The sequence below is a fragment of the Agelaius phoeniceus genome, chromosome Z (assembly GCF_051311805.1).
Source record: "Agelaius phoeniceus isolate bAgePho1 chromosome Z, bAgePho1.hap1, whole genome shotgun sequence".
Classification (NCBI taxonomy): domain Eukaryota; kingdom Metazoa; phylum Chordata; class Aves; order Passeriformes; family Icteridae; genus Agelaius; species Agelaius phoeniceus.
In genome coordinates, this window is record NC_135303.1 from 54,444,017 (window position 1) to 54,516,105 (window position 72,089).

The window sequence follows — 72,089 nt, forward strand, 5'->3', positions numbered from 1 at the left end:
ATAGGAAGTAAGGTTGACTGATGCTTGAGGCATTTCAGTAATCTCAGTTAAACAAAAAAGCCTAAACAATCCTTATTGTTATTCAGCATGTACAGATAAAGAATAAGCAATAATATGTCAGATTTATGCCTATGTGAAGCATACCTCAATGTATTTACTTCAACCTAAACTGTCAAGCAGTTTTTGTGGTTAATTTATCTGTAGCCCTGTGGTGGGCTGCTCTTGGCTGGACACCAGGTGTTCACCAAGTCTCTCTATCACTGCTCTTTATCAGCTGGATGGAGGGGAGAAAAATGTAACAAACTAAAGACTCGTGGTAAAAGATACCAACAGATCATGAGATTCACTCATCAATTAATGTCACAGGCGAAACACTCAACTTGAGTAAATTAGTTTATTTGTTTACAAATCAAATCAGATAAGACTAATAAGAAATACACCTTCCCTCCAACCCTCTCTTCCTCCTGGGATCATCTTCACTCCCAATCTCTACTTTCTCCTCCTGAGTAATGCAGGAGGGCACAGGATGGGGGAGTTCACAACTCTTTGTCTTTGACACTCTTCCCCATCTCCCTCCTACAATCAGTGAACTGAAATATGGGTCTTTCCCGAAGAAGTTCCAATTCTTCTCAAACAGCTCAGCACAGATTCCTTCCATGGAATGCAGTCCTTCAGGAGGAGAGGTTCTCCCACAGAGTGGTTTCTGTCAAGAAAATATGAAGTGTGAGCTTCTCCCTTCATGGTTGCACAGGTCCTGACAGGAGCCTCTTTCAGGACTGGCTCTCCACAGAGTCACAGCCTCCTTTGGGTGTATCCATGGGCTTACATGGAGGGACAGTTGCCTCACCATGGCTTTCATCATGGTCTGCAGGGGAATCTCTGCTCTGGCTTCTGGAGCAACTCTACCCCCTTCTTCTTCACTGACCTTGGTTCTATAGGGCTATTTCTCTCACAAGTTCTCATTCCTCTTTGCCATCTCCTTTTGGGCAGCAGTTTCTCTCCATCCTAAACACTTTATCCCAGACGTGCTGCCACCATTTTCGATGTCTTGGTCTTGGCCAGTGCTAGGTCAGTGTTGGCACTGGCTGGCATTGGCTCTGTCACACAAGGGGGGGCCCTTCTTACAGATTACACCCTTGTAGCCCCCTCACTACCAGAAGCTTGCTGGGCAATCCCAATACATGCATGCGTCCTTTGTTTTCTATTCTTTGACCTGCAGTTTTGAACACTGATACACAGAGTCCCTTGCAACAAAATTCACTACTATTTTGTATAATTCCTTCTCTACTGACTTATTTCAGGTATATATTTAAATGTTTTCAAAAGGATCAGCTCATATTTACAGTCCTTATTACTTTTGTCACTGCATACAGAAATATGGTAATTTTCACTTTTTAGATTTTTTTCTGCCAGAACACACAAAGTCTTCCTGCCGCTTGGTATTGTTCTATGGAGGAGGGATTCACACTTTGAGTATTTTAAATTCTTGTTGTGTTAAAATGCTGAATATATGATCATCAGGGAGTTTGGAATGCACATTGTTGTGCTCAATTTACCAAAAATGCAATTGATTGCTTTAGCACAGATGAGTGGCTTGAACATGAGGTAATCACACATTTACTAAAAAGTTCAGTAACAGATTATTATATTTTGGGATAAATGGTCCCTTTTTATTTTTATTACTGTAATTGTAAATATTACATTCTATTATTGTCTAGTTAAGAACTCTAGTTAAGAACTAGTTTTTACAAAAATAAATTTCTCTTATAAAAATATAAAGAAAACAAAAAATAAGATAAATCAGTATAGTTGCACAGTGTCTCACCTTGAACACCAATACAGTTAATCCAAGTATATCCATAAGATCTTTATAGATCTTTATGCCCTAAACTAGGACATAGATGCTTTTCAGAATGCCTCTATCCCAATTCAACTCAAATCATTATTAAAATTCATTTTCCATAAAAGAATAAACTGAAAAAGTATTTGAAACCCCATCAATGGTTTTGTTGCAATCTTGTATTATCGGGAGTGGAGAGCAGCTTGGAAGAGAGATGCCGGGAGATATATGTGATGTTAACATTCCCATTTTAAACTTTTGCAACTCATACATAACAGCTACTGTTACTCAGATATGGTTAGAGCCTATCACTAAAAGCTCACTATGCTCTTTCAGCTATAAATTTAAGGTAAAAACTATTAGAAAGGTTATCTTTATAAAATTTGAAATTGCATTATGTAATCAAATTGACTAATTTGCCTAAAGGTTATAAATTGTGGAGCAGAAGATATTTACATAGTCTAGAGTAAAATAATGTAATTTTTAATAGAAAGAAAAATACTTTCTTCAATAATGTGAACCTCAGGTAGTTTCAGCTACCTCTCCTGACATGTTCAGATATATAAGTAAACTGCATTTTAGTGAAATAGTTCATAAGAAATATGGTGATGTTTAGTAGTTCAAACAAAAAGCCATAACATTTCTAAAATAGCATACTAATTTTCTTAAATAGCTTCCCTGAGGTTCCACATTTTTTAATGTGTGCAGAAACTTATGAGGTACATTCTTGGAAAAATTAATACTGCATTACAGCTTTAATGCAAATTTTTAATAACTCCTTAATAAGGTCTATTAATCATAGTCTTAGTATAGTCAATTTTGTGTAAAGAAGATTTCAAGTAATTCTATACTTTTTAATTTTGGAGCTTCACTATACATATTTGGTATTATGTGACCGGAAAAGTTTTGTTTGTTTTTCCCTTTGTTTGCTTTTCTCTTTGCTAACCTCCCTTCATTTTCCCTATAAATTACAGTGAATAAACCTTCATTTACTACTGCTTTAATTCTTTGTTGGTTTTGAGGCAATTGATTGCCTTATCAAAAAGAACTGCATTTTTTTAATGGCTGTGACTGTAATAATTTGTAGTTGTAACAAAGCTGTGGTATTATTTAATTAGCAAGTTGTTAAAAATTATGAATCTTTTTGAGTGACAACTTAGTTGTTTAGGCTCCACAGACAGAAGAAACTGATATTTCTACAAGATCTTGACCTAAAATAGTACCTGAAAATGAGATCTTTCTTATCCCTAAAGTGCCATTTCTTTCTGCAGACTGTAAAGTTAGGATGGCATAGGAATTGCTATCTGCACAGTAAGCATCTATAAATTTATCTGTAAAGTATACACCAAATATAACTAATTCTGGCCAGGACTACCATTAAAATCTTTCTGCATGTCCATTTTTGAAAAATGCTCACTTGTAGATGAACTTTCTATGTCTGTTCATAATGAAAAATTAATCTTTTTAAAGAAAAAAAACCAAAAAAATGTTCTTTACTTTTCCTTTCTGCAGCCTATTCTTTAAGGGTACAATTCTAGAATAACAGAAACTGTGAGCATTTGTATAATGAAATCATGATATAAGTTATATAATCCATTTCAATTTTGATTTAAATATAGAAAAATAAAAGTACTGCTTCTTATGAACATTTTCTCTGTATTTAACATGCCACTTCACACCCTCTTCACAACATATATAAATAATATTTTCTTTCTGGTAGCAGAAACAAAATAATTAAAGAATCTGATTCTTTTTATAAGTTATTTGTGACAGTTCACTTGAGTTCCTAGTATGCTGATGAGATTAATGTCCTGAAACACATCAATCAAGACAAATCTCCTGATAATCCTAAAGTTTAGTTGCATTATAAGTAATTTTTTTAATGTTTCTGTAGGGATAAGCATTTTACTGATGCTACATCTTACACAATGAATCATTATTTTATTTTGAGACAAGGTATTTTTCCAGCTGTTGATATTTGGCACTTTTTAAAGGATCTAGATTCTCATCCAGTTTTCAGAAGGTTATTCTCAGCAGGATTAATGAGCAAGTAATTCCATGAAAACTGACATTATTTTACACCTCTAATAGAGAGTATTTTTGAAGGACATGAGTTAAGAGTTAAGTCTGTGACATATAAGAAAAATGATACCCATATTAGATAGGCATCCAGATTATAATGGTCCATTTCTAGTCTTAAATTCAGATTTTACATATTCCTTACATATTCTCCCCATGAAATCAAAGGCAAACTGTTCTTTCAACCCTTAAAAACCAAAACCAACCACCAAACAATAAAGGATCTGACTTCCATACGACATTCCTAAATTATAAGCAATGGTTACTTTAATTCTTGTACACTGCAAATATCTGTAAGCAAATACTATAAGCATACAGCCAAAATTACTAACAAAAGAATTAAATTGCATGCTAAATAAAGTAAATGAAAGTGATATCAATAATTTCTGTGTAAGAGAAATTCATCTGTACCTTTCCTTACCATAAATTCTTAAAAATATTTTTTGGCTCAGATTTTTGTTCTGTTTTGTGTTTATTTATATACACACAATGATTTACATGCACACATTAAATTGGTAAATATTCTAAAATTCTACTATTAAAAGATTTTGTTTTTGTTAACAGTGGTAAGTAAAAACAGTCTATTTAGAAAAACAATATTCTAAATTACTCCAGAAGGTATTATTAGTCATCCTTTTCTTTTATATTTATGTTCCAATAGATATAAGTTTTCCTTTCCTTTCAGGTATCTTTTACCTGTAAATTTTTTTAAAACAGTTACATTGCTCCTCATTCTAGTTGGTAAGCCAAACAGAACAGACTGGCCTTTGGCCAAATGCATGCCTTTAATTCTAAATAGAAAAACACCCCACGTCATCTAGGCTGCTGTAGATATATTTTTGATTTCCAGTCCCTTAAGTTTACCCATGCTAAATGTTTTTCAGAAGAATTAATTTTGTCTCTTTATTCTTTTCTTGCCTGCTGATTTACTAGTCTGGTGAGTACTCTACAGAGAGTTAGTGCTTAGAAAAAAATCTATGAACTGGAACTGCATTCAATTTAAACGGTGAGAAGCTACAGCTGTGCTATGAAAGTAATAGTCAGAGGTAAATTAGAGCTAGTTTACTATGAACTTTTCTTTCCCTTACAGGATCACTACATAGGGCCTTTGGACTTAGAAAACAGTCCTCCCTCAGGCTGTCTTGCCTTTTAATCTTCTAAATAACTTCTAATCTTCAGCACTGCAGTAAAAGAACGTCTGAATTAATGGGTAGGCACCAAGATAACTATTCATGTTGGTCAGAACGAGATTATATTGAGATTTTGCTGACAAAGTAATTCTAATGCTTCACACAATGTGCAAATAGTAAATGCTCGCATAGCGCTGGTGGATTTCTAAGCAACTGTGGAAAAGGTAGACATGAAACTACCTTCTAGCAATTCCAAATGTGAACATTTTGTTGGAAGGCAAAAGGTTATATAGAATAATCTATTTACAAAATCCTGAAAGCAACATTTAATCCAGTGGAAATATCTAGAATGAAAAAATAGGCAGGTAGGAGTTTCTTTGTCCAGCATGAACTCAGTTGATGACCATTAAAATAAAATGTGAAGACTAGTCTTATTTTGGAGATGTTATTATTTTTTGTCATGTGAGCAGAAATCTGAAAACATGAAAAAATTTTAAAAGTTTTCTAAATTTCTGTCTAATAAATAACACAGGAAAGCCTCAAATATGAATGTAAAGATGTTTATAATAGCTGCCAATAATAACAATAATAATCAGTAATTTCCTACATACAATGTTATTCTGAAGGAAATTTCTCAATTTGTTTTGAAAGTGAATGCAGAGCACCTGTTTTGACAGATGTGTTATAGGGCAGCAGCTGCAAGGACATGAGAAAGGACAAAAAAAATGTAATTAGGAGGTATTAAGGAAAAAATAACTTGCAATTAGTAGACCACTGAAAAATTAGGTGGAAGGGAGGCAGATCCATAACCTGGAGATCACTAGTTTCTATGATGAACATTTATATTCAAAAGACTAAGTCAACTACATTAATTCACGTTAATAAGACTTATGAACAAGGCAACTGAAATCTAGACCACTGCTAGACTTTCAAGATTATTCAGCACCTTCCAGGTATCATTGAGCAAGAGCTATTCAGTTCTTCCAAAATCAGTGCATTTGAGTAATTTAGGCTGCTTTTAACTATTTGCGGGGGGGAAGGGGGGGAAGAAAAAAAACTCCATTTCATTTTCTAAGTAAGATAGGATTTTTGTTTCTGGTTGAGAGGTTGGAGTCTTGTCTCTTTACTTTTTTGGTTGTTCTCCAGTTAATAGATTTTCCTTTATAAGGGAAGAATGATTGACTATTACATTCTGAATGTGTCACAAATGTTCTTTAATGGCATGTCTTCCCTGAAATAGAAAATTTACATTACATGTTAATCCATATCAGATTGTTCATACAAAAGAATAAGTTTAAAAGAATAAGTTTGTTTTAAGGCAGAAGTGTTCACATAGTTCAAAGGTAATCAAAAATACAAGAATCATAGAATCATAGAATCATAGAATAAGCTTCCACTTATTCTGAATATGTCATTGTAAAATTCATAGATAAGTTATTGAAACTTCCATTTGCTTAGGTACTTGATAAATTAGACTTTCTTATGAGGAAACATATTGAAAATCCAAGAAATGCAGGTACATGTCTTGTCTCCAATTTGTTCTATTGAGATTTAACAAAAAGCTCTGGGAAAAATAAATAGCCATGTGTTCCTATGAGTTACTAATACTCAGTTACAACATGACTCTTACTTTATATATTTTTAAATTATATAAAAACAATGAAAATTAATAAATTACAATTCAGTTCATTTAATAAGTTAAGATTATTTCTTATGACATTATACACATACTTAAATTACAGCTTGCATATGCGGGAAATTGCAGAATTGAAAAAAAAATTAGCAGTAAATATCTTTTTCTAAAAATTGTATATTGTTGTATTATATGCACCTATTACACTTCAACTGTACAAGAAAATACCATAAATCATTCATTACTGTTCTTCTTCAAGGCCACTTAATAACTTTTATTCTACATTTTCAGTTGTAACCCTCTTATTTTGTTTTTTAAACAGATTTCATCATCCAATGATCTGGTGCAATGTGTGAGGAATTCAATGACATTACATTATCCTCTTGCAACTAATTTAAGACTTTATCTTTCAGTTCTTCAGAATGTATTGTTTTGGCAGCCTGAAATAGTAGAACTTTATTTGTGTGTCTATGAACTAATGCTGATTGAGCCACCTAAATCCTTCTAAACACTTGTGATGATTTCATGTGATCTTGGGTGCTCTCTTCCCCTTCATCCTGGATGCAAGAAAAAATCCAGTCTTCCCACATTATGAAATGTGAACAGTGTATTATGGACCAAGACAGGTCAGTTCAGAAGATGTCCAACCAGAGGAAACTAATGGAGCAGGGGATGGTGGCAAAGATAAATAAAATAAATAAGATAGTTTTCTTTCCCTCCAGGTTTGAATGGGAGTGTAGGTTAGATATAAATTTTTCTATTAAAGATTTAAGTGTTATTTTGAATGAATATTTAAAGTCGAAAGACAGATGAGTTTTAACTGGAAAGAAAAAAAATCTTCTGTTTCTTACTTAGGACGCTAATATAAAGAAATTTATTTGTAATTTTCAGACTCATAAAGCCAGTAATCTAGTTGTTACATCATTCTCTGCATCCTCCTCCATCCCCTTCTGGTATCATTTTTTTCCCAGGTTTTTCACCACAAGCCCTTGTATATCCTTGGTGTTTTGTTGTTCTGCTGTTTTATAGTTTCTAGGCTGTATCTTCCTATCTTGTCAGCCCATAATTTTACTACCCTCCTGAAATTTATTCTTGTCCCTGGTGCTTTCACCATATTTAGTACCATTCACAAACTGAATAGCCGTGGTCTCTCCTCCCTCCTCCAGGCCATTAGCAGAGCTGTTGAACTCCTCTCCCTCATCCTGGCACACGCTATTTCACAGAGCTCTGTTTGTGGCCGCGTTTTGGGCCCACCTTCACACCTCGCACGTGCAGGTGGTTTGGTGTGGTCCGTGGGATCCTGGATCTCAGGTCCCTGCAACGCCTGTTTGCCTGCACAAGCCACCCCGTGCTTACCTGCCCATGCTGCATAGTGCTGCCAGGGGAGAGGGCCAGCAGGGCACCAGGGCAACAGGCAGCTCGTCTGAGGTTGCCCAGAGCACAGCTGGCTGCCTCTGCACCACCTGGGTGAGTGGGCAATCACCACTACTGACAGGGCCACCCCAAAGCTCCTTGTACTCCAGCAGGCTGATTCTAACCAGGGCTTTATGCCAAGAGGGGAGACATTTTGTTTTCAGTGTGATACCTCTGATACAACAGTTTTACAGCTTATATACAGCCCACAGAGCATTTCCTAGACTATGCACAAGACAGAAATGTTACTGAAAAAAAACCCAAACCAAAAACCCCAAATATCTAGGTTTTCTTACAGTAGGCATCATTGCATCAGCTAGAACGGAACTGAACCAACTTCTACCAGCTGAGGCCATTCTAGCCTCATTTATCTTTAAAGCTCTAAAAGTAAAAATGAGGGACAAAACTATGCCAAAATGTCATCATATTTCTCCAGTGTAATTATGAAACTAAGAAACAGTCATTATAAGCTAAAATTTAAGGAGCTTTAAATGGCTTTCACAAGCGTTTCCTTAAGCCTTTTTTTCTTTTTGCTAATAAGTGATACACTAACTTGTCTCTGTCTTTCACTCATATCTTTTTTTTTCTTTCTTTTTTTAACACAAGCACATGCTGAAGACATTTAATGAAATTCCATAAAGGTTTGTAACTGAGTAAAACTGAAATTATACTTGCTGTGGGGAGTTAGGAAATATGGTTGTTTTCATATCCTCATGTAATTCTATTGTTAGTCATGAGGTGAGGAAAAGATCAGTTTCAATGTTTAAAATGTTTTTTAAATTATGATAAAATGTTTTAAAATCTTTCCAGGAAGACCTAAATAATGCACATATTTCCTAATGTAGCACAAAGTTTTTAATTTTGAAGAATATATAGTTTACTGACTGGATAACATTCTAAATTAGAATTTTGAGATTCAATGCTTCTTTTCAAATCCACTGAATTTAATATCTTATAGTGGGTGAAAATATACTTTTTTTCCTTTAAATCTTATTCATGATGGTTCTAATTAGGTATACAATAGATGAGAGACTTGAGGCATTTTGAATCATTTTCTCCTACCTATGCATCTGTGTGATGTGGAGCCATACTACAGATAAATTGTAAAAATATTTATTAAATATTATCATATTTAATCATCATTAATAGTCCTGAAATATTTTTATATTTTTTTTAACCATTAATAGTCCTTAAAGCACCACTTCAGTAAATTTTCTTTCATGGCCATCAGAAAGGAAATCTTCCTCCTTCTAACAGTTAGTTTCCATACTGAAGTGGTAAATAACTAATAAGTAACAGTATGTGATGAAATTGTTTCAATAAAACTAGTACAAGAGAATGAATAAATAAAACTTCAATTAAACTTTCATACAAGAGAACTGAAACAGCCCTCTTCTATATGAAAAGGGCAGAGGTGAATTCCGAGATGGAAATGTACTGCTTCATTGACACTAAGTACTTCATTTCCTTAGGGAGGAACAGGGTAGTAGTAGTAGTAGTAGTAGTAGTAGTAAGAAAATTAAGTAATATTCTGAGATAAATTAAGTAATATTCTGAGATATTTTTTTAATTTTTTCTATTAAGGACACAGTTCAAAAAATTAGTTAAAAAATCTAATACTGAAAATGTTGTAAAATATAGTTCTTGTTAATATATTCAGCTCATGCCTAAGGTTTTAGCTTTTATATTTTTCAGATTCTTTACTGCTTTAGTGTATAATTCTGAGCTTCATATTAAGGGGTAATAGGCTCTCTTCACAGAGTAAGTGGACAAAACAGTTCCTTCTCTAGCTGGAGACCAAGGACAAATGAGCCAAAGCTCAGGCCCAAGAGCATAAACAACAGCAGAATGAAGAGAGAAAAACAAGACAGATGTAACTTCATAATCCAAAGCTATAATTGGACAATTAACTCCAATATGGTAATGGACCAAAACTTACAAAAGTGAGAGACCCCATGACTGGTTGTCCATTTTGTGACCATTTTGGGTTCATCTTGGGTGCAGCCCTGGCTGGGCTCTTGTACTGCCCAAGGTGTATCCACTGGAGCCTTCTAATAAATGCCTGCTTTATTCTTTAACTCCATCCAGCCTCTATTCTAGGTCAGCCTTCACAAGGCATCACAGCAGACCTTTTTAACAAAAGAGGTTTAGGTAGGACCAGACATGCTCTATGCAGGATGGATTAAAGTTCTTAACATAACCTTTAATCATCCAACCAAATTTTACAACTGAATAAAATCATAGCTTTCACTGTCTAACATTTACATCTACCTTTTGTACTCAGTTTCCTATTACTGTTTTTCTTCTATTTTGCATATTGTAATCCTCTTTCTCTTCCACTTTTGACACTTGCCATTTTTCTTGATTACTTTATCTGGCATCTAAAATCCAGTACTTAATTTTATTGATATTTCAACAGCTTTAATATTCTTTAAAAGAGATTGTGAACCCATAGTCACTATATGGGTGAAATAATAACCCAGCTAATCACAAGTAATAATGTTTGTAAAATACCTTTACACATAGTCAGTAAGTCTGTGTTGTTTTTATAATGAAGTTTAATACATTTAGAAAATCAGAGAATAATTTGGGCTGGAAATTTTTCCAACTCCATTTTTATTGCATACTTTGACTAAGAAAGCCTGGATGCAGGTAGACATCAAACATCTGAAAATTCAAATAATTCTATGCACCAAATTTTTAGAATAGTATGTAGAAGCCGAAAAAGAGACTTAGGACTCACAAAATACTAAGTGAAAGACATTCTTGATCTTAGTATTACAGAAGTTCTACAATGCTGGTATTCTTTGAAAATATGTTTGATCTGCCAAAATTCTCTTGCATGCTTAGAGAGGTATTTTTTCTTCTTTTTATAAAGCATTGTTCAGTTTGACTTCAAGATTGAAATAAGTGGCTTAAAATATCTGGTATGATTTTGCAGACTTTGAAATAAGATGTGTATTTTAGAACTAACATTTCTATGCCCCTTTGACCCTCCCACAGCTGGAACATCTGTCACAATTGCAGCAGCAAAATGTAATACTGAACAGAGGGTCAACACATGCCACAGAGGTTACTACATGCAGCAGAAGATAGCGAAACAATTAAAGAGTAGTTGGTCTGCCCTGAATTCTGGAACAATGCTGCAAGACTGCTATTATCCTGAGTCAGCTGTCTTTGTCGCTCTGTGGCACTCTACCCAGGCGTGGGTGGTGTGGCTAGCTTAGACTCAAGTTCCAAAGCTTGCCACTGTGTGGATTTGTATGAATAAGACACCTACATGCTCTTACCTTCCTGTTGTGAGCGTGGTAGGCAGCAATTTAACCCCTATATTGGCCTTTGAAATCTTTACTGTGATCTTTATGTGCTTATCATTTTAGATGCTGAAACCCAAAACCAGGAAGTGGCCTCAGTTTGCTTGCAATGGTATAATTTTTTTAAACTTATGTCTTCTTATTTTCTTCCAAAGACTTCCTCCAGTTTGATCACTTCTCTTCAGTCTTCTTGTGCAGACAAACACACTCCTCTGTTACCTAATTTCAGTATTGGATTAAGTAGTATCAAGTTCCTTTCCAATTATTTCAGATAATATGAATTTTCAGGTAAGTAACATTTAGATAATTGAAACTATGCTCTAATTATATGTCAGTGGTTTAGAATATTTGCCTTATTCTCCTTTTATCATGTGAACATTATTTTTGGATCACAGTTAGACTAGACACGTGTTTTCTTAATATAGATATGCTTCCTGCATCATTTATTTTTTACTCTAAACTCTACTAGAGTTTCGAGAATTACTTTTACCACACTAAATAAGACAGTAGATATAAACTTAGCATTTTGAACTCAAAAATTACTCAGCTAGTGGAATATTAATTTAGAAAGAATCATTGGAATAAAGGTTTGAAAATTGCACTTTTAAAGATAATAGAAACTGCACATTGAAAACACAGTAAAAACAATCATAATTTGTAAAAGGCATGTGTAGTGAGGAACCATGGTGTTAAGTGAGCAGATGCTTAGAAAAACTTCATACAACTGTGATTCAATTATCTTAGTACTAACTGTAAGAAAGAGCAAGAGTGTGGTCCTTAGATGAACGACACCTACAAACATTTTGTCCCTTTTAAATCCTTCTATGTGGATGGCATGTCCACATCTACAGACATTTACCAAATGAAACATAAAAACTAGGCTGTTATGCAAATGGTGACCCACCTATGGAATGTTTTCTAGTGTAAGAGCTATTCTAAGATTAAATCTAGATTCCCTCCCCAGGTTTAATTTTAATTTTAGCCATGTGGCAGAAAATGGACAAAGCATGAAGTCACTGCAGCATTACAAGTCACATTTTAGGCAAATTTCTTACACCAAGAGCTCCCATTTCTCAGAAGTTTCGTCATTCTTTGATTACTCTAGTTACTTGAAAATCCTAAAAATGCATGTGGAAACTTCCCCATAGCAAAATAATACCAACATTACTTTCTTGCAGTCGTTGGATAAAGCTCTTTTCAACCTTTCTTTTGTTGCAAGAGAAAATATGAAATTCCTGATTGAGGCATGATAGCAATATATGATGCTGTCAATGTACGATGTGAAAGTTCAACATTAAGAAGATGAGGTCAACTTATCATGGAGTTATTGTGAATTCTGACTAAAAGTCAAGTATTTCTTGAATACTCTTACAGATATTGTACATTCAAGTATCTGTTCTCAGACCTGTATGGAGAATGTCAGTCACAACTTAGAATGATGAAAATGTGATGACAAAAATTATTTTCCATGGGTTGTGTTTATTCCCATTCCTAAAGTTTTAGCCCTGATGCAACTTCTGAAACAAACAAATTGGAACAGATATTTTGTCATGGTTGTAAGAAAATGCTTTTCAACTATTTTTACATATGACAAGACACTTTTTCACAAAGAAGTATATTGTAAATCACCTAAAAATCTGTAGTCCTGACCAATGGTTTGCCAAAATCAGCAGACACTAAATTACAGCACTTAGTATAATTAGTTATGATTTCTCCTCTAACTTATTCTGTTCCAAAATTTCATAGAATATTAGAATCTAAGGCCATTGAGAAGAACCTTAAAGATCTCTTAGTTCCAACACCTCTGCCATGGTCAGGTATGCCACACACTAGATCAAGTTTCTCAGGGCCCCACCCAGCCTGACCTTGATCACTTCCAGGGGTAAGAATTGAGCATCCACGACTTCTCCAGACAAAAATTTCAGAGTCTCATCATCCTCACAGCAAAGAATTTCTTTTTAATATTGAAATGAAACCTATTGTCATTCATTTTAAAGCCACTACCTCTTATCCTATCACTCCATTCCCAGCTGTAAAGTCCACCTCCAACGTTCTTCTGTGCTTCCTTAGGTATTGGGAGGATGATCTATGATCTCTTTGGAGTCTTCTCAATGTGGATCAAGCTCATCAGTGCTCTCAGCCTGTGATCAAAGAAGAGGTGTTCCAGACTTCTGGTCATCTTCATGGTCTTACTCTGGATTCACTCCAGCAACTTCACATCCTTCTTATCTTGGGTGTCTAGGAGCAGGATGCAGTACTCCAGATGAAGTCTTAGCAGAGCAGAGCAGAGCAGAGCAGAGCGGAGCAGAGGGGGAAAATCAACTTACTGGTCATACTTTCTTTGATGCAGCCCAGGATGTGGTTTCTGGGCTGCAAGTGCACAGATGAACATCTTGATCTTTCTCTGAGAGGCTGCTCTCAATCTGTTCTCTGCCCAGCATGTGTTTGTGCACAAGAATGCCTTGTCCTAGGTGCAGAATCTACAGCTGGCCTTGTTCTTCAAGGGTTTTGTACATGCATACCCTTTCAAAGCCTTTCAAGGTCCCTTTTGGATGGCATTCCTTCCTTCCAGTGTGTTGAGTGCACCACATAATTTGGTGTCAATGGTGAACTTGCTAATGGTGCCCTCAATCCCGTGTTGCTGACAAATGCTGAGCAGCACCTGTCCCAGTACTGACCTCTGAGGGACACCACTCATTCTTTGGACATTTTCTCTCTGCTTGGCCCTTGCATGGTTGACTGCAAGTGTTTGAGTGCAGCTATCCAGTCAATTCCTTATCCATCCAGTGATCCATTGTCAAAACCATTCCTTTCCAGTCTAAAAACCAGGATGTCACGGGACAGTGTCAAACGTTTTGCACAAGTCCATGCAGATGATTTTGGTTGCTCTTAGCTCATCAACTAGTGCAGTAATTCAGGGTGAAAAGGTTATATTTGCAATAAAGTCTAGTGACCATTATTTGGGTTGGAATGTCAATTAATTAAAATTGATGCACTAGATGCTTGAAAAAATTATGAAATTAGCTAGGCTGACTACCATCTGTCAGTGGGTTATTTGATTTGACATTATTAATAGAAAGAAAATTACATAAAATTTACCATTCTTTTATACAGAGCACCTCTAGATCCATTAGGTCTTAATTTCAGAGTTTAAGTATTTGGTTCAAACTTAACCTTGAAAACATAAAATCAGAGGCAAGTTCTCTACTTCTTTTCCTTTCTCTCTTTCTTTTTTTTTTTTGGTTATTTTTTCTCTTTTCTTGTAAAAGAGAACTGTGATAAAATTATGAGTAACTTTTTATAATTCTGTAGTGAGTCTTTGTGTCCCACATAAGCAGAATACAAAGATCAGATAATTGTTTGCCAATGATCAAGAACCATAATCTTAGATACTGAAGTAAAAATGTTTGTATGAATATAACAAAGGAATTTATTTCGCTCTCTGCATTGCAAAGTCAAATGTATGAAACTATAAATATATTTGCTGTGCATTTACTTAGGATCATTGACAACACTAACAATTACATGTTCATCCTGCTTTTTTTTTAACAGATATGTTTTATTGCATGTTACCTATATGCTATCCAGTTGAATACAGAAAAATATACAGAAAAAAGAATAAATAAGACACTCATTTTTAATCTTTGGCTAGCTGGATTATTCTGATAATATTATGGATTTCTACTGTCATGCAAGAGATTCTCTGAGAAGCTGCTTCTTTTTAAATTAAAATGAAAAAGGAAAAATTTGCAAAGTTAATTATATAAAGGCCAATAAGAAGTTAAAAAAATTGTAAAGGTTTTCCAAGCAATGAAGTTCAGATTAAGGAAGAATTTAATGTAAACATTGTATAAGTGTAAAAAGATTAAATTTATATTAGCAGACATCTGAATGGCAGGAATCCATTTCACCACTTTGATGCTTAGTAATGTTTCAAGTGTTCTGTTTAAAATACTTTATAAACTACTTTGATGTGATCTTCAGAGATTTATAGGTTAAAAGAAAAAAAATCTACAGCCTACAGCTAGAGACACTACAAGGCTAGTTGTATTCTCTTGCTTTATGTAATGGGCCTTGAAATTAAAACACACATGAATTTTATAGCATAATAGACAACCCCATTTCCAGACATTAAAACACAGATTTCACAACTTTTCATGAAGAAAACAAAACTTGAAAAATGCTCCCTCTATTTGAAGTCTCATTCAGATATTGAATATATATTAAATATAGTAAGCCCATTAAATTTTTTGGGTAATGCTTTAATGGACACCAATTACAGATTTTAAGTAATGCCTATGTGTTTTGTATTATAGGTACATGTGTACTATAATATCTATGCACAACTACACATTTGGCAGCAGCTGAAGTCACAGTGATGTTCAAACCGACCTCTAGAGCTTTTTAACATTTCTCCTGGCAATTTTCTCTTGCAGTCTTACTCAGTCTGAAGTGCTATGCCTACAGAGGTGGAGCATATAGCCATAAGTGTTCAAAGTCCTGGCTATTGTGTAACATAAGAGACTTAGATGCCAGCTATAAGTAGATGAGTTACAGAATAAATTATATAAATTATCCCCATTACAATCTTTAAAATAGAGATGGGCATTTGAGGGGGAAGCAGGGGATTGGTTTTTTTTCTTTTTTTTGTTTGCTTTGCTTGTGATTTGGTTTGTTTTGTTCACATGGAATGTTTGAGGCTGTCAGACAACCATGTAAAATAACACCAAATACAGATTGTATCTGGTCCATAAAAGGCATTTATTTCATATCAGACGTGAATAGAATAGTGCCTCTTGTAAAGGTCTCCTAGACATGAAAGTAGTACTTGTTCTCAAATCTGTGTGATGATTAGTTCTGCTGAAAAATTATCAGTCTAGCCAGAATCTGCAGGGGATGAAAATGTATCATCTGTTGACATAAAGTAATCTTTCTGTTGCTGGGAACAATGATTTCTTATAATAAATTTATTTTCTTTTGAATCTCCCAGAACAGGAATTTGAACTAGATAATAAACATATTTGGTTAATGTTTACTTAAGGAAAACAATTAGAAAGAACACTATTTACAATGCCCTGGTAATATTGGTGGAAAGAACCCTTCAATTCCTGGTTTTTTTCCTCCTGATACATTTTTTAATCACTTGGTCATTTATCCTACAGTTTGTACTGGTGTCTGAGCCTGGCTTTTAGTATACAGAGAGTTTTGACTCCTGTGCATGGTCCTGGTCTTGGGTAAACCTGACAACATCAATACCAAGAAGATGGTCCTAAAGCAGTTGGAAGTAACTCTGCCAATATTTGATAAGAAATTGGAATCACAGTGTACTTCAGGTGCAATGCCTCATACCTCAGTACAGTATCTGTCCACTCTTTCCGTGGTTCTTCACTGTTTTGCCCAGACTCATATTTCTGCCACCATCCCAGCTGTGGCCTTGCCTCAAATATTTCTCATTCTCATTCTGTGGTTCCTGTGGTTTGATAGGAGGCTCATCACATATTCATAACTTTCAAAGTGTTTGTACCACCAGAAACCATGGCTTTATCCTTAGCTCACACGAAATATAAGCTCCATAATCCATGAACATGGACCTAGCTGTGGGCTAAATGTACCATGGCTATCAAAATTTGTAGACTACTTTGTGTAGACGTGTAGTCTTTCTTTTCCTGAACACAGATGCAAAAATACATTTGCATTTTCTCAGGGTTAGTATTCAATTGCGAGATCTTGAAAATACCCAAATTTTCAATGGATCTATTCTTTTAAACATTTCCTACTTTGCACCCTAGGAGATGTGAATCATATTCTAAAGTACACCTCTCTCCCCATGCTCCACATGGCTTACCTAAGCATTTTCTCAGGGTACTCTGATCATCAACTTAAAGTAGAAATAGTAAAAGTTTCTTCCTAAGTGTATCTGCTGAGTATTAAAATCAAGCGCTATTTCCCATTTTTTTCTGAGGGAAATCAAATGCTTTTAAAAGTTTAGTCTGTGTGCTATTTTTCATATTTTTGATACTTTCTTGGCTGCTTAGGTTATGGTCAGTCTGTCAGAGTGGCAAAAGAAAAGAAATCTTAAAAAAAAGAGAAAAGTATATTACTCTTCTGTGGCCTTACTAATGTCAAGCCTAAAAATGGACATATAACATATAATTTCTTTTCCTACACTGCATGTTATCACTCAAAAATGAAAATAAACAATTAATCTGCTCTATTCAGTTGGTATGATTGATATTTTTTCTTCTAAAAATACATTTTACTTTTGTCTGTATATGACAATTGATATACAGTACTGTAAAGCATTCAGTACAGAGGTTTTTCCAGATGATTAATTGCACCCCTTTCTACTGTGTCTCTGAGTGCTTCCTGCTGTCTGTGGCATCCCAGATCCCTCATTCAGTCCAAAACACAGACCACTGTTTCTTCCCAGGTGAATTATGATATGTGTGCCTCTGACAAGAATCCTCTGAGATTAGATATTCTCCAGGGATTTTTTTCCTGCAGAGTACTTGCAGCAAATAATATGAATCTGCTCTAAAAAGTTATTTGGAATTAATTAAAAAATATTGATATAGAATTTAATTTCGAAAAATATTTAGCTTGAAACAGTAAAGCTCAGGCAGTATAACCTCTGAGGATCAAAAGTCTACCCAAACCTTAGCAAAATTAGGAGACTAACAGATGCAAAACTGTCATTTGCAGCCATCAGACACAAGGGGTTATCATCATGGCATCTTGCTGACTTTTTCTTCCTATGATGAGCAGTAATTACCTATTTTTAGCCATGACAGCTACGTGCAGCTCCCAGTGCTAGCTTGAAACACAGTCCAGCCTCGATTAATATCTGCTTAATACCACATCCTCACAGAAAAGTAGTTGCTATTTAATTCTAAAGATGACATCAAGAAATTTTAGTGTTATGATATGTTATTCAAGATCTAGAAGGGGTTTCTTTCAGCACAGGAATATGCGTAGAAAAAAAAGCAAACATCAACTATGTATTGCCATGTCTTAAGAGTTCAGATGGTTTTTGTTGTTTTTTTTTTTTTTACCAAGTGTGTTTACCATTGAATAAACAATGTGCTAAAGTCTCATTTTTTTATCTGCAATGTGTTCTAATTAGAGCAACCAAGGTATATCAACTTTATGCAGCCCAGTTGCTTCTGAATTTACCCCAAAAAAGGAACTTAGGTCATAATAATGAGGATCAAATTATACAACTGAAAAGAAATGTTAGAGTTGTCTTCATAGATTTCCTTGCTTAAGCAAGAACAATATTACCTGTCCAAAAATATGCCTGAAAAATGCCCATACTCTTAAAGAGATTCATTAATGTGGAAAAAGTCCACAAGGAAAGTAAATAATGACAACATCAGACACTTTACAACAACATTGTGATTCAGCACAATGCAGTACAACCTTCTAAAACATTCTGACATATATTAAAATGAAGAATATTCCAGAGAAGTTTGCAAAAAAAAAGTCATAGCAAAGCATAAAGAAGCATCAAGAATAAACATAGAATTGTCTTGTTATTTCAAATATATTTTTGATCTTAGAGAGCAGGGGAAATATAAATTAATTTCAGTGTTTTCTACTGTTAGATATAGCCAACATGATTTCAGCCATGCTCTGGCATTGTGGTGAAAATAAAACTTCCATCTACAAACTTCTATCTCTGCCTATAGCAGGGATTTGGATCTCAATGATTTTAAAGGTCCCTTCCAGCCCAAACAATTGAAACCATTGTGTAATTCAATGCCCTTTTTTTTTTTTTAATTTTACTTTTAGTTCATATCATATAGAATTGAAGTGTTTTAATTTCCTGGCTTACTTTTCCTCATGTTCTGTTTTAGCATTTTATGGTATGGATTGACCTTTCTAAAATTCATTCTGAGTACCAGACCACTCAGCCCTTTGTACCACTCACTCTCTTTGTCACAAAGTGAAAAGCAGGACAGGCATTTCACTCTTCTGCTGTTAAGTATCTCCACAAAAACTGCTTTCCCCAGGTTATCCCTGCTACCACAAGTACAGACAACTTTCATTCTCTTATGAAGAAAGCTAGATTAGTAAATAAAACTGTATTTAAAGCACTGGGTTTAAATTGTGACACAAGGAAACCCAGGTAAAATCTTGTTTGCTGAGAAAATCAATACCAAAATACACTTTAAAGGGAACACTTTGAAGGATGTGGTCTCATTGATACTGAATTCCTTTGGTAAAGATGCTGCATCTGAAGTAAATTTTAGTACAAGTTTTATTTGTTAATGTATATTGAAGGTTAGAGAAGAAATATCTACATGAATCCTGAAACAGCAATGATTTCATGTGTATAAAAGCTTTGCCAAGTGTATTTTTAAGGTACCAATTTCTGATTTAGCACCCTAAATAGACTTATAATAAAATAAATAAGGTTACCTTTCAAATTTTTCTTCTTTTAGATAAAAAGAAGCAATATTTTTAGAGTTTTCTTTTACTCTATATCTTCAAAAATATATTATAGGCAGAAATCATAAGCTTCTTAACACTTGTATGATAAGTAAAGTCATATGATTTTAATTTTAATTTTAATTTTAATTTTAATTTTAATTTCATGTTTTGTCTGATCTATGAAGGAAGTGAAGAGCAAAGGCTGGTCAAAGGAAACTAAATATATTCTCTCATGTAGTCCAGTAGCAGCTAACAGCAGAAGTGCTCAATTTATTTTAAGTGCCAATTAAGTGAAAAGCAAGAGAACACACTGGGAAACATACATAAGCTGAAGTTAATTAGAAATGTAATCTTGAAAATATGCATATATCTACCTAAAGACACAAAGAAGAGCTAACAGTAAGCCCTGTATTTAGACCAGTAGCAGCTGTTACAAATGATAATGATAAAGCTAGTCTTTCACATAGAAACTAGTCTTGTAATTATCTTCTTTGGGAGAATATTAAGTTTTTTTTACCTGATCTTTGATCTGTACATTTGGAAAACATTTCCAGGCCAACCCACAGTGTTTTCAGCAGTGTCGAAGGAAAATAAGTTTGCCAGATCACTGAAATGGCTTACATTCACTGTGTTAAAATCAAAGATCTCTCTCCTTTGCTGCACTGCAGTACCTGGCAATTATTGCATTGGGAATGTCAGGAATCTATCACAGAAGTGTGGCCAGTGGCCACAGCCAATTACCAAAGTGATATTACTAGTGGGAGACAAAACTTAAAAATTTAATAGAGGTCATGTTTTAAGCCTGCAGCTATATTTGGAGTTGTGATAGGGAGGGGATATAGACCCTGGACCTTATGATCAGGTTGCATACAGCCTAATGACAAGTGTTAGAGTATAAGAATTAGAGGAAAAAACAAGGCCTGAAAGCTCTTGTCTTTCCGAAAATATGAAGTGAATCAAATTGAACACCATGCTATGTGGCATACCTGAGTTTTACCAAACCTGCCATTGCTTACTGTCTCTTCAAGGATGATGTCTCTTGACCTTTGTGGAATTTATGAATCAGTTGAGTGCATTTACAGTGCTGGTAACCCATATAAAAGAAATTTCTAGTGTAATGAAACTGACACTAATTGCATACTTGTGATGCCTCAGCAAAAGGACCAATGACTGATTGTACAGGAGGAATTAATTCATCATACAATAACAAAAAGCTTCTCAAATTTTTCTTTTTGTTAAATATGGTAACAATAAATTACTTTGGTGAGAGTAATTCTGTTGTCTCTGCATGTTTTTCCCTATAGGGTATAAACGCAGATGAAATTCATCTCCATGAAGGTCAAAGAGGCCAGCACATTTCACTAGTTCTTTAAAGACTGGTTCTGAAATGGTGAAATATGTTTTAGTGCCCTAATTTGCATCTTACATAAAAGAAGAAGATGAACTGTTATCAGGCTTTGCCTCAGTTATATACCCAACAAGTAATCAATTAGTAAGATAATAAGAAGGCAATGGAGTGGAATAAGGTGATGAGAGATATGCATCTATTAAATTTTTTTAAGAGATCCTATAGAAATTAAAATGTGTAAATGGGCAATGAAGCAGAAAAAGGGACATGTAAATTCTACTGGCTCAAAGTCAAATATCAAGAAAACCAGCTATTTTCACACCAAGACCACATATGAGTTGCCTTTCAGACCTTCTAAGAATGTTTGAATTAACTAAACTTATCAGTGTCCCACAAATTCAGAATGCAGAAAATGTAATGGAAATTACCAAAACTTTATCACTATGATTACCCACAATTCTTTAATTCAATTTATTACCTACATTTTTTCTATTCTGGATCATACAAACTGTGCAAAACTTTATGTTTCAGGAAATTGCAAGCACACCTCATAAAAAGGGTTGTATTAGTAAAGAAATGGGCAAAAAGTCCCTGTCAATGACATAGCAGCACATACCACTCAAAATAGCATATTCAAAATAAAATGCCATAACTACATATAATTTTCATTTGTTCACAATACAGTAGCTGTATGTGAAAAGAAAGAAAATCATTTAATGATATAACTTGCATGAGTGTGATTTCCTTGTATTTTTTCATGTGTCATATAGTCCATTTATTTCATGTGTTAGCAGCTTTTTATTATTATTTTTAAGTTAAATTACTCAAACACTTTTGAAATAATTGCATAACTAAGCATAAAATATCTAGGTAATAACATAAGAAATGGTTCATTTTTATTGTTATTAAATTATTTTTCTTTCATCTCTAACTGTTTCAGGACTTTACCACTCCCATGAATGTTTTATGTTAGGTAATCCACTCTAAATGAACCATTTCTGTGGAAAAAAATTATCAACTATTTAAAAAGCTTGAATGAGATGAGTGTAATAAGAGATGTGAAAAAATTCTAACCAGCCAATTAAAACCAAACACCAAAACCTCCTTCAGTTCATTCTTTGAAGACTACTAGTGTTTTCATGCTTTGAAACAGATGCTCTCTTTGAGTAGGTGCAATGATAGGAGTAAGTATTGGCAGAATTACCTCCAACTAGAAAATATTCATTATGTCTTTAGAAAGGTTGAATAAAATGCAGTGTTTTCATTTTAATTATTAAAAAGGGTTTTACTTCAATATTTTGTCAGGGGGAAAAAGGTTAAAACTCTCAGAAACTTCCATTCTTATAGGTTAATGTATTTTAAAAAATACTCACTTTAAAATATGATAAATGTCCTGATAAGCATGTTCCAACCTCACAGGCTTTATTTTGCATATGCTCTGTGTCCTGGCACAGCTCTCCATCAGATTCAGATAATGCTGCTCTGCAGAGTTTTGGGCCTTAGGAAAGTGAATATCATCAGTTCTCTTTGACATGCTGAAGGCTGCATTAGACTGTGCTGGATTCCCAGTTTCAAAACTGAAAAGCTTTGAATTCATAGCCTGTATTTATGAGCAAGCTCTCATAAGAGTGGAGACAGTGTTTGTTGATAAAACATGCAATGGGAATGCTGAAAAGGTCACTGCTGGCACATCTGAGAAGACAAACAAACATGTCTGCATAATTGTAATCTTAACTACCTGCCCTTTCAGATAAATTTGTTCTAGCTAGGTGTTTTGTCATCTTTCTGAAACTAGGCTTTACTGGAAGAAAAACAGTAATTACCTAAATATTAGTGTATTTTACTGAGACATATATATATAGTAGAGTGTTTGTCTCTGTTTAATAATTTTGTAACTTTTGCTAAGACATCACTAAATGGGTATAATAGGAAAGTAAACAAACACAGCAAAGGTCAAGAGTCTGTGTATAGGAAAGAATCAAAATGATAAAAAGAATCAGAATGAATGGAATCTAGAAGAAAAAACCAGAATTTCCCTGTATGTAAAAAAACTCATCTATTTTTCTCTGAACACATTTGAAACATGGAGTGTACAACTCAATTGTTTATCATTGTTTTATAATATATCTTTTATAATATATCTTTATAATATATCTTTATAATATATCTTTTGTTATTATTTCATTGCCTAAGTACTTTATTGAAAATGTTCTCTGGCATTATTTGAATGCATTGGGAACCCAGAAATATTTGACATCAAGATAGCTGTATTTTCAATCAAAACTCTTAAAGAATGTTAAAATGTAATGACTATTTTGACATGTCTCTAGACTCGGGTGAAAGTAGCATAAATGAAACACATCTCAAGTAGAAATTTAAACACACTGCACTGTATGGATGGGACAGAGTTAATTTTCTTTATATTAGCCCATGCAGTGTTGTGTGACCATTTGTGACTAAACCAATATTGATAACAGATCAATATTTCAGCTATTGCTGAACAGTGTTTGCACAGTATTAAGTTCTTCTCCATTTCTCACACTGCCCTCTCATGAGAAAACATGGGGTGGCGAAAAGGTTGTGAAAGACTGAGCTGAGCCAGTCAAACCAAAGTGGTATTCCATGCCATAATGCTACACTCAGCAATTTCAGCTGAAGGCAAGATTTTCCAAAGTAGCTTTTGTGTGTAGACTGGATGGGCATCAATCTGCTGGTACAGTGTAGTAAGTGATTGCTTCAACCGTTTGTCTGGGGGCTATTTACCCCTTGTTTCTGCACTTATTAAACTGTCTTCATCATAAAACTGTGAGTTTTTTCCCATATTTGTCTGTTCAGATGTCTCCCCAACCCTGACAGGAAAACAGGGGAACATTTGGACTGGTGCTTATCTGCAGGTCTGAGTCCTACCACAATCAAAATTATTGTAACTCATAAATAGTCAAGAACTAGACTGCTGTGGTGGCAATAACTTATGTTCATCACATTTTTGTGTAATATCATAAGCCTATAAATATAAAAGAAGGTCTCACCACCACTTGAAATATTGATGAAGATCAATATTACACCATTTTCCTCATATGCTTCAAACAGGCCCATTACTACTTCCTTTGTTGCTCAATTGCTGCTAACAGTTCAATACTACTTCTTTGAACTTAGCAAAGAGTAGCTGAGAACTGTTCCATCTGTGTGTGCAGACTGCAGCTGTTGGACCTGCATCAGCAGACAATCATTGCACTGGCTCTCCACTCTCAATGTGCAGAAAGTCATCATCTTACCATGCCTATCTCACCTGAAGGAGAGAAAAAAAAATTCTTTGAGTGGAGTTTTCTTCTGTACTGCATCCTGTTCCAGTTCTCAAATTATAGCACAGTAAGACAAGAGGTTAACATGGCTTTTATTTAGTGTAGAGATGGATTACATCATACCTGATTAACTCCTTCCACAAACCCTAATTACTTTTGGATACTAGATACAAGAGTAAGTCATATAAGAAGTGGCTGAGGGAGCTGGATTTCTTAAGCCTGGAGGAGGTTCAGAGGACACTCTACCACTCCCTATGGCTGCCTGAAATGAGGGTGTCCCCAGGTGGAGATCAGCCTCTTTTTCCAGGCAACCCATGTCAGGACAAGAGGACACAGTCTCCAGCTGTGCCAGGAGAAGTTCTGTTTGGACAACAGGAAGAATTTCTTCACTGAAAAGATATTCAGGCACTGGAATGTGCTGGCCAGGGAGTCACCATCCTGGTGTTCTAGAAATAACTGGATGTCATATTTTTTGCTGTAGTTCAGTTGATGTTGTCATGTTTGGTCAAGGGTTGAACTCAATGATCTTGGAATTCTTTTCCAATCCTAATTATTTTAAAAAAATCTAAAAAGACTGAAAAAACTGCCTCTCTAAAAATATACTCACAACCATTAAAAGTATCTGAGGAAACTCATCAGTAATCTAAAGTTTCACTTTAAGTAATATACAAATATATATATGTATATACATACACACGCATAATGGAGAACATATGCAATTAGAAAGGTTCCTATGTGATATTATTTTTTCTGAAATTATTCTTTAAAGCAATACTCATTAAAAAACCTGAAAATAAATGTGTCACCAGTTAATGATTTTATTTGGATGAAATCAGGGTGCACAGGAAATTCTGAAAAATCTGTTCAAGAATTTCTGAAAGTGAATGCAGGTTGTAAAAGTTAAAAGCATTGAGAATGTTTGAGTATGAATTATCATGACCATTTTAAGATCATAAATTGCTCTAGCTAAATTTGTTGAATAAAACTGTTCAAGGTGCACATGTCAATGACACATTCCTTTTTACTCTATCATTTGTTATGTTAATACAGTGCTGACTTCGTGTATATATGACACCTCATCTGAAATGAAAATTATTGCCTGTAGCAAGACACAGTACAAACCATAACACTGCTGAAATCAAGCAATTTTAAAAGTGCTGGGTAAATTGCATGTAAAAATAAATAATGATTAGTCCATTTCCTTTCGTACACCTTGAGTGTTTATTTCCTGTACTAAGCCATAAACTACCTGAGCACTAAGCCACCAGTATTGAACCATTATGTACATTGTATTATATACATGTTTATACATGTATTATATATTAATACATAATTTACTTCTGTTCTGGAAGGAAAAGTGGAATGGATTTGATGACTGGTCATCATTAGGAAAAAAAAGAAGATTGAAAATGTGTATATTGGAAGATGGTGTGACTCAAGACAGACCTTGTCTCATGTTTTCCAGAATTTAGACAATAGAGATGAGAGGAATACTAGGTACATGAAAGATCAAATATAATTTTTGCAATGGAAAGTAAGTCTTTAGTTCCTCTATGGGGCACATACTCTGGCTGATATGTTCTGCTGAAAGCCTTTACAGACTAACTTAACAGTAAGGGGTTCAAGAACCAGAGAGAAATTGGAATAAAAGGGCCGCGCAATTTCAGTTGCTAAGCGAAAATAAAGTTTATAGGCTTTTGTTCCACATGCCCTTATGAAGTAACCCTACATGATCGGTTTCTGTAATTTTTCATCCTGAAGAATCACGAGAGAAAGGAAGATGAAGGACATGCCTTAAGTGACACCCTAGTAGGATGGCAAAAAAATAGATAAATATGTTAACAACAAGATGAAAATTATACCTGTAGAGGTGGCTGAAACTGAGAATGAATTTTTAGATATGAATTTATAAGACTTTTAGTCACAGAAGGATACAAGATTTAAAAAATCAAATTAATTTGATCTAGGGGTTTGTCTTGCACTGGGAGGAGATGGTTCATTATGGTCCCAGCAAGACAGGCACTTAGACTTGCAAGTTATCATTTAAAATGCTTTTCATTACTGATAAAACTACAAAAGAATAGCACAGGTGATATTAATACCTTTAGATGCTAGGAGCCCTGAGCAGTGTAAAATTAAAGAGACTCTGACCCATGTTCAGTGTGCCATGCAGACCCTATCCATAACAGTTTTTTCCCTTTTTGGTCAGCTGAGCTATTATAAGATTTTCTTTACAAAGGACAAACTCTATTAATCATTTCTACAGTTAAAGAGAAATATGTTACAATAAATTCTTGCTGAGATTTTTGATAAAGGCAAGGCCACACCAGTGGCATGATCCCTGGAGATGTGGAGCGAGAGCTTCCTGTTGCAGTAAGGGGGCTGAGGTTGTCCTGGGACCCGTCTGGCACAGCACAGCCTGAGGGCCTCACTGGATCCATAGCCCCATGCAGCACAGCCCTGGCCTGGGAATGTCTGGGTTAAGTGTATTGGGTATCCCTCAGTTCTCCACGTACAATTGCCTTCTGCTCATGATCACCACAAAAAACATTTTTGCCTCTAAGTGATATGAGTAATTGTATTAAGTAGTTGAAAAGTTTGGGAAAACAATACCTTTAACAGTGGAATTACCTACTTAATAGGTAAGGAAATCCATTTTTTTAAAATTCCTTTCAGACTGAAAGTATTTTCCTTTAAAAATAAATTTAGTTATTCAAATTAATTGTCTTTTATGTTTTCAATATTTTATGGGATTTTTTTTTCTTTTTTTTTCTTCTTTAATTCTGACTTTCAATTTCATTGGCATGTACTTTTTTCAAAACTAAGTTTTGTCATGAGCAATGAAGGTTTGGTATACCTTCAGCTGCCCTAAAATGTGATTTAAAACAACACTATATCATAGCTAGTTTAGGAAAATGGCATTTTCTCTTCATATTAGTCCTTGAGAATAAAATACTGAGACTGACAACGCTAGAGCTGGATGTTTTGTATCCACTGTATTGGTACAGCACAACCAGTGGCTACGCAAGCATCCTAGGATTCCTGTATCCAATACTGCTTCTGAGAAATCAATGTTTTTAGAGACAAGAAAGAATTTGTGTTTTGGTTTTAGCTTCTCTGTGCTGAGAATGCAAGCTTTTCATTGTGTCATTTCCTGTTACATAATTAGTTATGTGTGGAACAAGAACATTGGTTCAATTTTTGCATTGAAAGTATCAATTTTAATGTCTACAAGTAATTTGGATCTGAAGATCTATTGTAGCTATTTCATATATCATGTTGTTGGACTGTAACCTAACTCTATGTACAAGTGAAGTGTTTAACAGCTAAGAAGTTTCTTATTATAAGCTATATTAGTGAAACACCTTGGAAATTGTATTTTCATTTGAATATTCATTATGTTTAATTTAATATTTGTGTCTCAATTTTAGTTTTAGAACTATCAGTTCTAATTGCATTTATAAAACATTATGACACCTATGAAGATGATCATCTAAAAATTCTGTTCTGCTTTAGCCTATGGACCTGTAATTTTCCTAGGAATTCACAATGCAAAAATTATTAAGGTACGGGACAGCTATAATTCAAAATCCATGAGCAATATCTTCAGGAGTAACAAAACCCTTTCTTTAGATCTCAGATTTGTTACTATGTAACAAACTACATACCATGTATGTCTTTATTTTAACGTTACAGTTAAACTAATTAAGAAAATGCAGTAATGAATCATAGCATAAAAAGGCAAATATTGCTGTGTCAAATATTTTATGAGAGAGACCATTCAAGTATTAAAGCCCTTAGAGAGTTAATTAAATGCTTAAAGGCCAGTGAATCATACAATCATACAAAACACCCCTGGACTAAAAGGATTTCAGTAAGTCATATTATAAATAATTTGCAAACTTTATAGTAGTTTCAGAATTTTGTGTATTTTGTTTTGTTTATTTTGTGTTGGATTTTTATGGTAATGTGTATTTAAAATAAAAGTTTGAATGCATAAACCTGGGGCAAACAGTACAGCTTTTCCAAGCTGGCCACAAAGATATATTTTTGATGGAGTCTCTACCAGGAAAAGTGTGTTTCTAAATTCAAAAGGGGATATTGTCCCATGAAATTTATTAACCTTAAAAAAGGCAATGACCACTCCCTACAAAATGAAGCACCTGTTCATTTCAGCTGTTCCACACACATCTATGTTTTGTCCATCAGAGACAGTCCTCAGCAGCCTTACTTTGCCTTGTTTCTCTGTATTGAGTTCCTGTGGCCAAGTGAGGGCACCACAGGGTGGGTTCTGTGAGAAGCTGCCAAAGGCTGCTGCCATGTCTGGCACAGTGAGTTTCAGCAGACTGAAATACAGATTTGGTTCCAGGCCCCAGAGCTGAAATTCCCCAGCAGGAGTTGGTAAAGACCATGGTGAGGCTGACTGTACCCCTGCAGTCCATGGAGGTCCACAGTGGACCCATGTTGAAGCAGTCTGCTCCTGACGGACTGTGTCACATGGAAGAAACCCACATTGGAGAAGCTCATGAAGAAGTCCAGCCTGTGAGAAGGAATGACATTGGAGAAGTTTGTGAAGAATTGTCTTCTGAATGGTCTCCCTGGTGGAACCCCATGCCAGAACAGAGGAAGAGCATGAGGAGGAAGGAGTGGCAGAGACAAAATCTTATGAACAGGCATCCTCATTTCCTATCCCCCTGTGCTGATCAAGGGGAGAAAGAAAAATCAGACTCAAGCTGAACCTGAGAAGACAGAAGGGTGGGAACAAGTTTTTAGATTTGTCCTTATTCTCATTATTCTACTCTCTTAAGAATTTCTGAATTGAATCTGTTTTGTCCATGTTAGTAATGAGTGAGGAATTGCTCCCTGTCTCTATCTCAGGCCAAGAGCCTTTCATGACATTTTGTTTCCCTGCTCTTGTTGATAAGGAGGAGCAATAGAGAAGTTTGGTGGGCACCTGGCATCCTGCCCAGGTCAGCCCACCACAGTCTCCTAATCTCTGCTCTTCTGTCCTACGGCTGTTTGCTGCCATATTTATGGTACTGTAATGGTGACCATCTTCTGACTATTTAACATCCTGAGATATTAATTTCTCTGTTACAAAAGGAAGCAGAGCACAAATAGAAGATAAAGTTTTGTAGGATGAGAGACTTTCATCTTCACCCCAAAGCTGACTTTCAATAGATAAATTTTGCCCGTCATATATTAGCAGAGCGCTGTTTCTTCTCACGTCTTGTTTTCTCCTGTACTTCTAACTGCATGGAAATGGGCAGAGGTTCAGAGGTTAATTTTAGCAAAGTTAACTGCTACATCTTCAAAGGAACTGTAGCAAATGCAAGAAAAAAAAGTAATGCATTGAGCATAGGACATGAAAGGACAAGACATGTTTTGTAACAGTACCATGATGTGGAGTTTAAACTGTAGGCCTTAAGAAAGACCAACACCTCAAAATATTACAATAGCTAATTAAGAGAATTATTCCTTTCATGAGCCATGGTAGCTCTTGCTAGTCTTAAGAAAATTTAACAACAGAAAGCACAGGCAAATTTCACATGGAGAAGCTAAAAGAAGAGTAACATTAAAGATTTGTTCAATATTAACATTTGTAGGTCTTAATTTAATGTAGGTCTTAATGTCTCCTAATTTAATATTTAGTAGACATTTTAGTTACTATGAATTAAAATATTTTTCTGCAGATAGGAGATGCTAAAACTTTATTAAAATCTACCTGTTTAAATTGTTTCTTTGAATGAATCCTGACCTGTAATTTCAAATGGATGGTTTCAAAGCACAAGAATATGAAATACTATATTTATAATAAATATATTTATTTAAAATATATATATAAAAAAAAATATATATATAATAAAACAAGACTGATTCATCCAGATAAAAGGATAAAAGTCCATTAAAAACAACTGAAAAAATAGGCAGTAAATAGAGATGAGGATGAAGATTATAAAAGATAGTTTAAGAAATACAGCCTAGATACAATGTATGTGTTTGGAAATGCTGACCTAAATACTGTAGCATTTCTCAGTCTTCTGAATTCTTCAAAAGCATTACGTCTCATGTTATTTTCAAAGTGCACCAGTACCTTTCAGAAGCTTACGTTTCATTTTCACTCCTTTTAACAAATGTTAGAGACGTAACAAAAGGCAGAAATTATGATGTTAAGAAATAAAGGGAATGATTCAGAGAAAAAATTTCTTGTCTCAATGGTAACATTGATTTCATGACTGTGTATGTATCTTTGCATTTCATGTTCAATTTTACAGAAAATAAAAAAGGAAAATTGGAAAGAATAACAAACGTCCCCTAAAAATATATATAATTCAGTAATAATAATTCAATTACTGAAAACCACCTTGTTGCCTATACCTAAAAAATCGTTATTTCAATGAGCTTGATCATGAAATTTCTTCATACCATTTTTTTGGTCATACCATTGAAGAAAAGCTATACTGTACATTGAAGAAATAAAACATGAGCAACAGGAATATGATGCAGCAACTCTTTTTCATTATTTTCTAGTAGGAAAGAGATACACTGTTTTACAAAATAAATAATGCTTCATCAATTCAAGGATAGAACCCACTTCATATTATATTTTAATGCTTTCAAAAGATTACAAGTAAGCAAGAGATATATTTTATCAAATAATTTTTACTCTAAGTTTTTCCTCTCTGACAGAGTTTGCCATGTACTAAAAAATGACATATGATTATAAACTTGGCAATTGTGGAGCTACTTAGCTCATCTTCACAATCAATTTAGTACTTAAAAAAAGCATTTTCAAGTCCCAAAGTCTTATGTGCATAAATATTTTTCCACTTTCCCAAAAGAAAATGAAAAGAACACTAATAGCTTATAAAAGTCCCCCTGAGGCATTTCCAAAGCAAATACTAGATAAGGTTTCTTTTGGTTTAACTTGATATGAAAATGCTAATTTGATTCCAGAAAGGCAACAAAAAAGGAGCCACTACTTGAAATTTCTGAAGGGTTGATTTTTCCATGTGAAAAAATATAAAATGAAGTAAATTTCTGTATCTGTGTAAAAATGACTGAGACAAGTTTAAAAGTTCTGACTGCAGCACAAACATCCTTTTGTAAAAATAAATTGATCCTAGTTTGAGACTGCGCAATGACCTCATGCACACAGAGAGCCCAGAATGAGGGAGTTATGATATTCACTTGAACACCAGCAATTGTGTGAAAAGCCACAAACCCCATTATTTCCAGTAGATTCAGGGAGATTCAGACCTCCCTAATATCTACAGGATAAACTAATCTCATGCATAAGTTAACAACACTGAAACTGTTTTATCACAAGAATTTGTTGCATGAGTGGAAAAGTAGTAGCTCCACAAAGACTACCTAATTACAGACCACATGGGAGGCACCTTTGTGCTCAACCCTATTTTTTTCTATTTAAAGATAAACAGCCACCGAAAAGAGCTGAAAGCTGTGGCAGATCTGACCTACCCTTCATCCATGCATTTCTTCCCCTTGCCCAGGGATGCCTGGCGTATTAACAGTGTGAAGAGACCATTAATATATCATAGAATATTCTGAAGTGTTACTTTATGCAGTGAAAAATTGCCCTTACACAGCATTATTTAAATTTTATTTAGGAAGAACATATTCTGCACTGTTCTTGGGTCTTGTAAAAGAATAGAAGCATTCAAAATGAGCTACAGGACATAATATTCTTAATCCTCTTGAAATGAGTGGAAATGTGTTACCCAATATGTCTATCCCAAACCAAATGTAACAAAGAGGAACTTTCAAAAGTAAGGTGTATCAAAACTTAGAAACCTAATACATAAATGCAGAACATATAAAAAATAGTAAGTATCAGTACCAAGGTGCACAAGTTTAATTATATTGCAAATACTGTAAATGAAAAATGAAACATAGATACAAGGATGTATTTTTAATTTGGAGACACTGAGTACATCTCAGCATACAGGCTATAAATTTAATGATTACCTACTATTTTTTAGTCACTCTGATTCATTGGCATTTGGGTTAATATGTACTCACTTGAGCACACATTAAGTCATTAAGTACCTGATTTTATTTCATTGATAATTGTTTGCACTTATGCTGTAGGGGATATCACATACTCTTCACATCTTGCATTAACAATTTTTAGTAACTTTTTGTTGATAATAAAGATGATGTTTTCAACATTCTTCATGTTTTATTTGTTTTCTATCTTCTTATGGGGGCAGGAGAAGGATATATAGGACCACTTTACAGGCAAGGTTCCTTTCCCTCTTTTATAAAGGAGCAACAGTCTGTTCAGATGAAAGTAACAAAATATTCATATTTCTATTGAAGTAATTATTTTAAATATCAGTTCAGCAAGAACTACGCATTTCTACCTCTTCTGGCCCAAACATTTTAGAATCATTGTCATTTAGGTGGTTTACACTGACAATAAAATACTATCAATACATTTCAGGAAAAATATTTAAATAAATTTATGAAAAGAAAGGAAGTTCGTTTCAGAGTCATTAGATTAGGATACCTAAAGGCCAATAAAGATGGCATTGCATCAATATTTAATTGGTTCAAACTTTGAGAAGACAAATTGATTAAGAGTTTTCTCCTTTAAATGAAAGCTGCAGTTCTGCTGTATGGATGCAAGTATGTCAATCTGGGACAAGCATTTGATGTTTCAGGACTGGAAAAACACTTCTTGAATCACTTTTTTGCCTCTTTTTTTCTCAGACAGTTTGTGGTTTAAGGAACTGAAACCCCCAGCTCTCTTAAACCTTGCACATTGTGATTACCCCCATAGTTCACCCTGAGTCTATTTAAATTTTAGTCTTGAGAATTTCTCTTGCATCTCTGTTTTAAGATATATTTTCCAGAACTGTTCACCTCAGGTATTGCATACTATGATTACCAAGCTATATCCCTGATTTTCCACAGAACTCTCCTGCTTCTCATTTCTTTTCATTTTCAATACTTGACTCATTTTAAATAGTTCCCATTATCTAGCCCTTTTTCTCACCCAAATGTAGATAGGTTCTGATTTCTTGCATGTATTCTAGGGATTTAACTTAATTTTTATACGTATATATATATATATATTTATAGACAGATATAAATATATATATTTTATATATATATATATTTATAAAGCAAGTCAATTATTTAGAAGAAAAATACCAATATGTACTATTGCTAATGGTAGACACATGTTAGATATGTTGATATTTATTGCTGTTATGAAACAGAAATAAATATTAGCAGAGACTTCAGAGAAACAGTAGGGTATTCTTCTTTACATTATCCATATGAAGAATAAGTTAATAAAAAACAAATTCCTGTGAGACAGGATCATGTTTGAAGAAATTCAGCTCTTTTGTTTACTGAGTCACAATAAAATAATCCAATTTTGTATACAAATGTCCATAAATCATTATTTTGCACTAATAACTAAATATTAGATAAAATGAATTATCATTTTGTAGTGGAAAGGTGAAAGGAAAAGACACACAAAAATTTTTCTTCTTACAAGGAAAATTATTCAGACATTCTTCTTTTAAAAATTAATCTGGGAAATATATTATTAGTGTTAACTACTGAAAGTAAATTCAGGAAAGAATAGAGGGCTTTTATCAATGAGACCATATCATGTTTATGTAAAAAGTGACTTTAAGGTATTTAGGACCATAAAAAAGTCTCCAAAGAAGTAATTTGAATTTCTCTTGGAAAAAGCTTTTCTAAAGCGTCATGGTGTCCCCGGGCTCCTGTTGCAGAATTATCAAATAATTAAGAGCTGGGTGAAAGGTCACCCCTTGGGTTTCCTTTGGTGAAATGTTGTCTTATCTGGTTTCAGTACCAAAATGAATTACAACAAAATTTTTTTATTGTAACCCAAGCTGGAAATCTTATCTAAGATAAAATTAAATCAAAAGAATTTATTAAGAAATAAGATGGTGTTTTGCATCCTGAGATGCAAATTTAATTTGCAAATGTAATTTGCTTCCTGAGATTTATGTGTAGTGTCCCTACATTTGTAATTTTATTCAGACAGTTGTGACTGCTATTAGTTAAGTCAGGATGGCTTGCCTTTTGATCAGAACTGATTAGAAAGATAAGAGTCCACAAATAATTTTAGCTTCAATAAAATGGCTAAAAACATTAAAAGGGTGGCAGCTCTCTCAGTCAGAGGGTTACAGAGTTTAAAATTTGGGAACTTTAGTGGATTTTCTTTCCACAAGAAACATGGGCAATAACAGGGAAAAAATATAGATGTGTTATAGCGCATCTGAAGACAGAATGAAACAATGAAACCCAACTGAATGGACAGAATGAATCACAGCCTGAAACTGGTTCACTGTAAAATGCTTGTTGTATAATGAAGGGAACATTATTAAAAGTAGGTTGGGATTTTTTCAGGGGCAAAAATGGGAACAAAAAATAAGGAGGAACTAAGCCAATATGGTTTTTTTCTGAAGAGGTAACTTTTACCCATATGTTTTCTGGTCTTGGTTTTTACTCATCAAGACAGCACATAACACATATGGAAGCCACATTGTTTTCTCCTTCTATAAGCTTGGACCCTTTCTGATTACAGAATCAGCATTATCAGAGAAAAAACTTCAAAAGTAGAATGGCAACACAACCTGCCCAGATAGATACTCATTTTGCCTTCCAGGGCACGACGTTAAATTTATGACAGAAAATATACAATATGACATAAATTGACTGTATTTAACACATAGCCATCCACACATAGTACTCATTGCCCATAATGAAGGAATAATACAAATTATGCAGGATGAAAGACACACCAAACTTTCAGAAGAAGTAAAATGAATTTGTTGAATATCTTGTACTACAGGTGATTCTCCCCTGCTGAGCCAAAAGCAAAATAAATGAATTTCGCTGTTGCTGTCTATGCTAAGGCTGTAGAAATGAGACACTGTCCTCTGTTAAAATTTGTGTGTATTTTTAAAGTGAATCTCAGAAAAGCTTTTTTTGGCATGATTTTATTATGAACTCTACAACACCATGAAGACAAGGCAAATGACATTTTTTTTTTACTGTGGAGGAACTGAGGCCCCAGTACCAAATTTTCAGGAAAACTATTATATAGATTCAAATAATAAAAATAAATAACTTTGACATACTCAAACTCAGCAGTCATTATTTCTCCTTATCATCTAACCTATTCAAAATTTGTTTATTGTTTTAACAAAATCACATATTTCAGTTTTGTTTTCTACAATTTTTTCAGATCTCAGACTATCCTCAGTTGATGAACTAAATGTGAGAGCCTTAGGTCAGGAGTTTAATCCTTGGTGTACTGCCCTTTCTTTTCACCATGCTTTCCAGCTACTGTTGCCTCTACATTGACTGTATTAGCATGAACTTGCAGCTTTTATTCCTTTTTGGAAGCACTGCTGGTTTCTCCCTAACACAATCCCTCATAGGATACTTTGGGTAAATATTACTAAATTACTACATTTCTTGTCAAATCTTAGGCTTCTGTGATTTCTGTCAGTTGCTACTTCTTCTTCATCACAATATTGTAATTTACTGCTGATCCTGTCAATGATATATTATTATCTAATTCCTAAGTGATTCAACAGCAGTTGTTAAATAATTTTTACAAATTTCTACATCCTGTTTCATCTTCATCCTTCAATAGACCAGCAATCCTATAGGCTGATTTGTTCCTGAATTTCCAAAGTCAGTGCACATTTTGGCTTTACTGCACAGGAAATGCAATTGTCTTCAATCAGCCCTGTTGGGAGCAGTAGGAGTCTTTATAGGAAAGGAACAGAGACCTAGACAAAAGAAAAAAGAAGAAATGGAAGGTATGAAAAAAGCATTCAGAAGAAATAACCTTTTCATCGTAACTAAAACCTTTATTTTCAAGAGACCATATATAGTGTTGTACAGTGGCTAACTAGCTGGAGTAATACAGTATAGGATATTTTGTTTAAAAGTGATCATGTTTGTATATGCATAATAAATTAATCTATAACTTGAACCATTCAAAACAGCCTGATCTAAATTTCAAGAAAAGAATGGGAAATAAATCAGAAGCAGCATCTGAGTTCACAAACTCTGTCAAGTCTGTACCCACAGACAGGTTCTTGTTCCAATTATATCCCAGAAGGGTACGCTAAGTGAACACCTACCTAATTTTCTACTTAAGGGCAAAACTTCTTTAACTTACAGCTAGCCATTTGCCAGTATCTTAACAAAAAGGAAGTCTTAAGGATATACTTGGGTTTATTTAACTCATTTTAACACATGCTCAGGAAGGCCTAATTTTTCTCCCTTAGCATCTGCTACCGTTTTTAGTTACCCCATGGCTCATTGTTTTTTATGTCAAATCTCCCTCTCATGTGCTCTTCTAGGCCCACATCTTATTGTTTCTTCAACCTTCTAGGCACTCCATACATAATGGTTCTGCATTTTCCCTCTTCCAGCTTCACTAACTTTCTTATACTATGCTGTATAACGATAATGATCCTCTATATACCACAAGTTCAGGGCAATAATTGACAGACTATTTCAGCTACTTCCAAAATAAAGATATTTGCTTTCATCTGCAAAGTCTGCACAAAATTGCCAGTCATTATGAGACATAGTAACCATTTGGGGTATGGATGGAGAGGAAGCTATCCCAAGATTAAGGCTGTAGTAAAATCACAGCACATCAAAGCTAACCTGAAATGAGGACTACAAAAAGAAAGCCTTTCCCATTGTAGTAGGACGCTTCCAGGCAGAAACCTCTGGAATGTTAGAAGAGCTTTTCTGAGATCTATGCTAAAAGGGGTCATATAAAATGGAAATAATATCCTGACTTTGTGAACACTTTGCATCTGTTTGTAATAGTCTATATAGAAAATGCATAATAGGATCATGTTGGCATGATGTAAAGAATTTTTAAAAGTCAGAAGACTAATTACACCAGAAGCCATAAATACACAATGTGTCATTACTGTGAAATATTTCTGATGGCAAAGCTGATCATAGGAATTAATAAAACTTCAAGGCAAGACATTTTATGGGCAAGGTCATTCAAATATCTTGCCTTGTGAAGAAAAGTTCACTTTTTAACCTGTGTAACGTTTCAAAAACTGTCACACATGCAGCTTCTTATTTATCTATTAGCATTATCTAGAGAATAATCTACAATTCTGAAACCAGTACAGAAGATCTTAAATAACAGCTAATTTAAGAGGAATTTGTGGGTATGTGTTTGTGTGTTTCCTTTTGAGAATACAATTTACACAAATCATGGAGTCATATATGTGCACATTTAAATCAGGATGAATCTTCAAGTTCAAGTTCAAGCTGTGTGACAACATGGTCTTTTTAGTATAGTCTTCAAAAATTCAGGAGCTTTGCACCTTAAAATTTCTGGTGTAAAATATATAATTGTTCATCTTACTGCTAAATACATAATCCACTTTTCTGGGTTGCTAATCTTTGCACAAATGTTTTAAAATTTCTAGGCCTTCTGAACTTATGAGGAAGAACCCAAATTTTAGATTTGTATTTACTTAGAGATACAACTTATATTAACATGTGATAATCAAAGGCAACCAATGGGAAAGCAATAAAGCCATCTTAGTGTGGAAATGTGAAATTGACATTTTTCTAATTTAAATATATGCATCTATGTGCATACCCTGTGTCCATGTGCTCTACCTATGTATCATTAAAGAGAACAGCTTTTGAAATAAGAGAAACTACCCCTAAAACTGGCAAGTCAAACACCTGTAGTGTAATTTTCATTGATAATTATGTAGAGCTTTGGAATTTTTTCCAGCTAAGAGCCTACATACCAGAAAGGGTCAGTTCTTTTTTTAGAACAAAACTGTTCAGAAGACTCTAAAAAGCATACCTATGTTGAACCACACTTCCTTAATGTACAGAATAAACATATCAAATGGCAAGGAGGTGAAGATTCCATAGTGTAATTTTTGGGGCTTCAATTTAAGAAAATATATACTAATAATTTTCTGGATATTCATAACAATATAAGGTGGTTTTTTTTCCTTAATAATTTCTCTGCAGAAAGTCTGGCAGTAGAAAAAGAAAGAACATGTACTTTACATGCAAAATTATTATCAAATATTTTCTGATTCAGTGATTGGAGTATGGAAGGAATGAAATAAATCTCTGCTAGTAACAAATGCTTTACTCTAGTTATCCATGCTGAAAGATTATAATCAAAACAAATAACTATTTGCCAATATGATATTAAATCAAGATTCCTAAACAAAAATTGAATGAGTGCAAAAGCAAGAGTTGGTGTTTGATTTTGTTCTGGTGTCCACTCTTTCAACAAGATCTTGAAATAGCAACTGCAGTAGCTATCTGAAGAGTAGCTCTCAAATACTGAAAAGAATTTGAACAGTTAGTCACTGGAGAAGCTGATTTTCTGGAATTCCCCAGCTTTTTTCATCCTGAGTTATTAATACAGAAATATATAGAAAACATTTTCATTTGGTGATTTTATGACTTCTTCAACAAACATACAATAAGAGTATGATCATTCATATGGCAAGATTTGTCATACATCTGTGTGTCCCTCTGTGCAATATGCTCCCTGCTAATAAAGCAGTATGTGGGGCATACACTAGATAGAAAATGTCACCAGGTAAGAATATATATTCCTTAAAAAAAAAAAAAAAAAAGATAAATTAAAAGAAGCCAGGTACATCTTCAGTGTTAGCATTTTGTCAAGGACTAAACTGCAGCCCCAACGGACAACCATTCTCTGCTGCACATGAACATAGCAATTCCACTTATAAAGTAGAATTGCTTCAGGGAAAACAAAGAAAACTTAATCATTTCAGTTTAAGATAAAGAGAATCTGAGATATAGTAGTCTTTATTAAACACCAGCAGTAAACAAAAAGCAAACACTCCTAAAAACAATACCAACCAACAGAAATTAAACCAAACAAAACCCCAAACCATAAGGAAAGAAATACTGCTTTTTTCTTGTCCCACTAGAAGGAGGTAGCATGTTTGATTTTTTTTAGGAAGAAACAGTCTTGATGCTAGGTAGAATTTTGTAGTAGGTTATTGCAATCTAGGACATGATCTCTTAAAAAGATAAAACAATACCTAATATTAAAGGGAATAAGAAAGAATCAGACAATTATCTGTCATAACTGGCTGAACTATTCATGAGCAAAATGTTTTTGCAGAAGAACTTAGACGTTCTTTTCCATTCCTGCTTCTTCTATGAAAGATTTAATAGTGATATGAAATAGTTCTAATACCTGACATGAGGATCAAGATTCAAAGAAAATGGATAGTTTTTCTTTTATGGCAACTTTAGGATATTTATTAATAGAAACAAACAATGGCTATTTTTTACTAATATGCAATGTTCTATTATTCACTATTTTTAGGCCTCAAAAGCTTATTACTCATGGCTCATTTTTCCAACACTAATAGCAACTTTTACATAGCACTGTATTTTCATTAAAAATCTAATTGTTTGGACTCCGTTTCATTGGCATTTCATAAGCACTATACATCATAATGCACTGTATGTTTGTGGATATAAAAATATTGATAGCAGTTCAATTGCAATGAGTGATTTAATAATTACCTGCTAATTTGACTTGAGAAGAAGTTCTTTGTTTTTCAAACTCTATTTGCTTCTAAATCGATAAAGTAATGATAGGCTGCTGCTGAAGGGTTTTTTAGCATCTAATTAAAGATGCCACTTGAATTATTCATGTATTATGTTGTTCTATGAATAATTTATGCAGAAATTTCATTGGCAAAACTTAATTTTGAACTTCAATAAAACTTTAAACCTTATTACATTTTCCAAGGCCTTTCAATATAATCTCTTCACAATTTTTATAAACAAGAGTTGCCAATTAATATCATAAAATTGAAAGCAGAAAATAAATTTAGGGACTAGATTTAGCTCATTAAATAAATATGACATATGAGTAGATAAGTATAGAAGAAGAAGTGGAAATATCAAAGTCAAATCAGAAATACATATTTATACTCTAAACAAGAAATATGGACTGGACAGCGAGCACAGGGAATGGGATGGGACTGGACACAGAACCTGATAATAATTTGATTTTGGCATAAATTAAAAGTTCTGACTAAATTTCATCCTAAACTCCGTCTTTAACAGATTTTTGTAAGATGAGATATTAGACAATTGAAAAAAAAAATTCTGAGTGATTTTAGATAAATTCCAGACTATTTGGGTGACTGTGCTCAGAGCAGTCAGCATAAGCTTAAAAAGCTAGAGAAATCTACATCTTTTTGTGGGAGGAGACATATGCTCACAGACAGTAAGGAAACAATCTGCACTCCATGAAATATACTGTGTACAAAGGAGCAGAATAAATTTCCTCTTTTGTTGTATACTCAACAAAGAATAGCCAACAACAGTTAAATACAATAATTTCATGGTGAAACTCAAACTACTTTTGTATTGTTCAGCCAACAACAAGTAAATACAGTGGTTTCACAGGGAACCTCAAACTACTTTTTTATTGTTCAGGTTAATCATCCAAGCAAAAGGTAACAGAATTTTTTCTTTTGACATCAGAGCAAAAACCTCCTAAGTGTGAACAAACCGTGAGCTACAGGCAGACTCAACTTCTGTGTGCCACATAACACTTATAAATTACAGTGTCTTGGCTTTGGAAAAAATATTTCATAAGTAATAGTATCTTGGCTGTTGAAAGAAAAATTGTCTGGTTTTAGAATGGCCTTGAGGCTTAGGTAATAAAGTACGCCTTTCCTTTCCAATTTAATCTTGTTAAACCAGCAGATGACACTATTACACATGTACATTATGCATACTTTAAATTTTGCAGGAGATAAATAAGAGAAGTAGAGTAGTAGACACCAATTTACTGAACAAGGGCTGTCTAAACTGACCAAGATAAAGTCTCTTAAAGTCTGACTTCTGCTATTACTTATTTATTATTCTGGTTAGCCAGCAGCAAAAGCCCCTACAGATTGCAAGGGGTCCCTCTTCCTCTTAGTTGTAAGAGGTGGGGCTGAAGGGTGTATGGGCAGAGACAAAATGAATATTGAAATAAGAGCAATTAAATAATAGGAATAAAATGAGAAAGCCTTATTCAATATTTGAATCAAAGGTGTCTCAGCAGGTTCAATTATTTTTTTTACCAGAAATAACAGTTCAGTGAATACACTTAAATTCTGATGGAAGCCTGCAAGAACTATTTTTCCGCTCCTATTCCAAATATCACAATGGTATTTGGAAGCCCCTAGAGTCCATATGCAATAAAACTTTCTGAAAAGCCAAGATCAGATAATAAATGTGGTTCATAGAATCACAGAACCATTTGGGTTAAAAAACAGCCTTAGGTCATCAAGTTCTACAACTAATCTATTGCTATCACATCCATATCTACATATTTTTTAAATACCTAAGGGATGGTACCTGAACTGCTTTTCTCGTCAGCTTGTTTCACTGCCAGACCACTATTTCAGTGAAGACAATTTTCCTAGTATCCACTCAACCTCCCCTGGCACAGTCTGAGCCCATTTCCTCTTGTCCTGTCGCTTGCAACCTGTGAAAAGAGACTCACCCTCATCCTGTTACACGTCTCCTTCAGGTAATTGTGGAGAGCAATAAGTTCTTTCCTGAGGCTCCTTTCTCCAGGCTGAACCACCCCACTTTCCTCAGCCCCTCCTCAGAGGGTTTGTGCTCAAGTACAGAGAGTTAGACAACCTTAGGGATGGTTATGGATTCAGATTACTTCTTTACCTTAATTACTGAACCCCCAAATTGCTGTCTGACTTCTGCTTTTACTTTTTTATTATTCTGGGTTCCGTCAGATACAAATTTCTGGGGAGCTTTACTGACAAGTTTGCTGAGGAGACCCAAAAGGGAATGAATAATTTCTGTGAATGGTTCTTGTGCCTAGAAAAAAGGAAGACAGAGAGGAAAATGTGCAAGTAGAAAGCAGAAGAAATAGGGAGTATTACTTCTACATATTATGCCAGTTTGGGTTGTGCCCCTGAACTTGAAAAAGCATTGCCTGAATGGGAGTAGTCCACAGACTGAGTGAGAGTATTTATCTTGGCTCAATGTTGAAGAGGGGTACCACTCCATGTCCTGTATATTCTCAATAAAAAAAAGTTGATATCAAGCTAGTTTGACAAAAAGACAGAAATTGCATGAACCCTTATTACAGACTTTTTTTTCTGTGAGTAATTATTTTCCTTTTATCTAGAAAACACTACCTGCACTGTTGCTTGTTATTAGCATACACTTAGATAATTTTCCCTAAAGTACAATATTTAGATTTCATGTTTAACATAATTTTCTAAATTAGATAATATTATTTAAAGGATATTTGAAATTATTGGATTCATTTATAAATATATATATATATATATAGGCTTTTTTTTTTTTTTACTGAACACCTCTGAACTCTGCATTACTGAGCTTTTCTTTTGACACGTTTACTAAACATGCTAAGGCCTTTTGGAGAGAAGAGATAAGTTTGTCACTTCTTGGCCTACACAGTATCATTATCACTTTCAGACTACTCTGTAGGCAGACTATGCAAGGAAGCTCCTTTACAATCCAGTGAACCCTGACTACGGTGTTTAGTAGTAAAACAGTGTGTACATTAGTAAGCTGTTCCAGAAAAACATTTTCCCCAACGTAAGACTCTTCTTTGCTTATAAGAGACAGGATTTCAATGAAAGATAAATTCTATCCCCTTAACTGGGCCAGTTACACAGTAGAATTTAATTCAAAGGAACTTGGGATAAAGGAAGGTTTCGTTCTTCCAAATTATTATGCAAAAATATGTGTTGTGTCAATTAATAGTAATAATGTCATATTGCACAAGTCAGAGCTATTTAATCAAAATGATTGGTCTTTCTGCTATGGAAAACATCAAACAAGGTAGAACTAGTCTCAGTGGAAAAGTCAGAAAATTAAATGTTTCAATCACAGATTCCAACTTTCAATTCTTCTTTGTTGAGTGTTGATATTTTTGTTGGTGACGCGACAGACTTGGGTTCTTTTTGCTGCAGTTACGTTACGAATATTTAAAGAGAATATAGTCAGTAGGTATCAAACTTCTTTTATTCATTATATTTAGTCTTGCATTTATCTTAAAATTTCAGTTATCTTTCCATTTCCTTACTCATTTAACTGTAATCTAGGGTAGTAATAATGACTTGTCTCACAACCATTTTATTATATACTTGGAAATTATTGGTTTCTTACATATTCTGGAATTTTCACAGTTGCTTGGTTCCAGACTATTCAAACTTCGAACACATTTATGCTAGCAGTTTTTCTATGACTGACTGTAAGTTAGAAAGTATTATAATTATACTTTATGGAGTGTCTATCTTTTATGGATACTGCCTCTAGGTAGTGTTCTGCCTTGTAGAGTCACTTTCTTTGATCTTTCCATAACCTTACTGTTATTTAGATTTATAAAGAATCACCTCCTTCCAACTCCTCTCCCTCAATCTGTACATGAGGTATCATTTGCCTAAGAAGTATCTGGCTAAATTCATTCATTCATTCTAGAATATTTTTAATACACATAGAATTTTTTGCTAAGTGATGAATGACCTGGCTTTATTTGAAAGGTGTATCAAAATTGAGTAGATTCCCAAGGAGCAATTAATTATAAAAATATCCATAGGTTGACCTCCTGTTTTAACACATGTAAAACACAGTTGTTCATATTTACAACTTCTAATTTATCAGTAAATTGCCTTAGGTCATAAGGAAGAAGCTAATGGATTTTAATAGACTATTACTGGTTTGGTCTTTGACCTAAAATAAGCTTTTCAGATCTCTGTCCAGTACAGGTGATCAGTATCATGGCACAGCCAGTTTTATTTTATTTCATAAAGCAAAATCACATGTTGACAACAAATATTGCATTATTTTATAATACTTTTCTCACCTTCAATATTCTTTCTTATTATTTTCTTATAGTTTGTTAAGTCTAAAATTATTAACTTGGAATTTACATAATTTACTAATTTAACTTGGAATTTATAAAATTATTGATGCTACTAAGGCAACATTTGAAATTTTAAATATATATATAATGGTTATAATACTGAAAAAAAAATTGTGTTCTTTACTACTTCAATATGGAAAAATTGTTTTGTATACAAATATTCTTTCAAGAATAATATGTTCTAGAGTACACAGATTTGTTTGCACTCATAAATGTGTTGACTCATAAGAATTTATGTTAGTGAAAGGTCTCATTATGTGCAATCCCAATCCGTAAAACTTCAGTAGAAATTACTATATTGCATTCCATCAGAAGTATTAGCCACACAGTATTTGCCATAAAAAATTTAGGCTGGATGCAAAGTCCTCATTATGTCTTATTTAGAGGAATGAAAAATGGTTTAAAAAATGAAAGTTAAAGCTTTCTCAGCAGCATAGTTTACTCTGTCTCTTCTCATTTCTTCACATCCTGGTGTTTTAGTCAGTCTAATCTTTGGGGAGAAAAAAAGCAAAAAAAAGAAAAAATAAAAGAAGGGTGGCTCTCTTGTTCATATTACATTGACAGTGAGGCTGATTTTTGAATTGATTACTTCAAAGGAAAATCAAAAGCTCAAGATTTGTTACTTAAACCTCTATTTAGGCTTACAGATCTTTGCTTCTCTATATGTTTGAATTTCCATTTTCAGTATTTGAGTGTTCTGTCAAAAAACTCATGTTTTTCCCTTAAAATAGAGACTGTAATAGCTACTTCTGAGTCCGTGAGTTAGAATGTAAGATAATGCCCGCATTCAGAATTGCAATAATATATGAACATAATTATTTTGTTTTCTCCAAGAATTTTTAAGTTTTTTAAAGAAACATTCTAGGAAGATGTAGTTTTCAGGATGGTGTTAGAAATAGAAGCATCACACTACCACTAAACAGACTTGCATTCAACATTCAGATTATAAACAGAAGGATTTGACTTTACAATATTCTAAAGGAGGAAAATAAATGTTACAATATTTTAATGTAAAAGATGATTTTAACAGTATTTTAAAAGAAAATTCTCTCCCTTCTACAAAATGGTCCTTAAGCAGACATCACGATCAAATATTGCAAATACATTCTCCTTACACAAAAGTTAAAAAAATTACTTTTGACTAATGACTTCATATCTTAAAGAATTTTTTGAAATATACTTTCTTTCAATATTATTCCAAAGTAGTTAACGTGTTTAACTATCTCTCAAATTTCTTCCTCAGTCTTCCTTCATAAGACTGGTCCTTTATATTGTCCTAATACACACTGATTACTTATATCCAAAGATCTCTTAATAGAATAATGACCACTATCAGTTAAAATAAAAATATGAAATAAAAATCAAAGGATTGATGGTTTTCACTTTATCTTTCCAGTATTCCCAGCATTAGTTCTAAGAATTATAGTTAAAAAAGGTTCATCAGTGGAAACAATTTAGGAAAACTGTTAAAAGTCAGTGAATATTACAGAAAAAGTTAATACATAATTCAGATACTCATTTCTTGTCTTCTGTGAAAAATCCTCCCACCCTTCTGACCCTAGGTCTGCTCACTCCATTAAAGGAGTATCCCTATAACATCTAGAATTGAAGTCCTTGTTAGTACTTATAGGCCTCCTGTCTTCTCTCCAGATGAGCAAGGAGCTATTATTTGTAAATACAGACAAAAGATGAGATGTATCCCTTCTCAAGGACATGTGGTATTATATCCCACATATACATTATAACATATGTACAAGTTTTAACTGCTGCTTCCTCCACGAGCAAATCAGAGTAAGAGACAGGGAAGATGTACAGTTATGGCTATGCCTCTTTTAACAGAGGATCATAGAACTTGACTGCTTGTTGACCATGAAAGCTCGGTCCTGTTTCCTAGGACAGTTTTGGATTTGGTCAGGGAGTAGATAAAAAAGGGAATTGTGGATCAAATTAATGACTCTAGGGAGTTAGCATTGTCATAAATAGAGCAGGTTTGAAGCTTCTTTGTTAAAGACTAAAACACACAAATTGTCTTTCTTTTTCTTTATCCAGGTTATAAATATTTTTATCAGACTTTGAGAGTAGCTGGGACCTACAATATCAACAATAGCTACTATGTTTTTTAACACTGCCTTATCCCATTTCCAACATCAAGGGATCCAGCCTAAGGTCTGTCTTGGGCTTCTGTCATTAAAAATTACCTATGAGATTTGTTGATGCAAAAATGTATGTTGCAATTAATTAAAGGTATGTGTTTACCTGTGCAAATATGAAGAGATGGGCACAGCAACCCATAATGTTGCACGCTAACACTTCTTGAATCTTTATTGAGACTAAAGAGCTGATTTTTACTACATTCTAGAACTGTCCTTTATGTTGGACACCAGCTATTTCTAATGTATTTCTTAAAGATTTTGATGTATCTAACATATGGGAAAACCCCTACAAAACCACCAGAACGTTCCAATATCATACCTGAATGTATGATAGAAAAAATTAATTACTTCATTCATATTTGCCCTACCTTTTGAAGTGTAGCTTTATTAATACTTTTTTCTGACAATGCTCTTAAAATATATTTTTTCAGTTTTTTTCTTTGCTTTGGTTTGGTCTGTGGTTTTTTTATAGCTAATTACCACGTACCCAAACATACTAAATACTAAGTTGCTTTATTTGTTTGAATTTCGCACAAAGATCATAAAGCATATCTCTTTTTCCCACATGTCTCACACAGATCTCAAAAACTGGTTTATGAATCCTCTTTATAAAGGTCTAAAAGTGTCAAGATGCCATGGTAATTTAACAGTAGAATGTTTTACCTCAGCAAAATATTTCACCAGCAAAGATTTGCATAAAATCTCTGTAATTCCAGACAAAATTTGAGAAGTCTGAAGTTGAATGAATTGAGTAATACCCAAGAAAAAAAACGTGTCTTATCCCTCACAAGGTAGGTACAGTTAATGTAGAATATTTATCCTAAATAAAAGGTTACAACAGAGGCAGATCTCTTTAGAAATCTATAGAAAAAGTGGGGGAATACTAAATGGAAAAAAGACTTAAATGAAAGAAAAACTGGAAAATAAAATTTTAACAGATAGAAATTACAGTCAGCATACACACAATATAATACAAAGAAGGAGATGAAACAGAGGATGGAGCAGAGTGGCAACTTATGGATGCTGTTACAACAGTACACAAGTTAGAGAAGTTAGGGGAAAATGTGAATGCTATTTCCTGGATGGAATGCAGTCAGCATGTCCAACTTCCCAAACACAGTAAGAGGAAGATGAAAGAGAAGGTGGAGTGGAGTTGTGATGTCACAACCAGTCTCTGTTGAAATCCTTGCAGAGGAGGGAATTCAGTGGTATTTTTATCTGATAAGCTACACAGCAGCTGTCAGCCAAGGGAGATTAAAGAGAAAGTCTTGCTGTTGAACCATCACCTCTTGAAAAATCACTCTTCTCAGGTATAATGCTGACACATACTTCCATCCCAAAATTACCCACCTCTAAGTTGTGACCACTCCTCATTTTGCATGTTGTATGACTGTAGAGTCATTCCAGTGGCACCAAACCTAAATAGTACAGAAGTAAGTTGAAAATGGGTAGAAGTTAGGGAAGATTCCTTTGAAACTTCTGGAATGTGGTTGATGGGCTGAACCTGTCTTCTCCTCCACAGAGAGGCTGACAGGGTTAAAACCATAATGTATGAACGCTGAATGCTTACCTTGAGCTAGCTTTTGTTAGAGACTAGAGCTTATTCATATATTGCTTTGATTATGTTTTTGTAGTCAGATACTAACACCAGTGATCCTTAAATCTTAATCTGTGACAATTTTATTAATAAAGAGTGTTATTCTGTGAACTGCCAGTGTGAGATCTTCAAGGGCACTGGCTGTCTCTGGCAGTGGGTAATGTACTCAAATAAAGTGTGGAGACCTGGGAGAGTGTCTCCCTTTGCTGTTGGCATGTGGCCCTGAACATGTCAGGTGAATGGCCCCCCTCAGTCCAGAAGGACTGCTCAGAGGAGTAGTCATAACAGGACACTGGCAGACTGGTCAGGCTCAGGTGGCTTGGCTTTCCTGGGGTGCTGACAGACCAGTCAAACACAAAGACCTTGGGGAAATTTCCTCTTTCACATGACCTTAACCCATCATCACTGAAGAATTTTTCCCTATTAGGTAATGAATTAAACTGAAGCATTATCTCTCTCCAAGTAAGTAAATATTGCTATCCCCTTTTGTGGTTCAGACCTTTTAATGAGCAGAAGAGCAATCACCAAGTTTTCAGACAAGGTACAAGATTCCCCAGGAAATTGAGCTCTGCTGGATCTGGTTACATTTTTAGCCCTTATTGAACTTAAGTACAAGCCTAAGGTATTTCTAGACTTACTACATAACTTTTTGGTATTATTCATGAAACCAAAACATACCTCCTAAAACTTATTCCTTTTGTCTCTTTAACTGCTAATTACTGTAAGATAAAAATACACTAGTAGCTAACTAAGCATTAACCAGTTTTTCAGTCATCAATTATATAGAACTTTTTACTTCATGAATGTCAAAATTTCACCAGATTAAAAATTACTCATCCTTTGTAATTCAGCTACTTAAAAACTGCTCTCCATAGTAATATAAAAACTGCTAGCTATTCCACTGTATATTTAATTAGGGTTTGCTTTCACAGAAATTATTTTAAATTGTTATTAGATATATCATACTGTAATAACACATACTAGAGTATAATATAATTCAGCAACAGATGAAGAAAGAAAATCCTTAAGAAAAATCTTAGAAAAAGCAGTTCCTTAATAAATTATAATAAAGAAATGCCATGTATCTCAAGCAATTAGAAACTATTTCGGAGGTTTGATATTTCTGTGAGGAGGAAAAAAACCTGATGTTTTAGGCAAGCCTGTTTATTTATTCTTTCCTCAAAGCAGAATAAAACAAAGATTAAAAAAGAATATTTCTGTTCACAGTTGCATATTTTTTTACTAGCAGCTATATTTTTTCCCAGAAAAATCTTCTTTCTCTTTGTCCCCTCAGCTGCTAATTCCTCTTTTGTCTAATGCCACTATCTTTCTGTCTTTGTTCAATTCTGCCTGCTTCAGCTCTCAAATGCTACCAATTCCACAAGGTTAATAAGCAGTTTTCTACATTTGTATTCAGCTTAAAATGATTTCGACCCCTCAATGCAGACGGCTTAACTTCTGACCTGCCTTGTATTTGCAACTGTTTCACACAGTGGTTCTTATTGTTTTGAACATTTCATTCTAGTAAAGGAGTTCAGCTGTTTCTACTGTTAATCCTGGGGGAAAAAAAAGAAAATTTATTCCATACTTACACTACCACCATTTCAGCAGGTTATTCTTTTGGTCAGAGCCATAACAAATTACTTTTGATGTTGCACCACCCTGATAGTCATTGTTTTAATTAAACTAGGTGATTACAAAGCATGTTGAAAGTGATCAAGTGCTTAGCATTTTGTACTAAAAATGGCAGAGGCAAATTAATTACTCTTTCTGTGATATTACCTTTAGTCCGTATCACATCATTTTTGTAGGACGAATTTGGTCTTTGCTAAAAGAAAAAGAAATCAAACAGAAAAGAAACAAACAAATCAAAAAAACCCCAACCAACCAAAACCCAAAATCTCACCCACCACAGAACTAGATGATTTTTCTAAATTTTCCTAGTTACAATTTCCAGAAAACAAAGTATTTGTAATATACATTGTTCTGTATATATACTGTGTCACCAGTGTCTTCCATATTGGTTCTTCAAGGTGGTGATCAAATTTTTGTTCAATAAGTTAAACAGTTTGAGTTCTTGGAGTCTCTCACTGTATCACCCTATCCAATCCTTCTTCCATTTATTTTTTCCCAAGCACTCCCCTGCTTCTACAGTCATTGCTACAATTAGAATTTAAAGTACAGCTCACATTACACCTCAAACAAATTATTCAGTTTATATAAGGCTTCCTCTTAGAGTCTGTTTTTGCATAGCAGCACATCCAATCTACAAGCATGAGTTTATTTCTTTGCATCATGACACAATTTCTTCAGTTCCTGAAATTCATACTGTTTATTCGTGTTCTCCATGGCTAGTGGAGTAGTAGGATCTTGGAGGAACACATTTGCTTGAGAATGTGTTTCTGGCCCAGCATAATCTTCCATGCCTTCATAAAAGGAACTAGCACCCATACCCAGACTTATTAAAAGGGTTTAATTTCCACCCTGCTACATTACTCCCAACACAATTGTATCTATTCTTGTGGGAAATTTATTACTATGTAACATTCTTCTAAAAAAGAGTTTAGAGTCTTCTGAAATAGAGTTTTTCCTGTTGTAGCAAGAATTTTTTTTTCACATTAGATATTATTTTCATCTGTTTCTATCCTATTCTAAATGCGGCCCTACTTTCCATTTAAAATATTTAAACTTTAATTGCAGATTAAGGACTAAAGAGAACAAAATGTAATCACACACATTTAGAGTTGCACACATACACACATTTTCAAAGGTTCATGCTTATTCAACTTGAACAATCCTCCTGTGATGATGTAGGGAGTTCTGCTGAGGTGGGGTTAATTTTTTCACAGCAGCTCATATGTGCCTGAAGCAGTGTTTATAACACACCAATAGATTAGGTATTGTTGAGCAGGGCTTCCATAGCATCAAGGCCTTCTCTGTACCTCGAGCAGCCCCTCAGTAGGTGGGTGAGGAATGAGAGAGAGACAGCTGACCTGAAAGACCCAGAGAGATATTCCATGCCTCACAGCATTTTGCGCAGCAATTAAACTGGAGGCAGATTTTCCAAACTAACCATTTCTTGCAGGCTGGCTTGGCATCATTCTGGTGGTGGGAGGTGGTGACAATCACCTTTCAGTTCTTCCCCACCTCTTCTCTTCCTACACTTATTAAGCTGCCTTCATCTCAACCCACGAGTTTTCCCCACTTTTAAGTTTCTAATTTTCTCCCTGCATACCACTGCACACTGGGGAAGGGAATGGGTGACTAGCTGAAGGATTAGCTGCCATCTGGGTTCAACCCACCACATCTTGCTAAGTGGAAGACACTGAGGTGAAATCCCTTCTTACTATTCTACATTTTTTAGAAATTCAATGTGGAAGAAAAGCCCCAGCAGTAAAATCTCCAACCATTTCAGTTCTGCTTTTTTTCATACTGCAGGGTATTGACCTCTGGCTACTTCATATATCTAATAATCATCTAAACTTCTGTGACAAAAAAATCTACAGACATTTCCACCCAAAAATAGTCATCAAGTAAATGAGAAAATTAGAAATTAATGAACCCAGAGTATAAGAACAGAGAAACCAACAAAATCACTTGACACTTTTTAAAAACCAACAATTTATGCTTTCCTAAAGCAGCATCAATTATTGGAAAGAGGCTTTTTATTGGTTACTTTCAAACCAAAAGTACTAGAACACTACTAGCATAAGAGTTTGTGAAAAGCAAGGTTGAATTGCTTTTAACGGACATTTATTAAACTAAGGAATTCCTCATGCTTGTTTTCCCTCTTGTTTTAATTTTGATTGGAAAGTAAGGATGGACTATTTTTTCTCTTTATAGTTGATCTTTTTCAGGACACATTTTTGCAAAAAAAATTTTTTAATATCAGACATCTTTAAATATCTGTTGTATCTTTAAATGCTTAAAGTGAACAGAATAACCTTCACAAGAAAACTTTAATTGAAGAGTATTTTCACTTGTGTAGAAACTGACTAAGCAAAAAGCTCATTGTATCCTGATGTGTGAAATGAAGATTTGACAACTCCACACCCTATGCTTTATCAGCAGTCAATAGCTACAGGTCTATATAATTGTCAGTATGCTACTCTCCTGGTTGAAATTAGCTAGTCAAACATAATTTAGGACAATATTAAGTGTTAACAGGCCAGCAGAATATATTCAGTCTAGAGCAAGGAAATATTCTGTCTCCAGGTGAAAGAAATAACGTATATAACTATAGCTTCTGGCTGCTTCATGTTTGAATTCACATATTAAAGTATTTCTATAGCTTTTTATATATCAAAAATTACTTGCATGGAATACTAAACTTACAGAAAATATTTGAGATTACATGACTACTTTTTAGAAATGTCATCCAGGTAAATGGTGAAAATCTGCTTGAGAAGTGGATTTGGTGGATCAAAGGTACACTTACCTGTCTGTTTGCTAACTGGCAAGTAATATTTAAAAAATTGTGGGTAAAGGACATCTTGTGCACTACTGATTAAAGTATGAATTACCATAAGTCCTCTCTCTGGTTTCCCAATGCCATTTTCTGTTTTGCTTTACCAGAGAACATTCAGACATTTAGTAAATTTAGATTTAGGATTTCAAAACCAATTTTCAAACATGACCAAAATCCACTTGCTCACCCTAGAAGTTTGCCTCATCACCTAAAAATCACCAGCATGAAAAATTTTGAGAGAACTATGTCAATAACCACATCAACAATAGACATTCAATGTAAAATGTATCACTGTAAAGCCGGCAAAATTGTGGTGACTTTATTTCATTGTATCTGTACATTTCCACATTACATAAAGGTTACTAAATTACACTTTGTGTTATTGTGCTAGTAGTGAAATCTGCTTAGAAGGCAGCAGACTGCACACATCACTAAAATACCACAATTTAATAGAAATGGAAGAACTTTATCTATATTTTTTAACTTGGTGAAATTCATTTGGGTCATTATTGCAACATTGCACTTTCAGTACTTTAGAAGTTCAGCTCTATGAATGGAAAATCCATCTAACGAAACTGCTACTAAAATGTGTTCAGTATTATGTTGCAGTGTCAGCACAGGGAGAAGTCTATAAGAAGCCAACGTCTTTCTAATGGAAAAAAAAAAAGGAATGAAGAATACAATCTCTTGCAAGTAAAGGTCACATGAAAAAGTGAAATAAGAATAAGCATGTATTCTGTAACCTTTTCAGCATATTGATGAGAACTGCATCTAACAAAGTGCAGGATGTGTGTACAGAAACACATAAATAATTGCAACAGAAAAGTAGACACAAATAGAAGATATTTTAACAAGCCATTCAAGAGAAAATTACACAGTGTTAATTTTCTCATAAACTTTTTTACATGTAAGCTTAGATATTTTCAGAATTAGGCAGAAATCTGTTGTATGCTTTGTGTTAATGTAGATTGCATCACCACAATAATTTTTCTTCATGCTTTGGTATGACGACTCAAACCTCTTGCTTTATGCAACTGTTCATCATATACAGTCCTTCATTCTAATAAATGATCAGTTTTCATAGTATCTTTATAACCATAGATTATGTAATAGTTTTGTCTACACGATGGATGTTTTCATTTCTTGCTTTTGATTCTTTTCTTACATGCAGAAATCATACAGGCTTTCTTAATGGGAATAATTTCTTACATGTAATTAGTCCCTTAGGCCTGAAAGGATGCATGAATCACAGAAAAAAATTAAAATTGCCTTTTGATGTAAATGTTATCATAGAATTACAGAACAGACTCACATGAGAGGTGCTCTATCCATCTAATCATCTTGGTGGCCTCCTCTGGACTCACTCCCACAGTTCCATGTCTTCCCTGTGCTGGGACCCCAGAGCTGGATGCAGGGTTCCAGGTGGGCTCTCAGCAGAGCAGAGCAGAGGGGCAGAATCCCCTCCCTCCCCTGCTGCCCACGCTGCTCTGGATGCAGCCCAGGACACGTTTGGCTCTCTGGGCTGGGAGTGCCCATGGCTGGGTCATGTCCAGCCTCTCACCCACCAGCACCCCCAAATCCTTCTCACAGGGCTGCTCTGATCTGTTCATCCCCAGCCTGTGCTGGTAGCAGGAATTGCTCTGACCTAGGTGCAGCACCTTGCACTTGGTCTTGTTAAACCTTGTGAGATTGCCATGGACTCTCTTGTCAAGTTTTCACAGGTCCCTCTAGAGGCAATACCATTCTTCAGGTGTGTCAACTGCACCACTCATCTATGCGTCACCTGCAAATTTGCCAAAGGTTCACTCAATATCTTCATCTCTGTCGTTAATGATATTAATTTTTTTAAATTTTATGTTATTTTTCCCCTCCTATAGGACAACTAAAATTAAAACTCTGAGCATGCTCACAACATATGTCTCTGGAAGAGCACTGCTTCTCATGAAAGTAGAGTACTGAAGCAAAGAATATGGTGGTTTGTATCCAGAGGCTCTGAAAAGCACCAGATTTTTTTTGTAAGGTTCCTGACTGCATTTTATTAGTTGTAAGGTAATTGCAAATTTAAATGCCTCTGGATTATCTGGCATGAGGAGAGACATTTTCTATGGATAAATACAAAGTGCAAATTTTAAATGTATTGACATTTTGTGTGCTCTTGAAGATGTGCATCTTAAAGACTTCAATCAAATATAGTTTAATTGATTACCTTATTTCTAAGGAAATAATAAGAGTTAATAAAGTAATTGAAGAGATTTGTCTTTCTAACAACAGAATTATTATTATAACAGGTGGTTATGTTGTCCACACTGAGCAGAAAACTAAGCCATTTTTGACAAAGCATAGAATGAGTCACTTTTAAGCAGTCTTTTTTTTTTTTTTCTTTTTCTTTCCATTGAGCAGGGAACCATACTGATATTGTGCTTACTTGCAATGAGTAATTATATTTTCCAAACATTTATAGGGGTCATTCAACTGAAACTAGAACTGTGATTCAGTAGACAATTATTCACATCAATGAGGAGGAAAAAGGTGGAATACAAATAGGAAGACTTCACAAGAGATGTTAGAACATAAATAGTCAAGGCAGTTTTACAAACATTCTGATAAGATTTGAAACCATACACAAAATTGGAATAAAACCACCCATGTACAACTGTGCACATCAAAGTTTTAGATAGCAGAAGGAAATTTCAATAGAAACTTCAATAAAGGTGCATGCTGCACATACTGTTCAAGCACTCAGCTCTGAGGAAGTCTCCCAGGCATTAAAGTTTCAAGGTCATCTCTTCCCTTCTCTAAAGAACACATCCTCATTTGCCTTGCCCTGCTCTCTATCACCTATAGTATCCTAGGAGATAGATATATAGACAGACAGATAGATAGATAGATAGATAGATAGATAGATAGATAGATAGATAGATAGATGGATAGATAGATACATAGATACATACATACATACATACATACATACATACCTACACAAAAAAACCCCATAAATATATACACAGAGATATAGAGAGATACATTTATATATAAACATACATTTATATATTTATATATACCCTTATATACCTATGCTATTTATATTTATGCATCTGTATTTCATGTGTTTTTATGTATCATATTTATCAATGATATCAAGGTTTACGTACATGTATGGGTACATGGACACATGTATGTTTATATTAATATAAAATTTTCTTTTTCTATCGCATTAGTAGTTAAGTTCATAAATTTTACATTCTGAAGTAGAGACTAGGACACAAGCCTATGAACACACTGTTGACATAGAAATAAACAAGTATCTTATATCTTTGTATATTTGCTTTTGTATAAAGATGTTAAACTTGGGGAAAATAACAACTACCAGAAAATAGCTACAAAAATAAAATGTTGTGAAATAATTTTTATTTATTGTTAAATATTTATATTGTATATTAAGAATTTTACTAGATAATTTAGGAGAGATAATCAAGTGTCAATTTAGCTTTGGGATAAGACAATCAGCATGCTACCATGCTCTTTGGAAACTGTGGGATGTGTATAGGAATTCCTAAAACAAGTGCATGGTTACAGGTCTGTGTTTTTACATGCAAAGATATAAAGTAATGTAATATATGCCTATAATTACATATGTATATCAATCCGGCTGAGTATGATCTTTTTGATTCAAAATTCTGCCTAACTCAATTTTAAACTTGTAATTTTTTACTTAATCTTTTTCATGTTTATACTCATTAGTACAAGTCAAAAACTATCTATCTTTCTCTTGTATAGCGTTATCTTTATTTTTGATAAGACTTTATAGCAAGAAAAAATGAAAAATCCATTGATTTCAATGGATTTCTGTTTGTTTCTAGAGACAATATAATTTCAGTGTTTCATTGTCACTAATTATTACCAAATAATAAGACTAAATACAGGAACTTTTTTTTAAATTTTCTTTTGGTTTTCATATTTATGATGTGCAGTGACATAATTACTATCCACTACTTTTGTGTTCTCAAGTCAATGATAAACTACATTTATAAATATTTGAATATATTTCATATCTTTTTTTCTATTGCTTGCATTAAATATGAAATTAACTATCTCTATTCAGAAGTATGTTTGTTATAGCAACCAGGTTTTATCCAGTCTGTTTCACAGTGCCATTGCTGACACTCAGCATATCTTGTATTTAGTAGGATATATAAGTACAAATATAGAGTGAAAAAACCTATAATTCTAGCAGTGTTTCAAGGATAAAAAAGTTAGTTAATCATCCTAAGATTTGACTATGCGAACCTAGAGACATAATATTAAATTCTTTGGGGGATTTTTTTGTCTTAAAGTTGTTTTATTTGGTAATGAAAAGCTTACCAAGTTTTTCTAAGCAAAAAGATGCTTGAGGAAAATTTTTCCAGAGGACAAAACCTGTATCTATGGGTATCAACTTACAATCTTCAAATTAAAACAAATAATTTTAGCAAACAGGAGGTCATATGTCACCTTTTTAGATTATTAGAGAAAGAGATTATTATATATAGAGGATTAGAGATTATTAGAGAATTTTAATACTTACATAGAGGCATAAATAACTCATTTAAACTAGTAAACGTGATCAGCTACCTCAAAGTGCCATCCCTGAAAAGTATAGAACCTCAGAAGAGGCGCAAATGCTTCACAACAGTGTTATAGCAGCCTGCAAAGCACAAGACACCACTGGGCTGACTCTTAAAGAAACTGCCATTTATAACCAGATAGCCAGACACCTGTCAATTCTATGCCCAGAAAATCTGTATACACTAAGGCTTTATATGCTTACATAAAACTTCAAGGTGAGCAGCTATTTATTCTCAAGGTTATCTGGTTGGTATTTCAAAAGAAGCTTTGTTCCAGCCTCTGTGAAGGAGCACAAGAGCACTTTAGGACTGCACTGGGTGGAAAACCAGCTTTGCACAAAGAAAAAACACAAAACAAAGCAGTTAATATCAAGAATTTAGAATATCTGAAACTTAAGCTTTGAAATAATTTTTGTAAAACATAGTGACTGAGTAGTTAATGTCTGTCAGTACACATGGTATCTCTTGTGTAGCAATAACTGGAAAAGAGGACACAAAATGAAGCAGTTTGCTAAACATGAGGTAATACTTTTTGCTGTGGGGGTGTCTGAGCATGAGAACAAGTTGCCCAGAACGTCTCTGCCTTTTGAAATCTACAAAAATCATCTGGAAAGAATGCAGAGCAGCACTCTCTGACCAATTAATTGAGCAGGCTCATTAGACACGATGACCTACAGTCTCAGCTTTTCTGTGATTCTGTGATTTATCTTGCAGTCAGTCAGCCCATATAATCCTATAAGACTGTATGCAACCTTACATACAGGTCCTCCTTCTGGACACCACCTATTCCCAAAACACTCATACTCCTGTTCACCAGTATATTAGGCTCCCATTGTACTTTTCAAGAATCCTTCTGTCAGTTAATATTTCCCTTTAACCTCAAACACAAATTTACTGCTAACTTGTTTATGTATATTCTAGAGAGTAGGATATTGATTACTATTTCTCACTACCTCATGTTCTTAACAATCCTTCTTTCCCAGACACAATGATAAGACTTATTCCCTTAGCTCCATTTTACTAGGTTATCAGGCTCTGCAAGTTTTAATATAGACTGTTAATTTCATTGATTATACCAGAAGACATTTTCTTGACTTTTTTTTCAAACAGAATTTTTCTTTTTTGGACAAATATAATCAGAATTGTACGTAATATTTCAGTTAATTTCTCATTGGTTGTCTTGGCCTTCTGAGAACAGCTGATCTGAAATAGTGCAATCCTGTGTGAAACACCAGCTTTCCTGACTGTCTAAAGTAACTGACAAAATTGATTATCCTGCAAAATGTTTTTCTTTTTCTTCCTTCTAAAATTACCAAAAAAGTCAGAAAGAATTTGCATTGATTAACCTGTGCAATCACTGCTTGCAAGATGGCAAGCCTCTGGGGAGTGTTTTGTCAACCACATCAGAAGTACTAAGTGCCTGTTTCATACCAGTCAGGGGTTTGCATTCTCACCATTGTAGTTGTGATAGAAGTAGAATTTGTCTGTTATTTATTCAGCACCTCACAGTCAGCTCAGATAAACACTCACCATAAGGAAATTCTATAATGCAGTTCTAGGCTTTTAGAAATTTTTACAAAACAAAGAACCTGATCCTAGTGTCAAGATGATTTAAATATTTCATATTTTTGAGAAAAAGTCTTTACTAATTCACTAAGTGATATGGCTGATGATTCTGGAGGTACCTTATCTGTGAGAGACGGACTTCCATTTTCCATTTCACAAACTATAATTCATATTTATTATTTAAACCATTGCAAGTTAGAGCTTCTATTATGATCACAATAAATCTAGTATTTTAGAATACAGTTACATGTTAAGTTCCTGAGTCCATCTTAATAACAATAAATAATAGAAGTTCAGGTATCTATATGTAAAAGGGCTTTTCAGAAATTTCAGCAATTTCTTTTTTGAATTATGGTATATGCATAAGTACTGGAGAAAGAAAGTGTTATTCTTTTCCAATGGGGGGAAAAGATAAGTGGAACTGCATCATTTAATAGAATACTGAAACTTTTACTTGGCTGCAAAATAGTATAGAAAGGGAAAAAATCCAAAGTCATGAAGGAACAATGTTTTGAATCATGAAGATAAATGAAGGAAAAAGTAACATTCAGGCTGACTGTGAAAAAAAAGATTTAAAAAATGAATAAACAAAACACTTTAAGAAAAAAGAATCTGTTCAATTCTTAATTAGATTTCTAGGTAAAAAAAGTAGGGAAGATATCATTCAAAACCTGACTAGGATAGCACCCAATGAACTTAATAATTTCAACTAAACCTGCATTGGCAGAGAGACAGATGACAAGACTTGTTCCTTCTTTTCCAATGATAGCATTTAAGACCCATGAAGCAAACAGTGATCAGTATGAGCAGGGATGCTAAATCTAATTTTCATTTCTGTAGACCTTTTCTTTCTTAAAAGTTCCAGTGTGAACAGGTAATTGGCAACCACTGATTAATTGTCTAGTCAAAGCCAAAGGGCCAGCTGGCATGAATTCACATCCCTCTCTCCCAGGGTTCCTAGAGGAATTCTGGGTAAGGTACAAACAGTGTTTTACAGCAGCAATTACTTTATTCCTGGGGCAAAGTACAAATAGAAGAGGGTATGTATATGCAGCAAGAGCTTGTTTCCCATTCCACTGTGACTGAGGAAATGACAACCAGTTGGCAGTGGGCCATGCAAATAAAAAATACCAGCTGGAAAACTGGATTATTTTTGTCCCAGATGGCAAAAGGTATGTTGGATGACAAGAAAATATGTTACCAAGTACAGAGCAATCTATTCCTTGATGTTTATTTAACTCTCAAGTTACAAATTAGTTCATAAATCAAAGTAAAGGACCTTGTCATTGTGCAGAAGATATTTGGAGGATCTGACACCATATTATCCAGAATAATTGTAGTGGTGATACAAAACTGATTTCAACTAACTACTTTCTCTAACGTTTTATGAAATCTCAGCTTTGTTTTAATATCTCTGTGAATATTTCTCCAGAACTCTTTATTATTTGCTGGAAATGTTTTGACTTCTTAGGAACTTATAAAAATTAATTAATTTTAATTTCATCTTCTTCCCATTCAATAATGTTTTACTTCCAGATGAAGCATCAAATATCTTAAAGAAAAATTAATCAGTTACTTTGGAGCAGAGGAATTAGATCATTAAAATTTAAGATTATGATTTATGTCTAATTGGAAATACTCTATCTAGATATAACTCTGATATTTAATTTCATAACAGAGTGAAAATACTTTATTTTTATTTTATTTTATTTTATTTTGAATCTTACCTTTTCTTCTCCCTCACTGAATTTACTGAAAAGAGTTCTCATGGTTGTTGAACTCAGACTTTATGCAAATTCAGCTGTGAATAGGTCAATTATGATTATCTGATATTGCTATGTTTTAACATTGATTTGCAATATCATTAATTTAAACTGTCCTGATGACATTAAAAAAATGTCAAATAGACACATCTGCTTTTAGGTTTTGAATATTTCATGCCAGTATTTATCTGAGATGATTGTGTTAGTGGCAGCCCTAAAAGATGAGTGTACTTTCCTATTGCATATTGCATTTAAAGTAAAAGTAAAGAATTATATATTAGGATAGAGTATTAATTGTTTGCTTTATCAAGAATGTTACAAACTGAAAGAATGGTATTTTGAGGAGATTTAATTTTGGCTAGTATTGAAGATGACATATTGTCAAAAAATGAATTGGGCATAGAATGAGGAGAAGCAGAGGCTCTTTGGGAAATAATAGATGATCCCTCGAGGATCTCGTTCAGTTCCCTCATAAGTGAGATATATTCTATGACATTTTCTTCACATTTTGAGACTTTCCTTTTGTATAAAAATTTCCCTCAAGCATGCAACAATATGTGTTTTATATAAAATATTTATCCCTATAGTACTCAATATTTAGAAATTAATTTGGTAACACGAAGTTGCGTATTTACTAAAGCCCAGGTCTTCCACTAGTTAGCACATAGCAATTTACTTTAGCTGCTAGTGTTATCTAAGTCTGTTTACATTATCCAGTAGCTAAAAATGTCTAGAAATGTGCAAAACATGATGCATCCTTTGAAGAGCTAACACTTTATAGCTGTGTGATTACAATAACTTAAATCGTTTCTGAAGATTTGTGGCATGAGATCTCAGTGGTCTGATAGTTCTGACTCATTAGCACACAGGCATTACTAAGTGTAAATGAAATGCAAAAAGGCAAACGTGTAATGTGTATATCCTGAAAATGCCATGTTTTCTAACTTTTGAGCGTTTCTTTTGCAGAAATACATCTGAAGAGATGTAACAGGGTCTCTTTTTTTCCATTTCTGTTTAATCTCCATTAATGAAATTAATAAGACTAGTTTGTTTACTGCCCTTTGGGGTTATTTATTTGCTTGTTTTAAATTTAAAATATTATTACTCTGATATTGTTCATATCACATCTTGACCAGGATGTGCTAACTCAGCTTTTAAATCAATAAGATTTTATTCCCACAAATTGGAAGCTGCAAATATGACATATTGTTTTCCTAAGACTTTCTTATGTAACTTTTTGAGTTTTTAGTTGCCTTCTCAATCCGTCTTCCAAAAGCCATCTTTCAGAATCCTTCTATTACAATTTACTGTTACTAGCACACTAAATCTTGCCTTTGGCTAGAAATAATTTTGTGATTTGGCATGGTCTATGGGTAGGTACACACTCTGGACATTTTTTGTTTAATTTATTAAACATAAAAATACATATGCTAATAATATCTCTTTGTAAAATAAAAAAAAATAAAAGATGCAATTTACTAATAAATTAATAACTTGAAGATCTACTTATTTAATGTTTATTCTAATCACAGGATTTACTCCCCATTATTGCAGTCATTATACACATGGCACAAGGAATTTCGCAGAATTCCTTTTTAAAATGACGTTTAACTGATAACATACAAGAGTCATAAACAGCTATTAAACAGCTATTGTGTCTCCTAAAGACATAATATTGTAATGAAAACAAATTATATGAACTAAGTCATTTTTGCAGGATGACTTTGTGCCCACAGTGGATAATAAAAAATGTATGTCAAACACCGATTTTACTCTCTTTACTTTGATATCTAAATTAATATCTAAATTCATATCACAAGGTCTAGTGCTACTCTGCTTAACTCACATGTATTCCACAATTTAATTTGTTTTGCTACAATATATTGGTATTTAGCATTTTAATTGTTAATAATAAAAATTATACAACATGTATAGAACTTTTAAATAGAATACTTATCTCTGCCTTTACAGGTAAAATGTTTAATGTTAAGATGTAGATAGACTGAGTTCATTCAGGTTCAAAATTGTTCTGAGTATATCTGCCGACAGAAAGAAATTAAGGAGAAGCTAAAATACAGATGTAAAACAACAAGGACAAACAAATCTCTCCTTTTTATTATTACTGTTTTGTTGGTCTATTATACCAATATATTTTCATTAGGAAGTACCTATTGAATAATAATCTACATACAAAGCCCTGGGACTGTTTTTGTGATGGATGGAAGGGTGAATCCTATGCAGAAGACATTGTGTCAGATGAAAACATCCTAGAATAACTTTAGAGATATTTTCAGATATGTTCTTATTCTTTTAAATTCTGAGATAAAATGATTATTACCTTCCTCTGTATTTTTGAGGTAACAGAAAAATGGCCATAATATCTTTGAAGTATCTACGAGGAAAAATTATTGCCAGTGTGCATGATCTGCTGGCTGACGAATACTCAGAAGAAGTAAGCCACTGCAAATATTTACTGTAACGTGACTGGTTTTGGTGGGAGATTTAGAGGTGGCTTGTTGCTGTTTTGTTTGTTTTATTGGTTGGGGTTTGGATTTGGGTTTTGGAAGGGTTTTTTTGGCTATTTTATCTTTTTTACTTATTTCAGTGGGGGGAAAAAAAAGTTCCTGCCACTAACTGATGAGGAGAAAGCAATTTTTGAGATTCTTTGACCATTAATGTTTAACTTTGCAGTTAATAAATTTTGCAGTTTATAAGTGAGAGTGATCCCTTCCCACTGATGGAAGCATTTTAAAATAAGTGCATAGGCTAAAATCTTTCTCTTCATACCTGTACTTTTTACTTCTCCTATGACTGTCTTAAGAATATCATTGTTTCTTTCCAATGAGCAAAGATTTACCATCCCCAGAATAAATTTATTAATAAAATCATGAAGTCATATTTATAGTTCTCAATTTCTTTTTCAATAACTCAATAAAATTATTTTTGTTTGCTAATGCACTGTGTTCCAATAAGGATGCATCAGGTTTTAATAACAGAAACTCAATTCAAGAGATGTGTTCTTTTTAACTCTACAGCTATATCAGGATAAAGATAATTTATCACAAAGTTTATATTGGTGATTCCCAACAGAAAACTTCCATTTGCATGGCCTTTCTGACAGCATTGCTTCTGACAGAATATACATTTCATCTTATGCTTCAGGTAGGTTCTTTTTAAATCCATATTAATATGGAATAGAGTAGTCTTTATCCTACTAAGATAGATAAGCACATCTAGAGAATAAAAAAGCCAGCTACCAGGATAATGAAAATGTGCACACAAACCTCAGATCTCTCCTACTTTCAGGACTCCCTTGTTTTGCCCCTGTGGTGCCTATGTACAGCTCCACCATTTACTGCTCCCTCCCAGGTACCACTACCTATCCTACTCGGTGGGGATTAGTACTTCAGGCCTTATGAAGGAATGCACTAACAACCATAGATGACTCTAAGTGAAATACACAGGCATTTGGTAAACACCCTAAATTACGTGTGCTTTGGTTTTCTTTTTGAGGAAAAAGTAGTAGTTTAGTTACTGATTAGAAACTACCACTTGAAGACCCTGATCAAAACAAGCAACTACAATTAAAGCTATATTTGATTTTCATAATTCATGTTGAAAACCTGACTTTTTCAGGGACACACGATCAGCATGATTTGATCCCTTACTGTATCTGATGGTACTGTGTTTTTGAGGATCATTGGTTTTACTACATCTAGAGTTACTGTTGTTTATTGTTGCCTGTAATGGCCAACAACTTGACAGAACATTAATAATGTTCCAGAAATAACCTGCAGCCAAAATCTCAAGTCAAAATGCACTGGAGATTTGGCTTTCTTAGCTTATTTGTCATTGATCTGAATTTTTAGATTCACAGTTTTAGCTCAATGTCTTGCTATTTCTTGATATCATTTAGTGGACTGATAGATATTCATATCAGGAGGAAAAAATTCATGGAAAAAATCCCTCAAAATTTAAATAAGTATTTAAAATATTTAAGTATTTAAAAAGATTGAAAGTGTTAACATGACAACCTGCTAGCATTATGTTTGCCATAACTAGTTCTCATTTCTTTTCCGCAGTCAGCTACATTTGAACTAAGAGGATATATTATAAAAATAGCATATGATTACAGTGTGTTTATAATAATATCTTTTGAAATGTCATCAATTCAATTTTTTCTGTTTTCTGGCTTTACACGCTGGACATGAGAGATTTAAATGTTCTCATGCTTCTGTTCATAATGCTTGGTTCACAATGCTCAGCAGGTATCGAAAAACATATACTGTAAATATTCTGAGCCAGCATGTTAGAAGGACTGTGCAATGTGATAAGAGATTTTTTTAAAAACTGCTATTACCATAAAAGCAGATAAATGCTGAGGTTGAGAGAATTTTCTCAAGGATTCTTTGCAGAATAAGTGAGGAACATGAACAGCACAGTCTAAGTACTTAAACAATCTTAGATTAACAGCAATCGAAGATGGCTAACCTGTAAACATAATTGCTTGCAAAAAATATTGGAAGTATTACAATTCTTTATATTTTTTAATTCCTCAATCTTTCTAAACATCTGTTTAATATCACTTATTCTAGGCATGCAGAAAACTATATATTAATGCCACAACCTAATTTCCTCAGCAAGGTACTTAGGTATCCTTATTTTTCCTTTGATGGCTAGAGGTAAAATTTTCATTTAATTTAATATTAATCATTTCAAGAGTGCACCAGGAGCTGAGATATATTGTGAAGACATTTGAGAGATTCTTAGCAGATAAACTGGATAGACTATTTAATTGACATATAATGCAAAAAGTGATGAAGAAAGAAAAAAAAAAAACAAAACAAAGTAAAATGGTCTGAAAAGAAAATAGGACTGGAAAAAAACATTTACTAGAAGAAAAAAATTTTTTGCATAAGCTGCACACATGAAAAACACAAGTCTTCTTACTCTATGCAGGAATACATAGGAATGCAGATAAAAACAAGGATACTTATCCATCTTCAATTTGCAAGAGGGTTTTTTTCATACTTACATGTAAGTGAATTATTTACTTGCAACTACCTATTTTTGCAACCCCAAAAAGTACAACTGTAAGCATATATATTTGTTTCATAAATAGATATATGTGAGTACACATTCCCATTTCAAATGTAGCAAGGAGATAAACTGGGAGATAAGAACTGTGCCTCTCTGCATATGCTTACTCAGCAGCTAGATTGTAATCTATAGCTTAGAAAATGTACTTAACATCACTAAATTAGATAGCAACCCTTGCTCTGCATTTTTTATTTCAATCCCAATGAATACACTGAGCCTCAGCATAAAAGATGGTCAAGACTTTTCATAATAGAGGAGCTGGTTTCAGTGCAAAATACTGGTTCATGAGCAAAAATATTATAGAATCAGATGTTGGTCTTATAAGTAACCTGTAGGAAAGATTTCTCAGATTCAAGATGTAAGGTCATGTCAGTGAATAAAAGCATGTAATAATGGAAGATTTGTGGATTAGGGTGCTTCTCTGGAGTACTTAATATTCCAGTGGTACATTACTACTGCTAGATTTCTCCTTTTTAAATTTGCATTTCCTTATTTGCAGGGGAAACTTTCCCAAACTTTTCAATCTTTTCTAAATCTGGAATATAATTTAATTATTAAATATATTCAAACTAAGATGTTCTTGGAGTCATGCTTTCCTCTGGGCAATGTTACTAAGGCATGAGCATCTCTTAGTCCATATCCATATGTGAAATAGAATGATTTCTCCACCAATTTAGATGAAGTGGTTAAGATTAAAATGTCTTATTACTTTTGAGAAATTGTGCATGCCTTGGGGACCAGGGAAGAGGGGTCAAACAGACAGTCTTCTGCTGCTTTCTAGAGGTACTTTCTTTTCATTCATGTAGAAACTTCAATTATTTTAATCTTGTGCATATAACCATAGCTTTACTTCACTGAAAGATCTTTACAAAAAGGCAACACATTGTGGGAAATGCTGTAGTGAAAAACATTACCATCCACTTGTGAACCGTGTCGGTTTGTCCAGTCTTTGTAGTGAAAAATTTCTTTCTTCTTCACCTGGCCTCAGTAAGGACAGTAACATTGCATTGACTTCAGAATACACTAGATCTGAAATGAAATAAATAAGATCCAAAATAAAATGAGCAAAATCTCTGTGAAAAACAACAATCCAAGCAAAAGTGAATGTTCTACTCGATGTTATGCTTGCATATTTCTCATAACAAAGAAACAGTGCCTTAAAGATCATTTAGTCCCAACCCTCACTACCATGGGCAGGGACATCACCCACTGATGTCTTATCCTACCTAGTCTTAAACACTGCCTGGGATTTGGTACACACAACCTCTCTAAGCAGCCTGTTTCTGTTCATCACCCTCAGAGTATAGAATTTCTTCCTAATATTGAGCCTAAATTTCTCCTTTTTTGTTTTGAATCTATTACTCCTTGTCCTGTCACTACAGTTCTTGACAAGGAGTCCCTGTCCAGTTTCCCTCCAGGCCCCCTTCAGATACTAGAAGGTGGCTATGAGTTCTTTACACAATATCTGTAATATAAGGATGCATAACACATTCATGGGTTCCCTTTAAATTATATGCCTTGATATGTATGGAGGTGAAATTTGGTACAGAACCTGGTGAAATTTGTGATATTTCAACATTTAGTAAGTGGAAACTGATTTGCCAGTGAAAAGCAGCATTATTTAAAATAGATAATAATAGCAAATTAGAATTATTATGAAATCAAATTACAGTACCCCTTTTCTTCATGAAAGTTGTTAGACTAATAGGGGTTCAGTAAAATCATTCACAAATACTTTCTCTATTACCTATTTTAAGGGTATGGATTTGTCAGTCCTTAAATCATAAATGTGACTGGGACACTAACACCTTTAAAACAGAAAAAAAAATTAAAATAAAATGAAAAAAAAAAGTTAATCATTTCATGAAACTCCAGCCTCATTCTTATAATCTAAAATATCTGTTCTACTGGCTGAGTAGGGAATGGGTTTTACTTTTATTTAGAGGCCTAATAAAGGAGCCTAGGAAAAAACCCAGTCAGATCTTATAATGAAATTTACATTTTAATGAAACTATGAGCACATTATTTTTCCTATCATTAATAACCTTCCTTTTAATGAATTACAAATCAAGGTCGTGCTACGAAAAACCTCTTCACAAATCATTTCCTTCTGCTTGCATTGCAGAAACAAAACTAAAGTAAACATGCAACTTTTTTTCTTCATATGCATTTTTCATTATCTTAAGTTTTTAGTTACAGACTAAATATTCTGGTCTTAATCCTTGCAAAATTGTTCTAGAAGAAAATGAAAATCATCAAAACCTTTATAAATATCCATTTTAAGATTATCCTTTAATCCTTGGCCTCCTGTTTATACCAGTCTCAAGGTTAGACGTGAAATAGCAGCTGATGTGTGATGTCCTTTAATGTCCTGCCCAGTATGGGTCCTTTTGAAGCAAATCTAACCTCAGCAGCCTCTCACTCAGCCTGTTCAAACTGTTTTTTTCTGTTTCTTAAGAAACATTTATGTTTTGACTTACATTTCAAAACAGTAATATTGAATCTTTTAGTAGTTACAAAAATAAATTTAGGCAGTTATTCACAGTTGCAAATGTGGAGCAAACAGAGCTTGAAGAACTATTGCAAAAATTAAGACTGTAGAAAATTATCTATGAAATTTAGAAAGGTAAGCTTGCTTTGAAGTGTGTAGTTTTGTCATTGCTTAACTACATATTAACATACATAGTTAATACAGCCTCTCTTTTGGAAACTGCATATGTTTTTAGAATTTGGTACTTCTAAGGGAAAGATCTGTAATATCCAGTAATGTTATAACAATAATAATATAATAATTAGTAATAATAAATATAAATAATATAATATAAATAATAAAATATAATAATATATAAATAATAAAATATAATAATTAGTAATACTAATACTAAAGTGTAGTCTGCTGTAATGAATCACAGCAGAACCTAAACAAATTATTTCTTAATAAATAACAAATAAAAATCTGTCCAATTGTTTTCTTAAGTTTCAAGTACATTTATAAATTTGAGTCAAAAATCAGTTCTGAATTGATTTTAGATCCCTTTTTGTACCACTTTTATAGAAAAATATTTCAGATGAGAAGTGGATATACTGTAAGGTGTATCTCTGTAGAGCTAGTTAAAACCAGTAAGAACCTTATATCTATCAGCTCAAAGATTTCCATTATTCCTTTCATATGTAACAGCAGTTTCTAATTGTTGAGTCCACTATTTTTTTCAAATTCAATGTATTTTCCATTACTTTTTTCAACACAAATGCTGAAACATGCCATGCAAGGAACTTATGAAGTATTTTGAGAAGTGTATTTTGCAATACTTTAGGATAATAGTTCAAAATTACAGATCTTTGCCTGTGAGTAGTGAATAGTGTAGATTTTACTATAGTTATAAGTGGGAAAAAATTCCAATGTTAGAAAAATACAACTGTGACTGATTATTCTTACTTAGCACCTTTCAGGTGATCGACAACTGGTAGCCTAGATATCAATAAAAAAGAAAGCATTCACCATATTCTCTCATTTAACTTAGCAGAACTAGAAAAGCTATCAGATGTGCCTGCAAATTTAGATGAACTCATTTTTCCCTAAAATTTCGCAAAAACCTGCCAGAGCTCAGAGACAATTTTAGAAGATTTGAGCTTTTAATGACAGATTTAAAAATGAAGTATTTATGGCCATATGAAGTCTCCTGCTGTTGTCACTAACACAATAGCAGAACTATGTATCTGGAAAAACTGAGATATAAGTTAAACATCAAAGTGACATCATGTGGAAAACAGGTGTGTGACAGTTCTGAAAGAAATTTTAAAAGGAGGAACCTGAGAACCAATTTTCATCATATTTCTTTAGACAGAAGTTTATTTTAGTGACTTAGTTTGTTACTGGTGCATGACAGCCTTACCTTCTGTGGTGTTCATTTAAGGTCTTAGAAAAAATTTGAATTTTACATATTCTCTGGAAATCAATATGAAGTAATTTTACAGAATTACAAAAAAAAAACCCCTCAAGAGCCTTGAGGTCAATCATTGTCCTTTGGCTGATTTCTACATCTCTTGAAATGATTAGACACCTAATTAATATATTCAAGTAATACAGGTTAGAGCTCTGTACTTTTAGCCTATAATGCTGGAATTTCTGCTAAATCAGTTTATCATTCCTTCTTGTATGAGAGAGTTTCATTAACCTGAAAACAAGAGCTGTCATTTCTTACCATACTTTTTAACTCTTCCCATCAAGAGTTCTTTTCAAATAAAGTTGATGTCATTAGGTGATTTTATTACAGATGCATTTTACAAAACAATCAAAGTAAATTTCAGAGTACTTTTATATGAAATAATAACCTATGGTTTTCTTTTGATCATGATGGCCCTTTATAACCCTTGGTCATTGGCCATTTTGTTACTGTATGAAATTTATTATGTGAGAGTAAATACTCAAAATTAGTTATTTAAATTCACGTTGTTTTTTTATTATATATCTATAATAAAAAAAATACATAATTACATCAAGCCTGATAGATACCAGTTTATTTTAGCTTAGAAGCTCAACCTAAAATAAAATAATTTTTATGCTGTTTGCTTGTTCATTTTTAACAGATGTTTAATAATATGTCCATTTAAAATACTTTAGACATTAGCTCTTCTGCAGGCCCACATATATTATGAAATTTTGATTGGAATATAAACTCAGGCTACTCTATATGAACAATTTAATTCCACTTTATGTTTACCATTTTACCTGCCTTTATCATCGAAGAGTGTATATTGTGATATATCTTAATCAGAAAACTTAATCAGAACACTCATTGTGTGTGTCAAAACTTAATCAGAACAGTCAGTGTGATAAAACACAGCCACATGAAAATCATCCCACTAATAATATATATCCATTCATAGAGTAGTTTGCAGTCTATCACATATACAGATATTTAAATACTTAATAGACTGCTACTTTCAAAAAAACAAACTAAGTGAGAAATCTCAGGGATTTCTTGTCAAGTATTCAATTTCACTACCCTGTGTCCTTACACAGATGGACCTTTTGGTCCCAGAGACTTCCTGGATGACAAAATTAAAGATTTAAAATTGAAAACACAGGTCAATCAAGAAAAATCAAGTAAGACATATGAATGAGAGAGCAGTCATATCCTTGTCAAAAGACTTTGAGCTGCAGTTGCTTAGAGGGTTGCAACTACTAGGCTCAAGTATCAAATATATTCAATATATTCTTCAGTCTAGCACTTTTGGCCAGAGACAAGAAACTCAACCAAAAGAAATCTATTTTAGGCACAGCATATAGACAATATAATCTAAATTATGATGCTTTTCAAATACAGAACAAAAAGAAGACTAGTATGAGTTTTTCTTCCTTTCATGTGTTACTTTTACAGATTTATCATTTACACCTAGCTTCTTTTTTCTTATTTCTAGTACAATCGTAAAGGAGCTGTAAAGTGGTTTTTTATGCCACTGGCCCTGCTATTTGATTAAATGTTTTTTGAGCTGCTAATGCACATGTACATATACATGCAAACACACACATTCATGTCTTAATTGTCCTCACTTCTTACTCTCTTATGGAAACAACTTTACAGCATCCTCTTCATCTTTTTTTAGTTTGTTTTGCTTTTTACCTATGGAATTATAACTTTTCAAATGTCCAACAGATATCTTGAGAGATTTCCCAGTAATGTGTTTTCTTCCCCATCACCTTTTTTTTGTCAGAGCAAGTAACAGTACTTCATTGTTTGAATCTTAAAAGAGAAATCTCTGTTTTAAGCAGACCTTTTTAAGTAGGAGAAAGACAAAGAATGCTGGCTAAAAGATTTTATTTATATTTTTCGTTACAGTTCCTGAAATCTTTATGTAATTATATATACTGGTCTACTGTGAATTGATCCAAATCTGTTATGTAGTGTTTAAGCTTAAAATTCAATGTATACAATGCATATTTTTCTGGGAAGTATTTTTTGGTAGAACTTGTCGGCTAATTAAAATGAACTATAGCTTGAACAGCGATCTTTGTGGAAATCTGCTGTTTTCAGTTCAAAGAAACAGCTTTTAAATATGTATCTTCTACCCCAGTAATCCAAAAAAATCTTCATGTCTTCGTGCTGTAAAATATTAGTAATTAACTAGACTAATTTTTATAAAGACTTTTTCACATCTAGGCACCCATGCCATATTTTGTGGATTTTATATTGTATTTTCAATTCAGTATGTGAGGTCTTGGCTTTGATTTTCTAGTGCAGATACTGGCAAGAATATACATAACATGATGCATTTGTAAAGGAAGAAAGGTTTCACCTTGTAAAATAAATTTTTCAATGAATCAGAACCACTAGACT